Source organism: Lithobates pipiens, unplaced genomic scaffold (genome assembly GCF_037356315.1).
Source record: "Lithobates pipiens isolate NorthernLeopardFrog02 unplaced genomic scaffold, aLitPip1_a1.2 Scaffold_18, whole genome shotgun sequence".
Lineage (NCBI taxonomy): Eukaryota > Metazoa > Chordata > Amphibia > Anura > Ranidae > Lithobates > Lithobates pipiens.
In genome coordinates this window covers 377,543,000-377,615,088 of record NW_027507758.1, presented here as the reverse complement: position 1 = coordinate 377,615,088, position 72,089 = coordinate 377,543,000, and positions in this window count along the sequence as shown.

The window sequence follows — 72,089 nt, the reverse complement described above, 5'->3', positions numbered from 1 at the left end:
CCAAAACATGGCCTGTTGGGGATACTTGAGCACAGGGTTGAGATTGAGAACCACTGGGGGAGAGCATACTTACAAGGCAGAGATAGACATGGTTGCTCATCAGGAAGGATCTGTTAGCTTTGAAAGAGTAATAGTAGTAGTAGCAGAGTGTTGTGCCATGGTAGTCACTGATTAATGCAGAAAGTTTGGAGTTTAGTCATACTTTTTTGGCCAACTTAAAGAGGAGCTCCAGCCTCCAGCAGGAAGAAATTTAAAGTCAGTAGCTACAAATACTGTAGGTGCTGACTTTTAATATTAGGACACTTATCTGACCACAAATCCAGCGATGTCTTCACCCGAGCCAATTTTTCAATCGGCTATCAGGCACTGCTGCTGCCATCTCTGCTAAGGAAAGCCATCAGTTGAACCTTGCAGGTTCACAGCCAGTTCTGTACTGCATTTGCACGAATTGTACTGGGCTCTGGGAATGGGCTGGCTGTGGGGAAAGAAGGAGGTATGGGGGAAGGAGGAGGGCGGGCGAACTTCTGGCTGATTTTTCCGGGGATGAAGTCAGCCGGAAGTGGGAATGGGTACCTCTCAAAAACAGGTACCCGCTCCCCCCAAAAGATGCCAAATGTGGCAGCAGAGGGGGGGCAAACAAGCGGAGCTTTCCCTTTTGGGTGGAGCTCCACTTTAAAGTGGCAGTAAAGTGGATTTATGTTTTACCTACAGGCAAGCCTATAATATATTATAAGGCTTACATGTGGGTGCTGTAAATATCTCCTAAACATGCACCATTTAGGAGACATTTACTTGTGTAGCTGCCGGTGACGGCACTGGTGCATGCACTCTGAAGGAACAGCATACCCGTGCCACTTCTTCAGCGCCCTGTGCCATAAACAATGACTCCAGTGCAGTGGTGGCTGGTGGAATTTTTTTTTTGGGGGGGGAACAGTATGCCACGACACCCCCCTCCCACTGTCGGTAGGTCAGTTGGTCAGTCGGTGGGGCAATCCGTCTAACTTATCCCATCACGGCTTCCCATGCTTGGTAGTGGCCTTCCATTCCCCTGCTCTCCATGGGTCTTCACAGCCGCGGCCAATCGTTTCTCTTCTCTTCTCTTTTTGGACAATCAGAAAACGGATCTCACACCCGCTTCTGATTGGCGGGATTGAGGATCAGCGTTACAACAGCGGCCATTCAAGCGTCCACAGCTTGCAAACTGGAAGGAACACCAGGTGAAGATGGAAGCCCTGTCAGCTAGCTACAACCTAGCAACCAATGAAACTGTAAAGCTGACAGCTTACTAGCAACCACTAAAGGGGGTGTAATGGGGTGGCACAGCCCTACTTAATCCAGAATTATGTTGGTCTTATTTATAGCTTTTGCTGGCAGCATTTCTTGAAAGAGAAGTTCGGGAATACAAAAAAATAAACAACCATACTCACCTAGATGACTGAGCGATCAAAGAACATTGTGAAAATACAAAAGTATAGCGCTGACAAAACTGACTGTCGGGGGGGGGGGGGGGGGGGGTTAAGAGCAGCTGGCTCAGTCTTCCATAGGCCTGCTGAGAGGCTAAACAGCTGCCAGACAAGGTACCAGAGCCTGGACTAGCTGTGATGTCAGCCGGGTGGGCTTTAGCAGAATGAAGCGCACTCGTGTGATCCATAGGAGAATTAGGGCCAAAATAGCTTTGAACATACTTCTCCTTTAAAGAATTTGTCACAACCATTGCAACATTAAATTTGCACATGCTGGAATTTGCACATTTCATCACTGAAACTGTCAAGGCTTTCATTAATTAGGCACAGCCCTTTCTAATACGCCCATATTGCCAGAAAAGTGGCACAAATGCTTTATTGAATCACACTATGTCATTTTATAAGAGACTGTTCTTGTATTAGGGATCAGTGTATCTTACAAGTGAGTTTTGCTGCATTATAAGGTAATATTGCATGATACCAGAGAAAGCTACTTTGTTATTAGAGAATGTTGCTGTGTAGCCAGAAGAGCTTTGTGTCAGTAGATAAAACTGCTACTTTGTTACAAGAAGAAACAGTGTTGCCATTGACAGAGTGTTGCCATTTATCATTGGTGGCACAGTGGCACATTACTAATATTATTTGCAAATTCCATACAGAACACATAGTACAGTATATTTTTCCTGGGTTGACATCCTATGTCAGAAGACAAAGCCACAAAACCACCTACCCACATAATATAATGAAACCTGATAATGCCATTAAGGAATTAAGTGGTAGTGGTAAGTGGTAATGTTATGAGGACTGGTTTTCTATAAAACAAAAAGTAGAATTCAGGGCAGATATCAAGATGAGATACCAGACATTGAAATATTGTACAGCTATATTAAAAAAATTCTATACCATAGATCCAGAATCACTGTTACAATATTAGAATTATGTAAGGTACATAAAAGCCATGGACTTTCCACTTGAAAGTGCACTGAAAGTGCAGTTGCTCTAATTCTAAGGGGTAAATCTGAAATGAGTGGGAGCTCTGCTGATTTTATCATCCAATCATGTACAAGCTAAAATGCTGTTATTTTCCTTGCATGTTCCCCTCACATCTACAGCGACTTTACTTCCAAGTGCACTTGCAGTGCAAAGTGGATTTGCCTTTAGTAAATAACCCCCAATGTTACCATTTTACCAGAGACAGTGAAGCCACATTACAAGAAACAAGGACCATGTTCCCAGAGACGGATGAGCCATGTTACCAGAGACAGAGGGACCATGTTACCAGAGACAGAGGGACCATGCTACTAGAGACAGAGGGACCATGTTACCAGAGATTGCAGCATCAAGTTACCAAAGAGTGTCGATAGTAATACTGTTTCCATGTAGGAAATTAGTACTATACTATACACATCTCCTCTTTTTTTTTGCGGCTTGATAAAGAGCTATAATAGCTACAGATTGAACTCCAATCTGAATACATTAAGCCATCTCCCCATAACAGTAAAAACCACCATTCCTGCTACCACCCTCCACCCCTGTACTCCACCTGTGCCTGCTAGTATCTCCCACTCCTGTACCCTACTTTACCTGAACATGCTACAATTTCCATCCCTGTACTCCATTTTACCTGCAGCACTTTCATCTCTGTATCCCACTTCTGCTAAACTGCTACCATTCCCACCCCTGCACCCCATCTCACCTGTACATGCTGCCATCTCTACCCCTGCACCCTGCCATACCTGTACCTGTTACCACCCCCATCCTTGCATCCCACCTCACCTGGACCCAAAAAGGCTGCATACTGGGAACTGCTTGCATACTTTTTATACAGCATTGTTCATTTACCATGTATGCCGTATGCCATCTTATCTTTGGGTCAGGAAATGAGTCATTGCCTCATCAAAGACACAAACAGCAATATCATTTTGACAAATGTTCTAACCCATGCCAACCTTACATAAAGCAAAAATGTTTTGATGGACTTCCTCTTTCGGATAAAACAGAACTAAATTGTAAGGCACACATAGTATGTAGTATAGAAAAGATAATGGAATGAAGCAAAGTTCAGTGTGACAGTAAAGAGCATTTATTCAAGCTGCTGCTACCTTCTCACAAGTACCTTTGACTTTTTTCAGCCTTGTATCATACAACGTTCTCACTTAATGTAACAGTTTCTCACCAAAGAGTGAGATTTTTAGTAAACGTGTGCTGAAACAGTTATATGATGTGAGCAGATGTTGAAATGGTACAGAGAAACAGAGGTATAGAGTGTAAAGTTGTGATCATTGTGTCCATGTGTGAGGCAGGCTAGTCATCAGATTTCAGAGACTGTTCTACTGCTCCATTTTTCATCTGGCAGGCAGAATCACTGGCTTTTAAATGAGAAATAATATGATTTTTAATTTATTTGTTTAAAGGAAAGAAGGAAAAGTCCATCAAAAACTGAAAACTGTTGGCCAGACACTGGCATAGCAAACACATTTTGGCTTCCTATAAACCTTTCATGGACTAACGTTATTTCCTCTACCATCTTCCACAGCACACATTACTATCTTTTTCTTCTTCTTCAAGTTAAGAAAGCAGTTCCCAAAAGATGAATTATTGTATGACTTGTATGAACAAATCAGTGAGGGGCCTGTGTGGAATGTCACCCCCATCAAATCATTCTCTGCAGCTATTACCTTTTGTACCACCACCCCCTCCCTTTAGAATGTAAGCTCTATGATCAGGGCCCTCCTGTACCTTTTGTATTTACTGTAATTGTGTTGTCCCCCTTATACATTGTAAAGTGCTGCATAAACTGTTGGCGCTATATAAATCGTGTATAATAATAATAATAATAATAATAATGTTCAGTATAAAGTAAAGCAATCAAGAAATGATAACTACAGCCCAAACCTTTAGTCTACTGTTAATCACCCTAGGTATTGGTTGGCCATGGAGCAAGATGAGAGCATTTACTCTAACAGTACCTTCTAGGCTGGCAATGATTAGGCTCTTACAATGTCTCCTGGCAATGTAGCTTCTTCCTGCTACAGCAGATACTAAAGGTTGGTTCCAGGCCCAAACAGGGACAGAAACATAGGCCCGGGCATTTTAGGCTGAGTAGCCAATTTTTCCAAGGACCAGATGTGGTTGGCGATGAGATATTCACGGAGTCGGTACTCCGCACTTTAATGTAAAGGGGACACTGTGATATAAATGAGACTGAACTTTGAAGAGGCACAGCAAATGTCCAGTGTGCCCCATGGCCGGTCCAGGCCTGACAGAGCAGGAGCAGGATCTTCAGATCTGCATCATGTTAACAAGTGGATGATTACCCATTTGTTAATATGAAAAGACTCCTGCTCGCTGTGCAGGTCTCCAGCTCCTCCCGCCCCCATCTCCTGGGGGAGGTGGGTGAGCCAGGAGAGAAGCCGTTTACCTCCCGCTGTTCAGCCTGGTCATCAACAGACCATTCTTGTTAGGAAATGTGGCCCAACAGCCCCGGCCCACCAAGCAAATGCCCAGTGTGCCCTATGGCCAGTCCGGGCCTGGTTGGTTCACACTGAAATGCAATGTGGGAAAGGTGCAATGCATGAGAACAGGCTGCCCTTTGTGAGACATGCGCATGTGCCATTCATGGTTAATGGCAGTCCAAATGCATCTTGTAAAAGCAACATGTTTATGGTCACCAAACCACATTTGCAGTACCATGTGGCTTGGTGTGGCACGATCTGAAAAATTAAATGAACAAGCTGTGAAAACTGGAATGCGCGTGACCACACGCAAGGAAATATTGCTGCCAAGATTCCTTGCACCTTTAACCCTGGTTCACACCAGTACGAGTTTGAAATCGCACGCTTTCAATGCCACAGATCTGTGCAATTTGGATCTTCAATTTCATTGCGGCTTGCGATTTAATTTAACAGAAATCAAAGCAGTGCAGGAACCTTTTTCAAAGTCATTCCAACTTGAGTTGCAATGACTTGAGCAGTTGTGGAAAATAGGGTGTAATTTGTCATGCGATTTTTAACTATCAAATTGCATGACAAATCGCATAGGTGCGAACAAGGGCTTATCATCCACAGAGATGCCTTGCTTACAGATTTTAGAATTTATAGAGATTGTAACAAGCCTTGGGAGGGGAGCTTGGCTTTGGATGGACAGAGCTAACTACCAGAAGATAGGGTAGCACAAACGAGTGCAATAGATGATGTTGTACAATGACATAGTACTGTGTACATAGTACACTGTATGTGATCATTATGTCTCATCTTTTGCTGTCTCTAGTCCTTTAAAATGTATCATATGCTATCAGGCAGTGCAGATAACTGGGTGGCTGAATTTGCAAATGTTTGCTTCTCAAATAATCACTCTATCACTGAAAGTAGTTCACATGATTAATTTTCAAAGCAGTCATCTCCAAGATCTACAACATAAAACAAATGGACATAACCTTCTAAATATCTGCATGCATTAATTTACTAGTTAAGTTGCTATGTGGCAAAGACCATAAATTTACAAGAATAATGTCTCATTGCAAGCGGGTCATAGAATAATATATGTAGTAAGTGTTGCAATAAGCAGACTGTATCAGTCTTGGGAATGAAGTGGGAATGAAAGCACTGCAGATCATCAAATCTAATTCCTCTTAGCCATAAATATAGCATATAATACATAAAGGTATATTGAAGAGGTGACATAAAACAGACCAAGTAGACCGCCATCAGAAATATTTAAACAAAAGTGTTTTAGGCCTTTGACATGCAACAGAGTAGCTATAAAAATATAATATAAACGTTCCAATACCAGTCGACTGCCACTCAAATGATTCCAACTCCACAAGTTTTTCTGAGATAAATCAGAAAACTCACTAAACGGGAAGAACTAGGTTAAACATATCGTACAAGTAAATGATTATTTTACAGGAAAGAGGCCAAATGTGCACATACTTAGCACTTTCATATTTTTTTATGTGCATGTAATTGTGAAGATTAAATATGTACTAAACTAAATATTTCTTTCCATCTGCTCTTTTTTATTATATGTGTGAAGTGTCTGAAAAGAGTATTTTGACCTCCTTGCAACCAAGCAGTTTCTCCCTTTCTTACATAATACCTCATGAGAAAATCTTAAATTGGCATAGATTATAGGATCTTTGCCAAGGATGTGACAAATCTGAACATGCAAATATACAGGTGGTGAATAAATTAATAAATGAACTATAGCCAGTGCTCATATTATACATGACTAAAAGGTCTGTGAGAAGGTTATTGAGATTTTCAAGGATGATTGCTCTGCAAAATATGTACCTTTCCCCATGTTTTATCTCTTTAAAAACATTGCAAGGACAGAAACATGCCTAGTGATCCTGACAGAAATCCAGTGAGCTCTTAACTGCAAGTAGTGAGCTGATTGTGTCACCTCTGAAATCTCAGACAGCACCCCTGCTTGGGTTCTTCTCTGCGAAAACTACAGATCCCCATCCACCTATTGTTGCCCCTCTATGTATTTTTCCACATGCATTCTATTCTATACCTTCAAAACAATACTGCTGCGTTGACACTTGAGAGTGCCCTCACATACTGTGTGTGGGGAAGGGGTTCTTGGGAAGATGTAGTTCTGGGGGTAAATGCCTACATCTATAGAACTGGCATAGGGCACCCCACTGATACCTACTTTCAGCAGCTACCCCTGCAAGATGCTTACAAGCCTGGTGATGTCATAGTGGGTAATAAAAGTTGTTTTTCATTGCAGGAACCAGGCAAAAGTAAAATGAATGCTGGGATCTGCCCAAATCTACCAGATAGTATGGTTGGGTAAAGCCTGGAAATTATCTGTGAAGTTTGTAGTTTTTGAGAATCTGTAATGCACATGCCACCAAATCATCCTACATTGTTTAGTAACAAAATGATCACTTTCTTAATATGAATAGGAAACTGCTGTTCGCCTGTTCCTAGCCCTGGCTGATATCACACGGTCTCTATTCTGGATGAGCTGAATGTATGTAGGTTTGGTTCAATGCAGGTTTGGCAAACCATACTGGAGTTCAAGTGCAGAATCCAAACTCCTTAGGCTACTTTCACACTGAGTCGCTTTACAGGCGCTACAGCGCTAAAAATAGCGCCTGTAAAGAGCCTCTCCTGTGTCTCCAGTGTGGAGCGGTGCACTTGCAGAACGGTCAAAAAAGTCCTGCAAGCCGCATCTTTGCAAGCCCTGTGGGATCGGTGCCTTCACCGCTCCTAAAGCGTCCCTTTCCATTGAAAACAATGGGGCAGCGCCGCTTAACCGCCACTGCAGCGGCACTATGCTGGCGGTTTTAACCCTTTTTTGGGCCACTAGCGGGGGGGGGGGGTTAAAACTGATAGCGGCCAAATAGTGCCACTAAAACAACAGTAAAATTCCGCTAAAAATAGTTCCGCTTTACCACCGGCGCACCCTGCCCATCCCAGTGTGAAAGTAGTCTTAGAAGCCAATGGGAGCCTAATATTAAAAACTATTTTCTAGGCTAATAGGTAGGGTTTGTCAAACAAATTGTATGGGTGATGGGCAATGCCCTGGGGAGTATGTACCAAATTTTTTTTTAAACTCTGTATGGTGGGGAGCATCCTCAAACAGAAGGTGGAGCTGCGAGAAGTCTCCAACATCCACCAGCTCTGTGATGCTGTCATGGAGGAGTGGAAGAGAACTCCAGTGGCAACCTGTGAAGCTCTGGTGAACTCCATGCCCAAGAGGGTTAAAGCAGTGCTGGAAAATAATGGTGGCCATGCAGAATATTGAAACTTTGGGCCCAATTTGGACATTGTCACCTAGGGATGTACTCACCTTTGTTGCCAGTGGTTTAGACATTAATGGCTGTGTGTTGAGTTATTTTGAGGGGACAGCAAATTTACACTGTTATACAAGCTGTACACTCACTACATTACATTACAACAAAGTGTCATTTCTTCAGTGTTGTCACATTAAAAGATATAATAAAATATTTACAAAAATGTGAGGGGTGTACTCACTTTTGTGAGATACTGTAATCACAAACTAGACATAAAAACAAATGTTTAGACATTGCAAAGTTTATTAATGTAAAACTGATCTCTTTTACATATTGTAAGCTCATCTCAAACATTGAAAAGATTATGGCCCCTCTTAAAATCACTCCTACTATGTGAAATAAAATAATAAAATGACCTCATTCAATAAAAAAATGTACTATAGGGAATGTTTAAAATACCATTGCAGAGGTCAACATTGGGTGCCTCCTTGGGTAACCAGCATCCGTTGTCCTGAGTTGTTAATAGGAGCCGAGTGCCTCCCAGGGCCCCAGCGTACTTCTCACCTCTATAGCTCCAAGCTAGTGTTTTTTCTTGTTTTGTTTTTTAACAAAATGTGTACTTTAAATATGTAAAAGGATTACACGGGCCGCCAGAGGAAATTTTTTCCAAAGTGCGTTCTGCACTTGGACATGGTACCGCCTAAAACTGTCAGGAAATAAATTAGAAAAATGTTGGAATGTATTATTTTACCGAAAGACTAACTGTTTGAAACATTCCTGGGATGAGCACAAACCTTTACTCAGACAAAAGCGTTGATGCATAAAATAAATGGGCAGACTAGATGGACCGCTTGGCTTTATCTGCTGTCATTATTCAGTGATTATAATCGTCAGGCCACATGCTGCCCTATAATCACAATTCCTGGCTATTGTGAACCAGGGGTCTAATTTTCATTTATAGAGAAAATGGTCATGATAACTTGAAAACAGAAAACAATTACTGCCCATTTCCTAATGTGGCCCCTGTTCAGATCCTAAACCTCAAGCATGGCAGGGAACAAGCACCAGACAGTAAGTAACTATAAAAACAATTTATTTAATCATATTCCTGACTCACACAGACTGTCTAGAAAGTAATATCATCTGTAAACTTATATGTTTAAGTATTTCGTCAGTTACATACTTATTTAGCAAAGTACAGCTACAAATATACATTCATCTTTAACCAATCTGACTACAATGAATTAGAATCGAAGGGCCCATGCACACCAAATGCAGTTGGATGCGTTTTTTAACTGCATAGAGTCCATAGACAGTCCAAAATCAATGTTAGCTAATGGGCATAGTTCACACCATTGTAGCAGTCCAATACACACTGTTGCAGTCCAATACAGTGGAGTGAAAAAAAAGTACAGCAAGCGGCTTTTATTTCCCAATGCAAACACGCATAAATGCATGACCCTGGGAACAAAATACAAGCTTGGTTCCTTTGATGGTCCGTCTTTTCTCATGTCACAAATGCTTAGAAAGGCAGGCACATGTAAATGAATGTCAAATGCACATGTAGAAATGCAAGAAAAACATGGCTTCCGGTGTGAATAGGCTCGCTCAAACTATTTGCAGTGACCTGCGTTTTTCCACACTATACAAATACAGGTGACCACTATGACATATAGAAAACAATTGTTCTCTATGTGCCCTGTTCAGACCACAGTTCTGGTGTGATGTGCTGTGCAACCTGGAAGTATTCAGCAGGTCTGTGTTTTTATGCAGCGTACTGGATGGCACCGCAAATAACCATACTGCAGCACAGCACACCATGCTACTGTGTGGAGACATGAATGATATGTCACTATGGAGAGATTTCCAAAAACTGGAGCATTTAAAATCTGGTGCAGCTCTGCATAAATACCAATCATCTTCCAGGTTGGCTACCATGCACAGCTACACCAGATTTTAAACACTCCAGTTTTAGTAAATCTCTTTCATTATGACCAAATAAAGTTAACCTCCCTGACAGTATGATTATGTCTGATTTTTGATGCTCAAAGCGGTAAATTGTTTTGCATGGAAATTTGGTGTTTTATATTGTAGACCTGTACTTCTTAGTAATAACTCACTTAAACCTGTCCAAACAAGAGTCTAGTAGACATCCTGGGTATCATAAAGTTTAAAACACAAAATCATAAATTATAATATCATAAATAACTATAAATAATTATAACAAAAAATAATATAATTATAATAAAATGTATTCAGTCATGTAATCAAATTAAAAACACAAAATGCTTAGTTGCAGAATTGTCGCTCTCGTTACTTTCAGTGTTTGATGACGAGTTTCCCCACAAATCACTATCGCCTAATTCTGCAAGTGATTCTAATTTACTATCGCTGTTTTCTATCTTACAGATTACAGTGTATTGTATGTGTAATTTTTTTTTTTTACTATTTTGAATTTGCCGCCGGGCACCGACGCTCGCAGGGAATGGAGCCCGGCAAACACTATATCGAGCGGAGTACACAGAAGGATCCTGGGGACAAGGTAAGTAACTTTGTCTGGATCCTGCGATGCAATCCCGAGTGTGGTTCGGGGTTACCACTTTTGGTAATGAAAATTCACCCCGAGCCACACTCGGGATTACCACCAGGGAGGTTAAAGAATAAGTTCACATATTCAGGGTGTAACATGTTATGAACGAACCACTCCCCACACTTCCCCAATCCCTGCTGTGACAGCTAGCAGGGTTCTTCTCCCTCTCCGCTAGCTGTCGCAAATTTTTAAAAAACATGGCTCTACCCACCCAGCCATGTTGCCGATTGACAGGGCTTTGTGCATAGAAAACTACAGGGTCCAGTATCTTTGGCGGCTGTTGACTTGTAGTTTTCAATGAACTACCATGGAGCTGTAGAGGTTCATTCATGCTTTCTGTCAGATTGTATCTACTTATCTGTATGGGCAAGCAGATACACTGTCAGATCTGCTAGAGACCTGCATGGGACCAGCGATCTGCTGATCGTGGGTGCAATGCTTTACAGGCTCCAAAAATAAATAAATAAATCAATCGCAGGTAAAAAAAAAATGTGCATTTATTATTTTTTTACAAAAAGGGAACTTATCCTTTAAAAAAAAGAAAAAGTAAGCAGTGCAATCACAGGCGTGCCGGGGCACACCCTAATCATCCTATGTGATGCAGATTTTATTTTTTTCAGTTACTTATATAGCACCATCAATTTACACAGTGCTTTACATATACATTGTACATTCACATCAGTCCCTACCCTCAAGGAGCTTACAATCTAAGGTCCTTAACTCACATTCATGCATACTAGGGACAATTTAGACAGGATCCAATTAACCTACCAACATATCTTTGGAGTGTGGGAGGAAACCCACACAGACACAGGGAGAACATGCAAACTCCAGGCAGGTAGTGTTGTGGTTGGGATTCAAACCAGTGACCCTTCTTACTGCTAGGTGAGAGTGCTACCCACTACACCACTGTGCCACCCAAATCTTCCTGTTTAGACCCCTGATATTTCACCAAAGTTCCCTGACGGGGCTCCGGGCTCCTAAAAAAGCTGTAAAAAATTAAATTGTAAAAAAATTATATATATAATAATTAAAAAAAAAAATTATTGCTACCAATCTTTGCCCTACTGTCCCCATCAGTACATATACACATACATGCATATGGGTTTGAGCTTTGGGGTGCACACCCTAATGCAATAAGCTGTGCACACCTATAAGTGCGGTGCATAGCGCATCACACTTCTCCCTGCTGAAGTTCAGTCGTAGTTCAGATTGACAGCTGCCTGCTATGTACAACTCTGTATTAAACTGTGCAGGCAGTATGAACCTAGCCTAGCTGCTGAGGGATGTTGTACATTGCACACCCTCAATTTACATACTAAATAACCCAGTCCCCTTTAGGGCCTCATTTACATGGACATACCGATCAATACACCTTCTTCAGCCACCCGGGGATGCATGCAGGTGTTCCATGCAGAGACATGCAGGGGGGCCTGTTAACATCAATGATGAGCGCCCAGTTGTACAGACCTGCACACACCTCCACGCACTTCCTGGGGTGCACATCTGTGCGCGTTTGGTACACAGATCAGGACACAGATTTTTTTTAATCCCCCAATGATTAAAAGGTAGAATTTCCACTTTGATGGCAATAACTGGTAAATTCTCAGTGAAATCAATTTTGCTAAAATGACTCCACTCATCCCTACTTGTGACCACCTACTACCTGCTGAGAAGAGCGAGATTGGTGCTCGGGCACATGGTCACCATACATCAGAAAGCTGGGAGAGTTTCATCAGATGTATTTCACTGAAACAACTGATGGCGGACTCTTGCGGCTTTTACTACAGATGTAGGGATATTATCTTAACACAAAGGGTACACTGCTGGTCACTGCCCTCCTCAAATTCTTATATAAACCAGCATGGGGCACATTATCCTGTATTCATTGTGCCAGACACATATCTACATTTTGCAGTGTCCTGAAATGATAAAAAGAACAAATATTATGTTGCTATCACCTATTAGACAATAGTGTGGGATTGTGGGATGTAGAAACATGATATTGTAGTGAATAAGATGAAGGAATATTAGCACCATATGCAGCCATATGTTAGGAATAAAAAAGACATTCGTCTGTCAGTCCCAGAAGAAGAAAGCTCATTTTACATGAAATAGACTACACAGATCACTTTAAAACGACCATAGTAACCCAGTGATTTACCACATTTAAGAGCTAGTTAAAATAATGGGAAAGGTTCGTTAAAATACTATGGTACTGTGATAAGTTGTCCTGGGGTTGAAAGGTCAGTTAAAGTAATGCTAGCCATGCCACACACATTGAAGTCCCGTCTCCTTTCATTTTGTCATGTGTCATACATTGTCAGCACACACAATTTGCTGAATTTTTAGTACCATTGTAATTAAAGAAAAGATGTTGGTTACCCAATGTTTTGTATCTCTTGTGAATTCCAATAGTGGGATACCCACACCAATGATACCAGTTCAACCGCCCTATTGTACCATCTCACTCTTTCTGTAAAAAAGTGTATAAGCCTTCTCTGAAATTTGCAGTGAGTTATGGTATGGCACCGGTTCAGCACTTTGATGATCCAGAGATTGGAGAAGGACAAGAGAAAGGCCTTAAAAACACTTACTGGGTTACAGAGTTAACAGACTCATAAATCCTGAGATCCCTGTCACTGTGACGACCACCAGCAGCTCCAGACACCAAGGGATTTGAGGAGCAAGATGGCCGCCGCACGTCCCGAAACCACTGTGGCACACAGGGGGCGGAAGTGATGTCAGCAAGGGGACAGTGACTAGTTTTAGAGCATGCTCAGAGGCTCCTTCTTCAAAACCTCCTTGAGGTTTTGAAGAAGGAACCTCCTTGGTTTTCTTTACTCTGTAATCCTGTAAGTGTTTTTTAACTGTTGCCTTTTAATAAAAGTGCTGACATACTGCAATTCGAAGTGCCTTCTTCCATAGCTCCCAACTGTCCCTGATTTGGAGGGACTGTCCCTGATTTGGAGGGACTGTCCCTGATTTGGAGGGACTGTCCCTGATTTGGGGCAATATCCCTCTGTCCCTCATTCCACCTCATTTGTCTCTCATTTATGTTTGATCCATATAGTTGTATATAAAACACACTTTTTATCTTTCAAAAAGTTTTCCCCAGTGCTAAACCTTTCATCCAATTTCTAAATTGCTGCATTTGTACATTTTAAAAGCCAATATAAAGGAATAGGAATGTTAAAAAAAAAAAAGTCCTTGTGGATTTAATTAACCTTTTTATTTTTGGTTAATTCTCCTTTAAGGGGGTGTGGCAGGGGGCATGTCCTATACCTACATACGTTTTTTAGTAGGTGTCCCTCATTCCCATGTCAAAATGTTGGGAAGTATGCTTTTTCTGCATATCTTTGTCTATCCAGAGCCTGCTTCTCTCCTGTCTGTCTACTTGTGTGCCTGTCACCTTGCTATCCTGCAATCTTGGATGATCCTGAATGTATATAGCACCTGGAGGACCTGTCTAGCAGAAGCACTACTACTTACCATTCTCCAATGTTTCACTTGAAATGCCACATAATACACAGCTGTCACATATGGGGCTGACAGTGTTGTGCTTTGATAGTGGCCTGTGGGAGATTCAATTATTGTAATATGATCCTCTAAACAAACAGTGGTGACTTGACAAAATTCCAAGGCAGAAACAAGAATCAGTTACTACAGAAAGGAGGCGGAGGAGAAAGTACAGCCTGCACCTCCTCCAAGTCCTTTTCTCCTCTCCAGCACAGGATTGTCACTCTGGCTCCAACATATTGTATAGTGGTGGGACTGACTGAGCCCTTACTGATCTCTTTACCATGCAAGTACAGTGGAGTAATTCATCCTCAAATTTTTCACAGCAGTAATATTTTTACTATGGTTTATAGCAGCTTATCACTCTCAGGGAGAAAGAGGGGAGAGAGCAGAGTGCTGAGTTCTGACAACTTAAATGTCTCTCTTTGAGGTTTAAAATCTCCACAGTTCTTGCAGCTGCAGAGGTCAGTGATGGCATGTTTTAAAGATCATTTAAAAGGTATGTAAATCTTTAAATATCCCTAACCTAGCCTGCTTTCGTACATTGAAGGTCATTTTCTTTGTCTAGGAATTGTTTACTTATTGTACTTTTGCATTGAGATCTTGGTACGATTCAATCAAAGGGTTACTTTCAGGAATAAAAAATAGTCAATATGGTGCAAAGGATGCTGCCTGGGTTAAGGCAGGCCATACACAGCGCAAATTTCTTTCCTGCAAGCACAGGTTGCAGAAAAGAAATTTGAATGATTCTACCATCAACACTGACAATACTGACAGGGGGATCAGCAATTGTCTTTGCCCAGTGGGGGACAGGGGGGTGGGGGAAGACTGTGATTATTGCTAGAGGCTATAGCAGCCATTTGTGATAGTCACAAGACAATCCGGCAGGCTGGTTGTACCCAAGTTAATCGATCGTACTTGGTATATTCAGCCTGCCCATTAACGGTTTGAATCTCCGCCAGTTCCTGCTGAACTGGCCAAGATCCGAACTGTGTATGGCTAGCCTAATGGCATGTACACGAGGCCGGACTTTTCGACAGCAGTGTGCGGGCTTCATCGGACCTTTGCTGTTGAAAAACCAGACGGACTTTAGTTTTAGAACATGTTTCAAATCTTTCTGACGGACTCGAGTCCGGACGAAAAATCCATTTGTCTTTATGCTAGTCCGACGGACAAAAACCGTCACTAGGGCAGCTGTTGGCTACTAGCTATAAACTTCCTTATTCTAGTCCAGTCGTACGTCATCACGGTCTAATCCGTCAGACTTTGGTGTGATTGTGTTTGGCCAAGTCTGTTTGTTCGGAAAGTCCGTCGGAAGTCCGCCGGGAAGACCTTCGGACCTAGTCTGTCGAAAAGTCCAGCCGTGTGTACACGGAATTAGGCAAACTACATAGATGAAAAAGGGCAGTGTGGTATAGTTCCTCGGGTCAAATTCTATGGTCATAGGTGTACGCAGCCTATTGAATTGGGCTGTGCAACCCAAAGCTCAAACACACATGCCTTTCTCTGCAGCTTCAGTTGGGAAGAGCTCTGTGCTGAGTGGCTTGCTGTTTATTCACAAACTGAAGCATAGTAGACACAGTTTACTATTCTTCATTTCTGAATGTACACAGTGAGCGAGTGTGTTCACTGTGTTCATTTCGAAAAAGGAACCATTTACTAGCTCCTTCCCCCACTATCCATACTGAAACATCCCCCGCAGCAGCCGTGGGGGAGAGGAGAGGAGGGAAGCCAGCAGCATTGCAGAGTGGGGGGGGGGCAACAAGTGGGGGGGGGGCCTGGGACGTAGGGGGAATCGGCAAGGCACATAGTGATTAAGGTGTTCCCAGGCACACCTGGCATACCCTCTACACACACCTATGTCTATGGTTATAGGGACCGCTAAAGAATCCATCAAGCACACATAGGTGTACGTTTATAAAACAGAGATGAGCCTCAGGATCACAGATGATCTCTGGGGTGTACCATTTTATGTAGCTGAGAAAACATGTTCTGTGCTTCTCATCACAGTACATGACCGTTCTGTCACATACGGCCAGTTTATAAACGTGAGACCTGAAGATCTCACAGCTGTTACCCTGAAATATCTCCATTCCAGATTCACCAGCTCAGAGGTGGAGAATCTGGGAGAGAAGCTGGTGTAATAAGAGGAAGAAGGCTTCTTTCTTCCTAATATCAACACCAGAGGGTTAAAAATTAATATTGACCAGATATAAATATATATATATATATATATATATATATAAAGATGTAAATATATACAAGTGTATATATATATATATATATGTGTGTGTATATATATATATATATATATATATATATATATATATATATATATATATATATATATATATATATTGTGGCAGCAGGCAGGTAAAGTCACCTGGTTGTATCCAGGATGGTAAATATGTGTGTCCTAGATTCAGGCTTTATGCAGACTTTTACAATTAGAGGGGAAGAGTTAATGAGCCCAGCTGAAGTAAGTGGGCTCATTAAGACCTCTACAAAAAACCCCAGCATGCTTAGGGAGATGCTCCATCCTGGAACCAGTTTTGTGTGTATAGACTGGGGAGTCTGAGATCTGTTCTGTGCGGTGAGTTAACGCCTGTGTGGCAAACCCCTACAATAGAGACAGGGACAGGGACTGGGGCAGCACAAGGCTGCACCCAGTTGTTAGACAGGGAGTCTACGTGTGTAGTTAGAGGTCAAGCTGACCAGGATTTATTTTCTTGTTTTATTTTGTTTGGCTGTTATATGTATCACTGCATGTAGCCTAAATAAACCGGATCTTTTGTTTTTTGAACCTACACCGCTGTCTGCTGTGCCTGACTTTGTATTGTGAACCCATCCAGGGGGTCACACACACCCGCTGCCGAGCTAACTCCTCACAGTTGGTGGAGAATTTTGGCACTTTTTTTTTTGTTAAGGCCAGCATGGAGGAGATACTGAGACAGCTGGCTCTAGCAAATGCAAACCAGCAACAAGCAAATGCAAATCAGCAGCAAACAAATGCAGGTTTACAAAAGAGCCTTGCAGCCCAGCAGCAGATAAATGCAACTTTGCAGCAGAGTTTGGAAAATCAGCAGAAGGCTCACCAGCAGAGTTTGGAAGCTCAGCAACAAGCCCAGCAGCGATCTGAAGCTCGCTTCATAGACCTGTTGCAGAAGCAAGAGCAGAATTTTTAACAGAAAATAGAGACATTAATACAGCAACGTCCGCAGACCAATGAAGCAAGTGGTTACAATAATACCGCATCCTTTGGTGTGAGCCGTTTACTGACAAAAATGACTGGAGAGGATGATCCGGAGGTGTTTTTGACCACATTTGAAAGGACTGCTGAAAGGGAAAAGTGGCCTAAGGAGCAATGGGCTGGACTGGTGGCCCCTCTGTTAACTGGGGAATCGCAGAAAGCTTATTATGACCTAGAACCTGACCAAGCAAAAGACTATGTGGTGCTAAAAGCAGAAATATTGGCACGGCTGGGTGTCACCCTGGCCGTCCGGGCTCAGCGTGTGCATAACTGGACTTTTCAGGTTGGAAAACCTCCCAGGTCTCAAATGTATGATCTCATTCACCTGAGCAGGAAGTGGCTGCAGCCAGAGACTTTGACTGCACCAAACATTGTGGAACGTGTGATTATGGATCGTTTCCTGAGAGCTCTTCCTACTGCCATCCAAAAATGGGTAAGCCATGGAGACCCAGAAAATGCAGATAAACTTGTGGATCTGGTTGAGAGGTACTTGGCTACAGAGAACCTGACCACCTCTTCCAGGGACTCACGGACTTTCCCCCCTAAGACCAGATCATCCCCAGTGACGGGTAAGATGACTCCAAGGGGTGAGGGTGGAGAGAGTGAGAGGGTGGGAGTTCTACCTAAGGTCTGGCGGGAGCAGCCCAGGAAGCCCATGCTGCAAGAGGCAGCGAAAAAGATTATTTGCTACCGCTGCCGGCAAGAGGGACATATTGCAGCCAATTGCCCAGTTGTGGATGAGCCTATGCAATGTGACTTTATAAGGGAGAGACGTCAGTCGCTGTTTGCGACAGTTGCATGCACTGCCATTCGGGGACCTGAGAGACATTTATGTAAAATGTGTATTAATGGTAGGCATGTTGATGTGTTGCTAGATTCAGGTAGCCTGGTAACATTGATAAAAGCTGAATTAGTTACTACAGAGGTCTCTGGGAAGAACAGGGTGGCTGTTATTTGTGTGCATGGGGACACCCGAGAGTATCCTGTAACTTCAGTGTTTTTTGAGACCCCCAAAGGTAACCTCTCTCATCAGGTGGGGTTAGTGTCTCACTTACCACATGATGCTATTGTGGGAAGGGATTTTCCAAAATTCTGGGAACTCTGGGATTGTCCTGAGCCCCCCACTGGTGCCCCTATAGACCAGGAAGATGACCAGAATTCCTCTGGGAGTGGTGAGGACTCTCCTGAATTTCCCTTGTCGGTATTGGCGGGGGAAACTCGAGAAACTGGGGAGGAGCCAACATCCTCAGTTGAAAACATGCCGTCTGTGGAGTTTTTGGACCTTGAGGTTCACAGGGAAAATTTTGCCACAGAACAGTTAAAAGACCCCACCCTAATAAAGGCACGGGAAAATGTGGTGAAAATAGATGGCGAGTTAGTGAACCCAGATAAGACTTGCACTTACCCGTACTTCACTGTGGAAAGGGACCTGCTGTATCGAGGGGCTCAAAGGGCAGAAGAAACCATTGAGCAACTTGTGGTGCCCAAACCTTACAGGAAGTTGGTGTTAGAATTGGCCCATGGGCACATTCTGGGAGGTCATCTGGGGACCGAAAAAACCAGAGAGAGGGTACTGCAGAGATTCTATTGGCCTGGGGTCATGAAGGAAACAGAAAATTATTGTTCCTCCTGCCCTGTGTGTCAGAAGTCGGCACCTATGCCACATTTCCGTAACCCGCTGGTACCTCTTCCTATCATTGAGGTCCCCTTTGAAAGGATCGCAATGGATTTGGTAGGTCCGATAATGAAGTCCGCTAGGGGGCATCAGTACATTTTGGTTATATTGGACTATGCCACCCATTATCCGGAAGCAATTCCTCTTCGAAAATACCTCGGCCAAAACCATAGCCAAAGAGCTATCTCTTGTTTTTAGCCGCGTGGGTATTTGTAAGGAACTGCTTACGGACCAAGGTACACCCTTTATGTCCCGGGTTATGAAAGAATTATGCAAGTTGTACAAAGTGAAGCAATTGCGTACATCTGTGTATCACCCCCAAACAGATGGGTTGGTTGAAAGATTCAACAAAACCCTAAAACAAATGTTAAAGAAGGTGGTGGATAGAGATGGAAAGAATTGGGATTGTCTAATACCCTATCTGATGTTTGCCATTAGGGAGGTACCCCAATCCTCTTTGGGTTTCTCACTCTTCGAGTTGCTCTATGGGAGACACCCAAGAGGGCTGCTGGATATCGCCAAGGAAACTTGGGAAAATGAGAGTTCTCCTCACAGGAGTGTGATTGAGCATGTTGCCCTGATGCAAGATAGAATTGCACAAGTAATGCCAATTGTAAAGGAACATTTAACCCAAGCGCAGTTAGCACAGCAGAGAGTGTACAACCGTGGGGCCAAGACACGTACTTTTTCCCCGGGGGATAGGGTCTTGGTGCTAGTCCCTACGGTTGAAAGCAAATTTCTGGCCAAATGGCAAGGTCCATATGAAGTAATTGAAAAAATTAGTGAGGTGAACTACAGGGTTAGACAGCCAGGAAGGCGAAAGCCGGAGCAGATCTATCACGTCAATCTGCTGAAAGCCTGGAGGGATAGGGAATCCCTAGTCGCAGAGACTTTGTCACAAGTACAGCCTGATTGCTTAGTTCCTGAGGTTGGAATAGCAGACACCTTATCGAAAGCCCAACAACAGGAGGTTAAAGAGTTTGTACTTCGTAACAAAGAGATTTTCTCTGAGCTTCCGGGACAAACATCTGGCGTAGAGCATGACATTATCACCCCGCCAGGAGAAAGGGTAAAACTAAAACCTTATAGAATACCAGAGGCCCGACGGGAGGCAATACGTGGGGAGGTTCAAAGGATGTTGGATTTGGGTGTGACAGAGGAGTCCCAGAGTGACTGGTCCAGTCCTATCGTACTAGTGCCCAAACCTGATGGGAGCTGGCGGTTTTGTAACGATTTTCGACAATTAAATAAAGTTACAAAATTTGACACCTACCCCATGCCGCGTATAGATGAGTTGATTGACCGGCTGGGAACAGCCCAATATATGACAACTCTTGATCTCACCAAAGGGTATTGGCAAATTCCCCTGGCCGAGTCGGCCAAGGAGAAAACTGCGTTTGTAACCCCAGATGGGGCATTCCAATATAAGAGAATGCCGTTTGGGTTACAGAATGCACCGGCAACATTCCAGCGGAAAATGGATAAGATTCTGAGGCCCCATCAGAAATATGCTGCAGCTTACCTGGATGATGTGATTATCCATAGCACAGACTGGGTCTCACATTTGCCAAAAGTACAAGCAGTCCTAGACTCTATCCGGGAATCTGGGTTTACGGCCAATCCAAAGAAGTGTACCATTGGACAGGAGGAGGCCAAATATCTTGGGTACACTATTGGGAGGGGGGTGATAAAACCCCAAGTCAATAAAGTCGAGGCCATACAGAGTTGGCCACGTCCCAACAGCAAGAAACAGGTACGAGCCTTTCTGGGAATCGCTGGCTATTATCGACGATTCATTCCCCATTTTGCTTCTCAGGCTGTGCCCCTCACCAACCTGACAAAAGGGAAAGAGTCGGTTATGGTTAAATGGTCCCCAGAGGCTGAGGAAGCATTTCAGTCCTTAAAAACAGCCTTATGTAGCCAGCCAGTGTTGTACTCACCAGACTTCTCTAAGGACTTTGTTGTACAAACTGATGCATCAGACGTTGGGTTAGGAGCAGTGTTATCCCAGGTCTGGAACGGGGAAGAGCACCCAGTCATTTACCTCAGCAGGAAGTTAAAGTCCCATGAGGTAAATTACTCCACGATTGAGAAGGAATGTTTAGCAGTGAAGTGGGCTCTAGATTCCCTTCGGTACTATCTGCTAGGTAGGCACTTTGACCTGGTGACTGATCACGCTCCTTTAAAGTGGATGGCTCAGAACAAGGAGACCAATAGAAGGGTAAATAGGTGGTTCCTGGCCCTACAGGAATTTAACTTTACAGTTAAGCATCGCCCTGGTGTTAAAATGGGGAATGTGGATGCTTTGTCTCGGATACATGCGTGTCTGACTGCTGGTGTTACAACCCCAAGGTTGAAACAAGAGGGGGGGGTATGTGGCAGCAGGCAGGTAAAGTCACCTGGTTGTATCCAGGATGGTAAATATGTGTGTCCTAGATTCAGGCTTTATGCAGACTTTTACAATTAGAGGGGAAGAGTTAATGAGCCCAGCTGAAGTAAGTGGGCTCATTAAGACCTCTACAAAAAACCCCAGCATGCTTAGGGAGATGCTTCATCCTGGAACCAGTTTTGTGTGTATAGACTGGGGAGTCTGAGATCTGTTCTGTGCGGTGAGTTAACGCCTGTGTGGCAAACCCCTACAATAGAGACAGGGACAGGGACTGGGGCAGCACAAGGCTGCACCCAGTTGTTAGACAGGGAGTCTACGTGTGTAGTTAGAGGTCAAGCTGACCAGGATTTATTTTCTTGTTTTATTTTGTTTGGCTGTTATATGTATCACTGCATGTAGCCTAAATAAACCGGATCTTTTGTTTTTTGAACCTACACCGCTGTCTGCTGTGCCTGACTTTGTGTTGTGAACCCATCCAGGGGGTCACACACACCCGCTGCCGAGCTAACCCCTCACAATATATATATATATATATATATATATATATATATATATATATACACACTGTATATATAAGTAGCACTGACTCCTATGTTTTGTTCAAAGTTAACTTTCCTGAAACCACAGTTGGGTTTTGGGGCTCATTTTCTAAATTTCTGGTCTAAGTAGCAGTCCAGCTGGGTTGCACTGGGTTCTCCTTGACCGCAGGTGTCGATGTCACCGCCGGCAAGAAACGCAGTCTAGCTGGTTGCATTGAATGCCGCTATTCTTTCTGAACCAGCCCAGTGGGTGTGTTTTCCTGCTGTGCATTCTGGGAGGTGGTATTTAAGGTAATGACATCACGTGCGGGGGGGGGCTCTGTTCCAGAGAATATTTTCTGTCTGTTTGGTTCTGGTCCTCCTGACCAGCCCCCATGGCCCTCCTGGCCTGGGGTGCGGACCCATGCAATTTGAGTCTCGGGCCTGGCTAGCCAGAGGCAACACAACTGCAGGGACAGGCCTGAATGGATTTCGGGGGGATATTGATCCAAAGGTTGGCCAGTGTCGTCTCATCCAAGGGAGAGGCCCAGCAACTGGAGAAACCCCAGGGGAGGACTCTTCAGGAGAAGGCTGTGTGCAAGGCTGGCTTCTCTGAAGGAGCCTAGAGGCTTAGTTGAAGGACACTACATGGATCTACACTCATACGGTATCGCCGGATCGGCTGAGAGATACTGGTACCGTATGATAGCTCTTTAAATTTGTCTATGTCCCTCAGTTACACTCAAGTCTGCCGCAGAAACTTTTCTAAAATGTCCCTCAGTTACGCTCAAGTCTGTGGCAGAGACTTTGCTTAACACCCTACCGGCTCCTTGCATCAGGTACCCGTAGCAGAGTCTGTCCTTGCATCAGGTGTCCCCAGCAGAGTCTGTCCTTGCATCAGGTTCCCCCAGCAAAGTCCGTCCTTGCATCGGGTGTCCCCAGCAGAGTCTGTCCTTGCATCAGGTGCCCCCAGCAGAGTCCGTCCTTGCATCAGGTCTCTCCTTGCATCAGGTGCCCCCAGCAGAGTCCCTTCTTGCATCAGGTGCCCCCAGCAGAGTCAGTCCTTACACCTGTGTTCTCAGCCTCAGTCCTTACATCAGTGTCCCAGCCAGAGCCAATGTTACCCCCCTGTATATAGTTACCCCCCTGTACATAGTTACCCCTCTCCCCCTAGTTACTCCCTGTACATAATTACCCCCTGTGCATAGTTACCCCCTGTACATAGTAACTCCCGTGCATTTTTACCCCCCTGTACATAGTATTCCCCCTGTGCATCGTTACCCCCCTGTACATAGTAACCCCCCCTCCTGTACATAGTTAATCCCCACTCCTGTACATAGTTAGCCCCCTGTACATAGTTAATCCCCTCTCTTGTACATAGTTAACCCCTCTCCTGTACATAGTTAACCCCCCTCCTGTACATATTTAACCTCCTCTCCTGTACATAGTTAACCCCCCATGTACATTAGTTACATCACTGCCTGGGCTTTACACTGAGAGGGAGGGACAAGAGAGAGCAGAAGAAACTCCCGGAGTGGCCGGCACCATGTGTTCAGTGGAGAGGGGAGGGGGGGCCGATCCATGCAGCTAACTGCGGCTTCAGTATTGTGAAGAGAGAAGCCGATTCATTGGCTGCACGGATCGAGCCCTCTTCCTCTCTCCACTGAAAACAAGGGGAACGATCTAGCGGCGGCACTGGCAGCCTTTTTGTTGGAGCCAGCTGCTGCAAAAGTTCAAAAGCAAACAGTCCCGATTTCCCTGGACAAAAAAGGCAAAATCCCGAATTGGGACGGCCTCCGATCGGGACGAGGGTCCCAAAATCTGGATTGTCCCGGGAAAATCGGGACTGTTGGCAACTATGATATCTATTTACTTAGTTATCACATGTCTGAAAACATGTAATTACATGTTCTTTTAAACTTTAGTTTCACTTTTTGAACTCGGCTGCACCATAATCTCATAATATCTCATGAGATTGCAGGCAGCCCACCCACTGTTACCCACTGTTACACTGATCTCGGTTGTTTTCAGAGGAAACACTTCTCCTCTGTTCTCCCTTTGAGAACTGAAGTTCTTAGCTTCATAAACCAGCTGCAGAGGAGATAATTTTCCTCTGAGAACTGCGGAGAAATGAACTGAGAAAAAACTTCTCATTTTAATATACGTACACCTTAACGCAGCTCTTCTGAGAGACTGAAGAGATCTCTAGACTTTAAACAGACAAAAAGAGTGAAATGCGCAGACTAAGTGCAATGTGCGATTGTACATATATTAAAAAATACAATTAACTCACATTAAGTAAAAAAATTATGCATATCATGGTTCTCAAAAGGATTCCCAGCAAAGGAAGACAAAGGAACTGTCACAATGGATACACTTGATATGGTCTGTATGGCACCTGTAATAGCTAATATAGACAACAAGGGGGCACTAATCTAAGTGCAGAGGTAAACGCAGCACATACAAATTGGCAACTCAAAGTTAGTGGATATTTGCATGCATAACAGTCATTGGTGTAGCTGGGAGAAGGAGGCATCCAGGATTGCAAGATGGAGCCACTGTTGTAGGTGTGAAGTGTGGTAACTGGGTTAATCAGGTAGCCTGGGGACAGGAAGCAGGAGGCAGCATGTGTAGATCGATGGAATGCAGATGAGGACCAGACGTGACAGAACCCAAAGTGATGTAGTGGGATGTGGAGGGGCAATGTCACATTTTTCTAGGCTTAAGCCTCTTTTTAAGGCTTGAAAAAGAGTTATGGGCCATGAAATGCATAGCCATACCACTCCACTTGCCACAATGTAATTTCCAGTCCTTGCCTGCGTTCCATCGATCTACATGTGCAGCTTCTTGTTTCCTGTCCTCAGGCTGCCTGGTTACTCCTGCTACCACACTCCATCACCGCAACAGCAGCTCTATCCCGGGATTCTGGATGCGTCTTCCCACCAATATTTATGTGATGTGTTCACCTCTCCACCTTGCTGGACTTTGATTGGTCTTTAATGGTACAGATGGGACAGACAACTCCATAGTTATAAAAAGTTTATACAAGCAGTTAAGGCGAAACGCGTTGACATTTCTTCTCTTGGATGATCACTTTGGGGTCCAAACAATATTTGAGTAGTACATCGTATATGTTTCCCGGTCCTCCGATACACAGGAGACTAAAGAACGTTGTGGCTTTTTTTCTTTTAAATTTATGTGATTTTTTTCTTAAAGTGTAACTCCACTTTTGTTGAGAAAAAAACATTCCCCTCTGTGTGACCTGTGTACATTGCAAGAAGTATAACAACCTTTGTTGAAGATTCCTACCTTTTGTTATTCTGAATAAATCCCTGTGTGTTTCTCTGTGCCTCTGTTCTGAGTGAGTCTAAGCCCTTGTACACACGGTCGGAGATTCCGACAACCAAATCCGTCAGATTTTGTCCGTCGGATTTTGTTCGAAACTGTTGCATACACACGGTCGGACAAAGTTGTCGGAAAATCCAACGTGATGACGTTATTTCGTTACGACGGGACTACTTTCACGCTAGTAGCCAATAGCTTTGGTGTAGGAATTTGATCTGAGCATGCGTGGCACTTTGTCTGAAAATTTTACCAACAAGTTGGAAAACTTGGTCCGTCGGATACTCAGACGGAAACAGTCCGATGTAGACCACACACAGTCGGAATATCCAACGAAATGGTCCGATCGGACACATTCCGTCGGAATCTCTGACCGTGTGTACAAGGGCTAATGGGAGTGGTTTTATAATTAACTGTCAGGTGTGGCAGCTGCAGGTGTGAGCCCTGCTAGTGGCCGATGAAGGAATTAAATGCCCCGTGTAGCGCCGCTGCAGGCACTTCAGCAGCGGTGCCCATTCATTTCAATGGGCAGAAGCGGTGGAGGCGCGGTGTATACACCGCTCCTTCACCGCTCCAAAGATGCTGCTTGCAGGACTTTTTTTAACATCCTGCCAGTGCATCACCTCAGTGTAGAAGCACACGGGCTTTCACACTAAGACTGCAGGGAAGGTATTTTTCAGGCGCTTTACATGCTCTATTTTTAGTCCAAAAGCGCCTGAAAAATGCCTCAGTGTGAAAGGGGTCTAATGAGGAAATCTGCAGTGGCTGCATCCCTTTAGACATGTTCCTACTGAAAGTATCTTTCCAAAAAGGACATTTTTGTTGCAGGGGATGCCTGAAATCTGACTTGTATCTTGGGCAGAATTCTGGGAAAATTGGTGAGCCAATCACACAAGCAGGAAATGACGTTTCTGGGAAGTGGTCTGTACACATACTGTGTACAGAACAAATCCAGGTAGCCATAGTGCAATGCTTTCTCAGAAAATTACAGAGCTGCAGATTGAAAAAGAAAGGTCATTTTTAATAACATTAAATCACAATATGATTAGTGTCGCAATTATATGCGCTATATTATTTGTTCTTTATTTGCTATTTATTTTCCCCTCGAAAGTTGAGTTACCCTTTAATTAACTTTGGATAAACGTTTTATATCTATGGGGTTGTCTGTCCCATCTGTACCATTAAAGTTCAATGAAAATGTTGGGTTTAGTTATTAGGAAGTTTATGGATGTGGTACATTTTTAAGCAGCCAAACTTTTTATAGTTCTTAGTATCTCAGATGTCAGGGACCAATGTTATAAGAAAAAACATTGTTAGTACAACCAAAAGTTGGAAAAAGGAAATAACTGTGTCATGATGAGATGTTCAAACACTTTATCAAAATGTGTGTATGATGTCAAGTTAGTATAAAGATATCTCTTTGTCTAAAATGAGTCATTTCATGATTGATTCCAAAATCAATATAAAATGATCTCTCGTCTTGACAGAATGACGTGCCTGGGGAGGAATCTTTGAGCCTGTCAGAGCACAATGCTTAGAGGGAGTGGGAAAAGAGCACATTCCTACTTAATCCAAGTAGTCACAGGTAACCTAAAAGCGATTAAAGGTCAAGTAAAACTATATTGCACCTTAGTTCACAAAAACCTGCAATTAATCACATTTACAGATCAATATGAAAATATTCAAGGATGTTATTAAAACTTAAGATAATTGATCGTTATTATTGTGGTCAGAAACATTTGCCTACACACAACTCAGTTTTTAACCAGTAATACCCATGAGACATGCTAAAAGCAGACACTGGAAAGCAGAGATGGATTAACGCAGACTGGGGCCCTGGGCTAGGCAGCAGCTATAGCTTCACTGTTCTTTCATTTGTACCTTGAGAAGGATTGCCATAAGCTCATAGAAGCTACCCTATCTGCATTGTATGTACCATAATAGCCCACCCAAGTGAAGCCTCCACTGGGAAGTTCCAGACAGGTGCCCAGCTTTGCCCAGTTGTACTGTCCTTCTGGCTTACTACAGGAACATGTAGAATGTAGCTGGGCTCCCTGGACATTCACCAGGCCTTAGGCTCCTGCATAGAGCGTCTTATAGATGGTCTGGCTCTTCTGATAAGCCATATTGGACCACGTGACTAATAATACATAAGACTGTGCTAAGCCTTTTAGAAAGTTTAAATATACCGTAAAATATATTTTTATTCAACTATATACATATATACAGTACATACATATTTAGGGATGGTAGAAATTACAATATTATAAAAATATTATATAAATGTAAACTTTATCTGAGGTTCATACTAGGTAGCATACTAGCTCATTATGAATTACTTACCTGAGATTGAAGCCTCTGCAGCGGTCCTTGGCCACCTCCTCCGTCACCGCCATGATACCCAGAGTGACTTCCAGGTATCGTGGCTCTGGCGCTGTGACTGGCCGGAGTCGCAATTATGTCACTCCGGCACATGCGCATGGGAGCCGTCACTGACGGCAAGTTTGGCTTCCTTTGCGGTACGCTCAGTGTGCCTGCGCCGTTGTCTGCGGCACACATGCGCCATAGACATCGGTGCCCGGTTTTTGGAAAATATCTCCTTAAGCGTGTAGGTTAAGGAGATATTTCTTAGACCTACAGGTAAGCCTTGATCTAGGCTTACCTGTAGGTCAAAGTAGTCTGTAAGGTTTTACAACCGCTTTAACCCCCCTGGCGGTGTTCCGGAGTCTGGCTCGGGGTGGAATTTTTATACCAAAAGCAGTAACCCCGAGCCAGACTCGGGACCGCATCGCTGTATGCAGGAAGAGGTTTACTTACCTTCTCCCTTGGATCCAGCGATGTCCCCGCACTGTACGAGCGGCTCGTCCTCCGCTCAATTCATCACGGAGCCGATCTCCGTTCCCTGCGAGCGTTGCGATGCACGGGGACGGAGATCGGCACCAAATTCAAAAAGTGAAACGCACACTATACATACAGTATAATGTAATCTTACAGATTACATTGCTGTATGTAATAATTTCACATCCCCTTTGTCCCTAGTGGTCTGCCCAGTGTCCTGCATGCAGTTTTATAATATAAAAACTGTTCTTTATGCCTGGAAACTGGAGATTGTCCATAGCAACCAAAACTGTCCCTTTACATCAAAAATGATTTTAGACCAGCTAGAAAACAGCGATAATAAATTGGAATCACTTGCAGAATTGAGGGATAGTGATTTGTGGGGAGATCCGTCATCAAATATTGAAAAGTAATGACAGTGACAATTCTGCAACTGAGCAAATTTCAGTGTTTTTGATTTGATTACATTATTGAATCATTTTTATTATTGTTATATTATTATTTGGTATAATTATTTATAGTTATTTATTATATTATAATTTATGATTTCATTTTTCAAACTTTATCATACCCGGGATGTCTGCTAGGCTCTGGTCTGGACAGATTTAAGTGTGTTATTCCTAAGAATTACAGGACTACAATATAAAACGCCAAATTTTCATGCAAAATAATTGTACCACTTTCACACCTAAAATCCAAAATAATCATACCGCCAGGGAGGTTAAAGTATATCTAAACTTAAGAACAAAAATGCAGCTTACCAGTCCTTAAGCGTGATTGCTGAATTCATTTTCATTTTTCAGGTTAAGAATATTTTCAGCAAGTACAGAAATATCTGTTGATCTTGCCAGAAATGGCATTTCATTTTTACTTCTTGTGAGCCCCTCTCTAACCTGCTTAACAGTGGCGGCGCGTTCATTAGGGGTGCCTGGGCGCTGCCCTCTCTATCACGCCACCCCTTGTATACTTAATGGATAGATTCATGCATAGCATGAATCTATCCATGGCCGCCATGGCCACCCCCTATTCAGGCATCCGGCCCCTTTTAGGATGCCGGGCGCCTGAATTGCAATGGCAGGGGTGGTTTTTGGAGCACCTGATTAGAGCCATAGGCTCTAATAGGCTTCAAAATAGGGTGGACTCATAGCGCAAAGCATTGCGGCATGAGCCCACCCAGGTGTGTTAGCAAAGCAAATGAATATTCACTTTTCTAACACTGAACCGCCTCTCTGCCGGTCAGGAAGCAGGGGTCTGATAACCATCACCTGATTGGCTGAAAGGACAGGTGCTCCTATTGGATGCCTAGCAGGAGGAAAAGCATGAAGGAAGTATGAAGGACACAGGAGATGCCACCTGACCCACTGCGTGTCCCACAGCTCACCACCGTCATCAGCTGCCTAACCCACCACCAAGATGGGATAAGTGCCAATCAGACAGCGAGTGGGCGGGGGAAGATGGGTGCTGGGGTCACAAAGGCTGTATTTGAGGGGCACAGTGGCTGCATTTGACGGGCACAGTGGCTGTAATTGATGGCAAAGTGGCTGCTGCTTGTCCGAAAGAAGCCGGCTGGCTTCTGTCGAAGGGTCATGACCGAAAAAGGTCTGCAGACCGACTCCCTGACCTGAGTGTTCTGGTGGGGGAGGGGGGTGTCCCCTGTCAGAACACAAAAGCACAGCAGGGGAGATTGCTGTACTAACATTGAATTGGGCTCTGCCCTGAGCTGTCAGGTTTATTTCATTCAGCCCACTGGGTTAAACGAAAAAATAACTAGAAGCAACATCCCATTCAAGTCTATGCAATAGACAATAGTGTGAAGATGTGGACAACCCAGCACTAGACTTTTACTAGTCCAGCCGTAGACAGTGCAGGAGGCTGTAGCCATCAAAGCAGGTAAATAAAAACCTGCTGGGGAGGGGGTTAAAATGAGGTTTATTAAATAAACCTTTCCTTCAATTGCATATGAAATGGTGCATACTATATAATGCACAATGAATTCTGCAAATGGCAGTACCATTATAGTCACTGGTACTGGAGCCACACGAATACGTACAGAAATGTGACCATAATACCAGAAAGAGGGACATTGAGGTGAAAAGAGGAACAGAAGGTTTTCGTTCCAAACTTGGGGCACTTGGTAACTATAATTCTAAAGCTCAGCATTTAGAGGCAGAAAAAAACCCTTCTGTTTTGCATTTTTTCTGACAGGAAAAAAAAATGGTTAGCGCTAGTACAAAAGTGGGAAAGAAATAGTTATTTATTCATTTCCATTTTAAATTTTATATAAAGGTTAACTGGATTTCAGTCCACTGATTAATCTTGGTAATTATAGCTAAGCTTTATCACTCCACTGGGGAATTCTGATAATTGTAGCTGGCGTGTATTACTCCAAAGGTACGATAAAATAATTATACCTGAGATCTATCATTCCAGTGATGATTTCTAATAGCTGGAATCTGTCGCGTTACAGATATTTTTTAAGAATCATCCAACAAATATTCTCCCTTCTGAAATTATCTTCGATAGATTTAAAAAGCAGCAAGTTGCTTGTGCAAAGGAGTATATTATATAAAGCCAAGGATGTTACCATGTTTAACATATCTTGTATGAATGCAAGAGTTTTATAAAATATATTCTCAGTGCCAGCTTAAAGTATAACTAAAGGCAAAACGTTTTATTCTAAGATTTGGATAGAGTGATGAGGGGTTAGACCCACTGTCAAGTTTGCATTGTGGTTTGTGTAACCATTGAAAGAGAGAGAGAGGGAAATGCACTGTCTCTAATTGCCCTGACCTTGAATGTCTCTGGCAGTAAAAATAAAAAATGCAATAAAAAAAAAAGTAAAAGTTGGGGTAAATCCAAAATTTTTAGTTGCCACCAGAATAGTAATTAGGCAAGAAATCTTCCCATGGGGACACTTGTTTCTGAGACAACTGTCTAAGAGGGAATTTCCCTCACGAAAGATGTCCTCTCACTTCCTGTTGAATCTACGTAGTTGGAAGTAAAGGGAAATCTCCTAAATGACATACAATGACAAAAAATACGACATTGGGTTTGGTTCAACTATAAGATATACTTCAACCCTGCTGATACAATTCTACTTAGAGCTGGGTTCTACTATTCTTATAATAAATTCTAATAATTATAGCTGAGATTCACCGTTTCACTAATGCATTTTAATAGCTATAGCTAGGATCTACAGCTCTACTCATTAATTCCAATAGTTATAGCCAAGAGCAGATCTACAACTCCAAAATAAATTCCAATCGTTATAGCTAAGATCTCTTTCAAATAATGAAGTCTATTAATTATAGCTGATGTCTACCATTGTACTGTTTAAAAATAATATACAGTGCCTTGCGAAAGTATTCGGCCCCCTTGAACTTTTCAACCTTTTGCCACATTTCAGGCTTCAAACATAAAGATATAAAATTTTTATTTTTTGTGAAGAATCACCAACAAGTGGGACACAATTGTGAAGTGGAACGAAATCTATTGGATTTTTTAAACTTTTTTAACTAATAAAAAAATGAAAAGTGGGGCGTGCAAAATTATTCGGCCCCCTTGCGTTAATACTTTGTAGAGCCACCTTTTGCTGCGATTACAGCTGCAAGTCGCTTGGGGTATGTCTCTATCAGTTTTGCACATCGAGAGACTGAAATTCTTGCCCATTCTTCCTTGCAAAACAGCTCGAGCTCAGTGAGGTTGGATGGAGAGCGCTTGTGAACAGCAGTTTTTAGCTCTTTCCACAGATTCTCGATTGGATTCAGGTCTGGACTTTGACTTGGCCATTCTAACATCTGGATACGTTTATTTGTGAACCATTCCTTTGTAGATTTTGCTGTATGTTTGGGATCATTGTCTTGTTGGAAGATAAATCTCCATCCCAGTTTCAGGTCTTTTGCAGACTCCAACAGGTTTTCATCCAGAATGGTCCTGTATTTGGCTGCATCCATCTTCCCCTCAATTTTAACCATCTTCCCTGTCCCTGCTGAAAAAAAGCAGGCCCACACCATGATGCTGCCACCACCATGTTTGACAGTGGGGATGGTGTGTTGAGGGTGATGAGCTGTGTTGCTTTTACGCCAAACATATCGTTTTGCATTGTGGGTAAAAAGTTCGATTTTGGTTTCACCTGACCAGAGCACCTTCTTCCACATGTTTGGTGTGTCTCCCAGGTGGCTTGTGGCAAACTTTATACAAGACTTTTTATGGATATCTTTGAGAAATGGCTTTCTTCTTGCCACTCTTCCATAAAGGCCAGATTTGTGCAGTGTACGACTGATTTTTGTCCTATGGACAGACTCTCCCACCTCAGCTGTAGTTCTCTGCAGTTCATCCAGAGTGATCATGGGCCTCTTGGCTGCATCTCTGATCAGTCTTCTCCTTGTCTGAGCTGAAAGTTTAGAGGGACGGCCAGGTCTTGGTAGATTTGCAGTGGTCTGATACTCCTTCCATTTCAAAATGATCGCTTCCACAGTGCTCCTTGGGATGTTTAAAGCTTGGGAAATCTTTGTATCCAAATCCGGCTTTAAACTTCTCCACAACAGTATTACGGACTTGCCTGGTGTGTTCCTTGGTCTTCATGATGCTCTCTGCCCTTTCAACAGAACCCTGAGACTATCACAGAGCAGGTGCATTTATACAGAGACTTGATTACACACAGGTGGATTCTATTTATCACCATCAGTCATTTAGGACAACATTGGATCATTCAGAGATCCTCGCTGAACTTCTGGAGTGAGTTTGCTGCACTGAAAGTAAAGGGGCCAAATAATTTTGCACGCACCACTTTTCAGTTTTTTATTTGCTAAAAAAGTTTAAATTATCCAATAGATTTCGTTCCACTTCACAATTGTGTCCCACTTGTTGGTGATTCTTCACAAAAAATTAAAATTTTATATCTTTATGTTTGAAGCCTGAAATGTGGCAAAAGGTTGAAAAGTTCAAGGGGGCCGAATACTTTCGCAAGGCACTGCACATAGCAAAACAATTATTGCAAAGTTCTACCACACTGTTCAATTCTAATAATTATAGCTACAATCTATCAGTCCTCTAATGAATTATAATTTTTGAAGCTAGGACCAAACACACAGCTGATGAACTCCAACCATACCAACACCCAAATATATTCCAGGCGTTATATCTGGGATCCATCACTTAACTTGCTAATTCTAATAAATATATCTAGGTCAAGCATTTCACTGATTACATTTGATAATTATAGCAGTGATCCATTACATGCTGAATAATCCTAACATTTACAGCTAGGATCTACTGCTTCACAGTTATAGCTGGGTTTAGACCTCGTATGACGTCATATGATGTCTAATAATAAAATTATAGGTGAAATTTGCCACACAAATGATGAAATATAATAATTATATCTGGGGTCTACCATTGCACTGTTTATTAATCATTATATCAAGGAAATGCCACAATGCTAATCAATTCTAATTCTTGTAGCTGCAATCTGTTATTCCAACCATACAACTCCACTGATGAATTTCAGTAATTATAGATGAGATCTACCACACCACTAATGAATTCTAATATTTATAGTCAGAATCTATCCCTCCACTGCTTAATTCCAATCATAGCTGGGATTTGCCACTCCACGTATGGATTCCAATAATTATAGCTGGTATCTAAAACGGATTATTTCTAATTATAGCCAGAATCTATTTTCCTCTACTGCCTAATTCCAATAATAGCTGGGATCTGTCACTTCACATATAGATTCCAAAAATTATAGCTGGTATCCAATACTAAACTTATTAATTTTAATAATTGTAGCCAGAATCTATTCTGATGCCAATCATAGCTGGGATCTGCTACTCCACGTATGGATTCCAATAATTATAGCTGGCATCTACCACTAAACTGATGAACTCCAATAATTTTTACCGGGATCTACCAATTCACTGATGAATTCCAATCATTTTATTTGAGATCTACCACTCCACTAATCAGTTCCAGCCAGTATAGCTGGGACCTCCCACTTTACTAATGAATTGTAATAATTATATCTGGGATCTATCACTTCACTGACGATTGCCAATCATTATATCTGGGTTCTATCATGCCACTAATGAATTCCAACATTTAAATCTTACCAATCCACTGACCATTTCAATTCATTGTAGCTGGGATCTACAACTTTAATGATTACTCCTGGTGATCACAGCTAATATCTGCTACATATGCATACTACCCATTATGACTGGCATCTGCCTTCCTATTGCATAATCCTAAAAATTATTGCCAGTATCTGTTGTTTGCTCTATGCATTAGTCCAATACTCCCAGCTACACATAGTAGATGAATTCATAAGGTAATAATTTATCATTGTAGCTGGGCTCTGTCACTCCTGTACTCAGTTTCCCCATTGATGATCTTCAATAAGGATCGGTGAGTATAATATGTCGTAAAGGGGGCGTGGCTTGGCGCGCAGCGTGAATGGACGCTGACTAGGAGAGCTCCGGTGTGCAGGGAGACCGTTCGCCGAAAATAGCCTGCAAACAGACCGAACATGCCCAACCACAACAAGAAAGGACCCCACAACCACTCCCTGCGTTCATCTGGAACCCCAAAAGACAAACAGCTAGCGCACGGCCTCAGCAAATACCGCTACAGCGGCGAACACTGCAGCCCCAAGATGGCGCCGACATACAGAGCAGGCGGGAGAGAAGAAAGGGAGGATGATGAGATATCCTTACCAGCGTCGGAAGACTCCAGCAGAGGTAACACTGCATCTGACCCTCCACTTACATATGCTACCATGACTGAAATAGCAGCTGATATTAAAAGCTCATTCTCTGCAGCTATAACAGACATTAAAACTGAATTGCTTAGACTCACAGAGCAAATAGCGGTGACAGAGAGAGCAGGCAGGAGGAGAGACAGAGCCTTAATGAGACTTGATGATATTTCAGAAACCCATTCCACACAGATGCTAGAAATGAACAGACAGATCGAGGACCTCGACAACAGAGGAAGGAGACACAACATTAGAGTGAGAGGTGTCCCTGAGAACATCGCCCCAGAGCAGATTAAGCCTGCTCTGTCCTCCATCTTTAATGGCTTACTGGGCAGGCCTGCTGACTCACCCATAGAATATGACAGGGCTCACAGAGCTCTGCGGCCTAGAGCACAAGACAACAATCCTCCCAGGGACATCATTTGTTGTCTGCCAAATTACCCATTGAAAGAGGAGATTCTACAGAAGGCCAGGACAAATGACCAAATTCTTTTTAATGATGACACAGTTCAGATCTTCCAGGATCTCTCACCAATTACTCTGAGAAACAGAAGAGCCTTGAGACCGTTACTGGCTGTCCTTCAGGAGAAGAGAATTGCTTATAGGTGGAAATTCCCCTTTGCTCTCCAAGCCACATTCAACGGCAAACAGCACCTACTCAGAGTGCCGGAAGAATTACCTAAATTCTTTGAAAACTTACATATTGCACCTATAGACCTGCCCGATTGGTATTCTGAGTACAGGCTGCCGCCTCTTATCAACAATGTGATTCCTGCATCAGACCCTTCCCCAGCGAAATCTCCCTATCACCTTGGGAGAATCAGAGGTAGTTCATCCAGGCGCAACTACCCTTCCCCCGCCGCCAAGGGCCCTCAAATGTGACCATGATGCTGAAATTGCAGCAACTATTCCTCAATTATGGATGGACGCTATGCTGTATAAGAAGACAACTTAGCTCAACTCGAGTCACTCTGATGTCAGTTTAGCTATGCACTGAACTGCTTATGTTAAATGATCCCTCAGTCAGAGATGTACGGATAAGACGGATTAATATATCATTTCGCACCACTAAAGGGAGATGTGGCAGACAAAAGTTGGTTACGTTAACCTGGTTGCTTCAGTTTGGTCTGATCACTTATCTCCCCTGACATGCTCACCCATTTGCAGTTCTATTTCTTGGCGGCATAGCCACACTATTAATACCAGCAGAACGCTTTATGTGATCATACCTGCTCCTGGAGTGGGATGAGCTTATAGACCCGCTGAACACAGCGCGTTACTCAGAGATGGTTACTGTAACATTAAAACAGAGCCCTCTGATTTCTGTTCTACCACCACCTTGCAGCACCATAGTCATGAGGGTTTGCAGTCTCTAAGTCACCTTTGAAACACAACCGCAATGCTGCCATGATGCAGACCAGACGGACCAAAACCTGTGACACATGTCCAAATAACTTGGATCCACTGCAAACTGTACATGCAGAATTTATACTTTTTTTTTTTTGACTTTGGACCAGTTGTATTGGTTTACTTATTTTATGCCTTCTTACACATATTGCTTAACCATTCTTCTCTTTTTAGCTCATCGTCTTAAATTAGCGAATGATGGCATTCAGGTCTCACATTACACATCAAAATCTAAAGGTGGATACCCCACTAGCGAAATTGTAAATGTGAGTCTTGTTAACAAAGAGTTCAGTTCAGTTTATTTTTTTTTTTATTTTTTTTTTTTCAAACAAATTTGAAATGTTTAGGTTTTTTTGAATATAACAGCATAGAGCATCCCTTTCAAAAGGTCTTTCACTATATATGTTCGGGATTATAACTCGTTGGATGCACTCAGCATTCCCGAGTGCTCCAACTGATAATTCCAGACATACTGATGTATTAATATACACAACAAGGCTACAGAATTGTGTAGATTTTTGTACAAGCTTTTGAATAGGTCTCTCTTGTACACCATCCTCCGGAGACACGTTTGTAAACCTACTTTATCTACGTACACTTACGGGCGTACCTCCCACCAACCCCCCAGAGTCGCTCTCGGTGTGCAATTGCCCACACCAGATACCCAGCTCAGAATCACTCGTCAGTGCTTCTGAGCAAAGACTCGTGTAGGGTTACCTTACACCCTATAACCTAATCCTTCTCCATCATCCCCCGGGTAAACCTGATCACCACCCTCCCTACCACCGTTTATACCCCTACCCCCATCCCCACACCTCCCCCCTTCCCCCCCTTTTTTTTTTTCTTCTCTTTTTTCACCCCCTTCCCCCACTCTCCCTTAGCCTATACTTACAATGGCATACTCCTCTTTGGGGAAATCCCCGGTAGTAATTTCGCACAACATAAATGGACTCAATACCCCAGAAAAACGATCCAAAGTACTTAGAGAGCTTAAAAAATCGAATCCTGCTATAATTTTTCTTCAGGAAACTCATTTTAAAGGCCAAAACATACCCAGACTCACTGACAATACCTTCTCAAAGGCATATCACGCCACGAATCCATTAGCCAAGACCAAGGGTGTGTCCATTTTAGTGAACAAAAATTCCCCCTTTCAGATATCTGATCAACTAACGGACCCGGGTGGTCGTTATCTCTTTCTCAAGGGCACTTGGGAAGGCAACCCAATAACCCTGGCGAATGTCTACTTCCCGAACAAGGCACATATTACCTTTTGCACCAAGATAATAGCTGAACTTAAATGGTTTGCCACTGGTTGCATTGTGCTAGGTGGCGATTTCAATATCCCATTATCACCATTACAAGATACATCGTCAGGGTACTCTCATGTATCATATAAAATTCTGAAGAGAATTAAAACTCTCCTACATTCCCTGACATTAGTCGACTCATGGAGGTTCCTTCATCCCACCGGGAAAGACTTCACATACTTCTCCACACCACACCAAAGGTACTCAAGGATAGACCTGATTTTTATCTCCCAAAGGGACCTGATCAATCTAACCTCAGCTGATATAGGAATCATCACCATTTCAGACCATGCCCCTACAGCAATCACCTTAAAACTTGACCGACCTCAAAAAACGCCCTTTAACTGGAGACTTAATGCGGCACTTCTCACAGACAAGACAATAGAGGAAGACATACATAAATCCATTGACGATTATTTCACAAACAACAGCGACTCTGACACCAACCCTCTCACCAATTGGGAAGCCCATAAGAGTGTGATCAGGGGAGTTCTTATAAAATGGGGAGCACGCAAGAAAAAGGAAAGAAATAAAGAAATAGCTGACTTGTCCCTTAAAATTGCCAAATTAGAATCACTACATAAGAAATCCCTTACGGCTCAAGCTGCAGAAGAACTAACCAAACATAGACAATCCCTGTTACAAATACTAAATTTTCAATCCCAGAAATCACTTTTCTTTCGTAAGAGTGTGTTTTACGAGTTTGGTGATAAAAGTGGGAAACAATTAGCTAGAGCCCTAAGGGATGCGAAGACAATGAACCACATACATGCAATAAGAAACAAAGAGGGCAATTTGGAACACAATCCGGAAAAAATAGCGACACTCTTCCACGATTACTACACTAAACTTTATAACTTACCCTTCCAACACAAACCAAGACACATTTCACAATCTAGAGCAGATGTTGTAAGACACTTCCTTTCAGAAAGCAAACTACCTTCACTACAGACATCGGACAAAGAGATCCTGAATGAACCCATCACCCCTACAGAAATAGTGGAAGCGATCAAACAACTTAAAACAGGCAAGAGTCCCGGCCCAGATGGTTTCACGTCACAATATTACAAAACCTTCACACAACTCCTCACCAAACCCTTACTTAAAGCCTTTAATCACCTAGCTAACAACGAACACGATTCCAACACGCTTTTGTCGGCACACATAACGATTATACCCAAACCAGATAAAGACCATACTGACTGTTCGAATTTTAGGCCGATTTCCCTTCTAAACATCGATATCAAGTTACTAGCGAAAATTCTAGCCAATAGATTGAAACCCCTACTCGCGAAAATCGTAGGTCCAGAGCAAGTAGGTTTTATGCCTGGCAGAGAGGCCAGGGATAACATCATTAAGACACTGAATATGATTCACTATACACGCAGGTCCAAACTGGAGGGCCTTCTGGTATCTACGGATGCCGAGAAGGCCTTCGATAGGGTCTCCTGGGACTATATGTTTGCCACTTGCACCCATATTGGACTTGAAGGTAACATGCTAAATTGGATAAAAGCCCTCTACAGAAATCCACAGGCCAAAATAAAAGTAAATAATACATTGTCAAATCCGATTCACATTCATAACGGTACCAGACAAGGGTGTCCCTTGTCACCGCTCCTTTTCATTCTAACACTAGAGCCACTCATAAGAACTATAAATCTCTCCCCCGACATCAAAGGTTTCCCCCTAAATAACAGAAACTACAAAATTGCCGCCTATGCGGATGATTTATTATTTTTTATCACCCAACCACACCTTTCACTGCCTAATCTTTTGAAAACCTTCTCCACCTTTGGATACATATCCAATTTTAAGGTAAATCAAACCAAGTCCGAAGCACTTAACTTGAACCTCCCAACTGAAAAACTCAACACAATTAAAGGAAACTACAAATTCAAATGGGAACAGGACACGCTTAAGTATTTAGGAATAAAATTAACGCCCAATATAGATTCCCTTTTTTCTGCCAACTTCACCCCTCTGTTGAGATCCATACAAAAAGATCTCCAGAACTGGACTTCAAAAAGATTTACCTGGTTTGGTAGAGCAGCTATATTAAAAATGACAATACTCCCGAGACTGTTGTATCTCTTTAGTGCATTGCCCATCCCAGTACCTAACTCCTTCTTCTCCAAACTGTTAGCAATACAAAGAAAATTCCTTTGGGCCGATGGGAAGCCTAGAATAAACTTCCATCTTCTAACGTGGCCCAAACATAAAGGGGGACTTGGTCTCCCAGACTTCAAAAAATATTACTACGCCACGAACATGTCTAGACTGATTGATTGGCATTGCCATTCCACAACAAAAGACTGGGTTCACTTAGAATTCCAACACGGCGAAACAAAGCTACCATATTATCCTTGGTCCACACACTCTAAAAACACCAAAAGAATAAAGCATCCACTTGTAGCCAATACCTTACATATTTGGCATAAAATAGCTTCACACCACAAGCTTGCTACCATACCAGGCCCACTGACTCCGCTGGCCGACAATCCTGACTTCCTGCCAGGTCTTAACCAGAGACTACTCCCAACTCCTGGCCCGAATTCAAGCTTTTTGGCTATGCACTGCATGCTTGGAAATAGGGTCAAATCACTGAACACCCTACAATTAGAACTGGGCAGCGCTGCCCCGAACCCTTGGTTTTACTTACAGATACAAAGCTTCTTACTCCATAATAAACACAGACAGTCATTTTATCAAAGGTTGACCCCGCTCGAAGATATATGCTACAGAGGCTCTCAAACCTTTGGAACCACATCCATGGTGTACAAATGGCTAGCCTCCCCACCACCAAATAGCAGTAACAAACACAAAGAAACTTGGGAAACGGATCTTGGCATCGGGTTAGATGATGCTCAATGGGAAAAAGCTTGCATTCTTTCGCACAAGTGTTCCCTTAGCTCAAAGTACCAAGAAATATCTTACAAAATACTCACACAGTGGTACACAACGCCGGTCAAAACTAAAAAATGGTTTCACACATCCTCAGACGTGTGCTGGCGTTGTGAAAGAGAGGTAGGCACATTTTTGCACGTGTGGTGGGGATGCCCCCTGATACAAGAGTACTGGAACAAAATTATTTACTGGATTAAACTCATCACAGATTCTAAGATCAACTTCGATGCCGCTGCTTGCTTGTTACACATCAACTCACTTTCCATAGGTAAATATAAGAAGTCATTATCAAGACACTTATTGACAGCAGCTAAGAGTCTAATTCCACTATACTGGAAATCCAGGCTTGTTCCAGGGATCAGAGACTGGCTAACCAGGGTTCACTATATGTATAAAATGGAAGAGGTGGTGGCCATGAAAAAGGAAAATTGCACCCGTTTTCATAGAACCTGGCAGCCCTGGCTATTATTTACACTCTCAAGGGAATACCAGTCTTTTCAGTTATAAGATTGAAGCAATGTATCTGTAAACACTTTCTAATAATCTTCACCTGATATAGTTTTAGCAATGATATGAGGTAAACAATGCTCACAGGGACTCGTTTGAGTCCAACATTGTTCATTATTTCACTGTTTGGTGTGTCATTGATATTATTAATACTGCCAAGTGCTTTTATGACATAGTCTTTTCCCCTCTCCCTTCCCCTCTTCCCCTTCTCTTTTCTTCTGCACCCCCTATCCCACAATCCCATTACCCTCACCTGTCCCCCACTTCCTCAAAATATGCCACAAATTTTCTGTTATACTTGATGTAAAATTACATGAATATGCCTTGTTTTATGCCATGTTTTTGCAAAACCCTGGTTTATCTTATGTTTTCATTGTTTGCTACATCTTCATTAATAAAACCTTTGATTGAGAAAAAAAAAAATATGTCGTAAAGTGTTAAGTATAGGAATAAATGTATTTTTTCCAATTCAGATGTTTACTCTATTTTTTAGAGAGATTGTGTTCTACAAGACCTCCTAAGAATGTGAACGAATAATTTCAAGCACAACCAGCAGAACCTGGAGGCCCTCTAGGCTATAAGAATATTAGCTGTCTTTTAGCGCATGATGATAATGTACACACAGCAACACAAAAAAGATAGACATGTACTCTTTCATGTAACTGAAACTTGTTTTTCAACATTGGCTTTTCTTTGAGAAGTGTTTGAACAAGAGGACATGACCTAGGGTTGGATGGGAGGTGGAGGTGACATATCAGAATATAACATTATACAAAGGCTTATGGATAAATGGAAGAGCCTCCCAGCCAAGATAGACTCTTGGATGTTTTAACAGCAGCAAGCTCTATGCTTGCTATTGCTTTATAATACTTTGCGTTGAGGTGTGCTGTCAGAACCATCAGAGCAAGGAAAACAGCACTCCGGGAGTAAGAGAAGATTATCCTGCTTCCTTCATAATGTGGGTGGAACTGCTTAGCTGCCATGACTGAAGAAGGAAAATGAGAAGGCATTGAGAAGGTGGAGGAAAGTTGTTATAACTTGAAAGTCATGTTTATCTCTTTGATATTCTCACCCTGGAGCGAAATTATTAAGAACTGGGTTAGAAATGGTACTTAACGACAAATATGTCAGGCTGACAGAAAGCTGACATTGTGAAATGCATGAAGATCTTTGTAGTTGCTCTGAAGCGGCAAGTGCAACGCAGTAATCACAAACAGCTCTAGAAACAACGTGAGGCACACAATTCCCAGCTGCTTACTGCAACTTTTTGAAATATGACATCTATTCTTTGGATTATGTGCAATTAAGCTGGAGATTTAAAACATGATGTGTTTCTGCAAAATCCCATAAAATGTGAATGAAATATAAAACTTTCTTTTAGTAAAATGGACTGCTTTCAGCTTTTTATTGTCATTTCCCATTTGATGAATCAGATAACTCAATCAACCTATTTTTTTTTCTTTTTGAGGGCACCTATACATTGTCTCCCATTGCTCTGCTTCTTCTAACAATGCTAGCTACCTGGCTTTTGTGCTGATATAATTTCTTGTTGAGTTACTGGGGTTGATTTACTAAAACCAAATAGACTGTTCACTTTGCAAAGAAAGTTAGAGCTTAGTGAATGAAGTGGAACTCTGGTGACAGCCATCATCCAGTCATGTACAAACAAAAATACCCTATTTTGCTTTCCTTACATGTGATTATGTATTCTTTGCTAAGTGAAAAAGAAAGGGGCTAGACTTGGGCCTCATCCAACAAAAAAAACCATACAAAACTAATAGAAAATAGCTGGAGAAAAACACAAATATCCTACAATGATGGACTATATCGGCCTGTAGGTTCCTACTTTGCAAAGTGAAATTGCACCACATTCGTTAGCCTTTGAGGAAGATTCCCTTGCAAGGTGCAATGTCGCTTGCAAGGTGAACAGCCTTTCTGTCTTTACTAAAATAACCCATCTGACTTAATACAAGAATAAAGATTAGTAGGTCCACCTTTACCTGCTGAATGATTCTTCTGGGTTCGTAATTTCGAATTTAAATAAAATTATGATTACCTCAACATACACATACACCTGTTTTGTTTGCTGTAACCTGCCCTCTGAGCCTGTGGCGCTGGATTCCAGTTGTGATGCTGGGAGGAGTCTTGCAGAGCAGCCCGTCATTGCCTTCTACTCTGCGTCTCCCATAGGGATCTACAGTTCCCATGATTCAGTTGGCAATGAACAATGGCATAAGCTAGACATGGGCAGGGTATAGGACTGAATATGAGAAAAGTTGGCAGATCCTTGGCGTGTCTTCTAAGATGTTTGACACTGGGGCTTTCTAAGAAAAGGAAGCAACACCCCCTAATGACGCCAGACCACCATGCCACAGCGCTATAGTCTATGGAACAATAGCATAAAGCAAAAGGGGACAACGGAAACATTTGGAAAAAATGAGGAAGCCATGTTGAGGAAGCTGGCAAGCTGGGGGGGGGGGGTAAATTCCTCTAATTACTTGCATTTAGATGACAAACAAAGGCTCACGTATTTTACAACCTACTTCATTTTATCACAAATAGATTTTTCGTTTTTGACTTTCGTTTTTCTTTAAGACACAGGATAAGCATGATACCCAAACAGCTAGCATGTTCAGAGGGGATGAATAATGTCAGCCTACATCCTGCTCTCATTACAGGCTTCTTTCAAAAAAGTTAATACATTAACTGTACATTCTTGTTCATCCTGCATATATCATGAGGATCCAGTGTCTCAAAGGTTAAAAGAAATGGCAGCACATGACTGCTGGCCTACTTTTATTTTGCTAATTGAAGGTGTGGATGAATGCAGAACCATTAGGACTGCCACTGCATTATTTCCCAAAATGTCCTGTTACCGTTAATATCCTCCACTGATCTAAATTGCTTCAATTGGACTGCCCAAAGACTAAAGCACAAGATAACCTTGACTGCTACTAGTACTCAAAATACTTACAAACATACTGTAATAAATTCAGAATCCCCATACCAATGAAAATAAGCTCTATATACATATATATATTTCATAAGAGCACTTAGCTTTTTTTGCAGAAAACAACAGACTTGCTAGCTGGATTACCAAATGAAAATAGAATAACAAAAGCCTAAAAAAGGATACTAATGTAGCCATCACATCTAAGAATTGGTATGCTGCAATATAATTAATGTTTGCTTTTGGGCTTAATACTGCTTTAACTAAACTGAGAGCCTGAGCGAGGAAATAAAGATAACCTTCACCTAATTATTTCTATGCCAAACTTGGTCAATTTAACCTGAGCTTGTGATGAAATAATTAAAAAATATGTAAAAAGGATATGCAAGTGGTTTACTGAAAAAAATCCCTGCCTCTCCTTGCTCCTAAGTCTCTCTACTGGTCACTGAAGCCCCCCTTCAAATTGAAGGACCAATATGAAGTCATTCGGAGGGCATGGGGGGGGGGGGGCAACTTTCAGATTTAAATGAAAAGACATTATTTGTATTTTTATTTAATCTGCCCATTTCTCTTGGTCTAGTCATCTTGACTTGCTGTTTTCACACATGGTAAATTTATATTTAGACTTTTTTTTAACATATCTTACATTTTGGAAATGATCAACTTATTCCCAATGGTTCTCTTTTGGGTGTGCAGCTATATGTCAGTCAAATTCACTGAACTGAGATGCTGGAGAGTGGTGGATATTATGTCAAGTGGAAGAACAAAGGATTTTCCAAGGGTCTGAGCATTCTCTAATGATGGAACAGAAGCCTTTGTGGATGTCCAGCATAAATCTCCAGCTTTCTGTAAAAGCCAGTCCTGTAAAGCTGGCTAGTATAATTCTGGCTGAGTAGATACATTTTGTAATGCGCCAAAAGCCAAATCAAACTGTCAAAACAATGCAAGCTAAAAGAGTAATTAAGTATTCCAAAGCCTTTGACTGATCCTTTGCATTTAATGGCTTATTCACATGAGAGCATTACACCTGTGTGACCTTTCTTCCATTGTACTTCATTGAAGTATGCTTTATAGTATACTCAGAGAGGAGACACAGGAAACCTTGATCCTTGAGCAGTTACAGACACCATTTAACTAAATATAATGCTTTTTAATAGGTTTCCATGCAATAAATATTTAAGTAAATATTTGCTACCCTTACACCCTTGCAACCAATGATAGCCTTGCATGGTGATCACTTACATTCCACACTCTAGCATTGCTTGCAGTGGCAAAATATCAGCATACCTTTTAGACTGGCCAAATACCACCCACTTTACGTTACTGTGCACCTTCTTAAGTAGGGATGAGCTTCGTGTTCGAGTCGAACGTACGTTCGACTCGAACATTGGCTGTTCGTCCGTTCGGCGAAATCCGAACATTTTGGTCCGTTCGTGTCAAATTCGCATGGCGCTCACGGCCCACAATGCACTGCGATAGCGCAGTGCATTGCTGGCTCATGATTGGCCAAGCATGCACTGTGACCCCGCATGCTTGGCCAATCGCAGCGCCAGCAGCGAGGAGAGCCATGATTGGCCACAGGCAGGATGCCTGTGTCCAATCATAGCTCAGACTGTGTAGTGCACGCCCCACACTATATAAGGCCACCATCGCGGCGGCCTCGTGTAGTGTGTTGGCGTCTGAAGCAGTGGGTGTTCTGTGTACCTTCAACACAGTACACACCGATCGTTTTCGGACGATTTTCTATCTTGCTGTTGTGTAGTGGTTATTGTCTGCGTGCCCTGACCGCAGTATACACCGCTATATTCACCTCACCTATATAGCTAGTGATCTATCTTTTATAATAGAGCTTGCAGTCAGTAGTGTTAGGAGATAGTGCGTGCTGTCTGCGTGCTCTGTACCCAGTACATACCGCTATAATCCACCTACATAGCTCTTCTCTATTTGAGCCCACTTGCCATCTGCAGGAGTTATTGGAAGTTGTGTGTGCCTCCAGCACAGCACAGTATACATCTGTATATACCCCTTTATCTCTGGTGTTCTCTGGTTATTGTCTGCGTGCCCTGACCGCAGTATACACCGCTATATTCACCTCACCTATATAGCTAGTGATCTATCTTTTATAATAGAGCTTGCAGTCAGTAGTGTTAGGAGATAGTGTGTGCTGTCTGCGTCCTCTGTACCCAGTACATACCGCTATATCCACCTACATAGCTCTTCTCTATTTGAGCCCACTTGCCATCTGCAGGAGTTATTGGAAGTTGTGTGTGCCTCAAGCACAGCACAGTATACATCTGTATATACCCCTTTATCTCTGGTGTTCTCTGGTTATTGTCTGCGTGCCCTGACCGCAGTATACACCGCTATATTCACCTCACCTATATAGCTAGTAGTAGTGATCTATCTTTTATAATAGAGCTTGCAGTCAGTAGTGTTAGGAGATAGTGCGTGCTGTCTGCGTGCTCTGTACCCAGTACATACCGCTATATCCACCTACATAGCTCTTCTCTATTTGAGCCCACTTGCCATCTGCAGGAGTTATTGGAAGTTGTGTGTGCCTCAAGCACAGCACAGTATACATCTGTATATACCCCTTTATTTCTGGTGTTCTCTGGTTATTGTCTGCGTGCCCTGACAGCAGTATACACCGCTATATTCACCTCACCTATATAGCTAGTTGTAGTGATCTATCTTTTATAATAGAGCTTGCAGTCAGTAGTGTTAGGAGATAGTGCGTGCTGTCTGCGTGCTCTGTACCCAGTAGTGTTAGGAGATAGTGCGTGCTGTCTGCGTGCTTTGTACCCAGTACATACCGCTATATCCACCTACACAGCTGTTCTCTATTTGAGCCCACTTGCCATCTGCAGGAGTTTTTGGAAGTTGTGTGTGCCTCCAGCACAGCACAGTATACATCTGTATATACCCCTTTATCTCTGGTGTTCTATAATAAAGGCATCTGCAGGAGTTAGTGGGTGTTGTGTGCCTCCAGCACAATATACACTACCCAACTGCTGTTTTACCCAACTCCCTTCAGGCCATTACCATGTCTGGAAGGCCAGCAAGGAGAGGCAGACAGGCGCGAGCCGATAAAAGAGGGCAAGCAGGCTCTGTGTCTAGAGACAACAGTGCTGGTCGTGGACGCGGTGCATTGTCATCAGCACGTGGCCATGGGACATGCTTGTCCTTCTTTTCGGCAGCTGGACATGTTGAACCGCAACATGCCAACGACTTGGTAGAGTGGATGACCAAGCCCTCTTCATCCTCCTCATCCTCTCTCACCCAGTCTCAGGGTAGTAGCAAAGCAGCTGCCAACGCATCGTCTTCCCTCCTCTCAATGTCATCATCAGTGACTCCTTCCCTAGACCCACCACGTCCTCCTGAGGAGTCTCCTGAACTCTTTGAGCACAGTGTTGGGTACATGCTCCAGGAGGATGCCCAGTGTTTTGTGGGCTCTGATGATGACACTCAGCTAGAGGAAGGCAGTAGCGTGAGCGCAAACAGAGGGGATGCTCAAGAAGGACAGCAATCTGGCAGTCATGTTCCACAAGCTGCAGCATACTGCCAGGTTTGCTACAGCGATGAAGAGGGAGGGGATGATGAGGGCACTGACTCCACGTGGGTGCCTGGAAGGAGGAAGGAGGAGGAGGAGGAGGAGGAGGAGGCACATGTCCAACGAGGCAGGATGCCCTCCGGGGGCCAGCTTAGGGGCAGCACACCGACTGAATCACACCGCAGAGCTCCGCCTGTGCAGAGCGCTGCCTCTGCGCGTTATTCTAAAAGTTCTTTGTGTGGGCCTTTTTTGAGACGAGTGCATCAGATCGCACCGCTGCTATTTGCAACATATGTCTCAAGCGTATCTCACGTGGCCAAAACATCAGCCGCTTGGGCACCACATGCTTGACCAGACATATGTTGACCTGCCATGCAGCTCGTTGGCAAGCGTACCTCAAAGACCCACACCAAAGAACAAAGCGGACCTCTCCTTGCTCCTCATCAGCTGGCATCTCCAACCCCACTAGACCTTCAGTCCTCTCTGAAACCTGCTCTGAGAGGAATGAAGGTGTAGAATTAGGTGTGTCACAGCCAAGTGCTTCCGGGAACTCTGCTAGCGGTACACCCACGTCCGATTATAGCAGGCAAATGTCCCTGCCCCAGCTGCTGGACCGGCGGAAGAAGTTCACTCCCAGCCATCCACATGCCCAGCGGTTGAATGCTAGCTTGGCTAAATTGCTAGCACTTCAACTGCTGCCTTTTCAGTTGGTAGACTCGGCCCCCTTCCGTGAGTTTGTACAATGTGCGGTTCCTCAGTGGCAGGTCCCCAAACGCCACTTTTTCTCACGGAAGGCGATTCCGGCTCTCTACCGGCATGTGGAAGGCAATGTCCTTGCCTCGCTGGACAGGGCGGTCAGCGGTAAGGTGCATATTACCGCTGACTCATGGTCCAGCAGGCATGGACAGGGACGTTACCTGTCTTTCACGGCCCATTGGGTCACTCTTCTGGCAGCTGGGAAGGATGCAGGACAAGGTGCAGTAGTGTTGGAGGTTGTTCCGCCACCACGCCTCCAAAATGCTACTATTGGTTGTGACACACCTCTCTCCTCCACCCCCTCCTCTTCTTCTTCCTCCATGGCCTCTTCCAGTGCTCTGTCCTCAGAACCAGCGGTGCTCCGTAGGCGTTCCAGGGGCTACGCAAGTACGCAGGCAAAACGATGCCATGCCGTGCTTGCGCGGGTTTGTTTGGGGGACAGGAGCCACACTGGGGCGGATGTTTTGTCAGCTCTGCAGGGGCAGGCCGAGAGGTGGTTGACGCCACGCCAGCTTAAGCCAGGAATGGTGGTTTGCGACAATGGCACCAACCTCCTCTCCGCCCTCCGACAGGGACAACTGACCCATGTGCCCTGTGTAGCTCACGTCCTTAACCTGGTGGTGCAGCGGTTCTTGGGCAGGTACCCCGGCTTACAGGATGTCCTGAAGCAGGCCAGGAAAGTCTGTGTGCATTTCCGCCGATCATTTAATGCCTGTGCTCGGCTGGCTGAGCTCCAAAAGGAGTTGAACCTGCCCAAGAACCGCCTTATATGTGACATGCCCACCAGATGGAACTCAACATTGGCCATGCTGCAGCGGCTGCACACGCAGCAGAGGGCCATCAATGAGTACCTGTGCGACTACGGCACCAGGACAGGGTCAGGGGAGCTTGGTTTTTTCTCACCACGCCAGTGGGGCATGATCAGGGATGCATGCACTGTCCTGTCACCGTTTGAGGAGGCCACAAGGATGGTGAGCAGTGACAGTGCATGCATCAGTGACACTGTACCTCCTGTCCACCTCTTGGAGCATACGCTGCGTGGAATAATGGACAGGGCACTTGAGGCAGAACAGAGGCAGGAAGAGGAGGACTTCCTTGCCTCTCAAGGCCCCCTTTATCCAAACAGTGTTCCTGCTGTGCCACCCATCACACAGGAAGAGGATGAGGAGGAGGAAGAGGAGGAGGAGGATGATTGTGTCAGCATGGAGGTGGAGGCTGGCACTCAGCATCAGCATCAGCAGCAGCAGTCCTGTAGGGATGATTTACAGTCCCAAGAAACACGTGGACTTGTACGTGGCTGGGAGGAGGTAGCTGCGGATCATGTTGTCCTTAGTGACCCAGCGGACTCCGGACCGAATGCCTCAGCTAACCTACGCTGCATGGCCTCCCTGATCCTGCAAAGCCTGCGGAAGGATCCTCGTATTCTTCGGATCAAGGAGAGGGACCATTACTGGCTGGCCACTCTCCTTGATCCACGGTACAAGGGTAAGGTTGCCGACCTTATCTTGCCATCGCAGAGGGAGCAGAGGATGAGAAATCTCCGGGAGGCCTTGCAGAAAGGTCTGTGCAACGCGTTCCCAGAGACTGGGAGGTTACAAACTCCTGGTCCTGGACAACGTGTTGCTGAGGCATCGGTCAGAAGGAGCGGTGGAGAAGGTGGCCGTCTGACTGATGCTTTCAGACAATTTTTTAGTCCGCAGCCCCAAGGTTTGATCGGTTCCAGCACCCATCGCCAGCGTCTGATTTACATGGTGCAGGAATACCTAGGGGCAAGGTCAGACTTGGACACCTTTCCCACCGAAAATCCTCTGGCTTACTGGGTCTTGAGGATGGATCACTGGCCAGAGCTTGCACAGTATGCAATTGAGCTACTGGCCTGTCCTGCATCCAGCGTTCTTTCGGAACGCACCTTCAGTGCTGCTGGTGGCTTTGTTACCGATCACAGGGTGCGCCTGTCCACCGAATCAGTTGATCGACTGACCTTCATCAAGATGAATCAGTCTTGGATCACCCACAGCTACAAAGCACCTGAAGCTGATGTAACCGAATAATTTTTTTTGAAATACCACATCCCTTCAAGACTGCCTATGCTGATGCTGAGTGACTGTCCTGTTATGTTGATTGTCTATCCTCTTCCTCCTCCGCTGATATGTTGGAAGAACATTTCTGGTTCTGGTTGATGCCATCAGCCCAATTTTTCTGCCCCTGTTTAACAGGGGCGTTTAAGTACAATTTTTGATGCAATGCTTTGCAGCAGGGCTAATTCCTGCAATCAAACAAGAGTATATGGCAGAGGTTGCAGTGTGGTGGCACCAGCACCAGTGCCTAAGGCCCAATTTTTCTGCCCCTGTTTAACAGGGGCGTTTAATTACAATTTTTGATGCAATGCTTTGCAGCAGGGCTAATTCCTGCAATCAAACAAGAGTATATGGCAGAGGTTGCAGTGTGGTGGCACCAGCACCAGTGCCTAAGGCCTAATTTTTCTGCCCCTGTTTAACAGGGGCGTTTAATTACAATTTTTGATGCAATGCTTTGCAGCAGGGCTAATTCCTGCAATAAAACTAGAGTATATGGCAGAGGTTGCAGTGTGGTGGCACCAGCAGCAGTGCCTAAGGCCCAATTTTTCTGCCCCTGTTTAACAGGGACATGTAATTACAATTCTTGATATAATATTTCACAGGAGGGCCCCTTCCTGTGCCCACCCAGAGTAACGGTGAGGACTTATAGTGTTGTGGCACCAGCACCACAACCACCAAAGGTCAATTTTTCTACCACTGTTCAACAATGGCATGTAATTACAATTCTTGATATAATCGTTCACAGCAGGGCGCTCCAGCGCCCACCAAGAGTCACTTTGAGGGCTTACAATGTTGTGGCAAAACCAACACCTTGTTCCGCCATTTCTGCAGAGCATATAGGGCAGGCCCCTACTTTTAAACATCCAATTTACAAACATCTCCTACTTGCAAACGGAAGGAGACAACAGCAAGTGAGATGAAAAAAGATGGACGACAAAACAAATTATACAGGGGTGATAACCCTTCCCTATGTTTTCCAAAAAGCTTAAAAATAGTTTTTTTGACTGGAGCTACACTTTAAAAATGTACCAGTTGAAAATTACAAACAGATTCAACTTAACACAACAAACCTACACAGTCCCTGTCTTGTTTGCACCGCCTGTATACTGCTGTTCTGAGTATATAGGGCCTGGGGGCCACACGCATTTCCTTTTTTTAATATGGGTACGGGGTTCCCCTTAATATGCGTACAAGACCCAAATAGGCTGGTAATGGGCAGGGAGGGCTACCCATGCCATTTTTCTCAATGATTTTCAACCATATTGCAGGAACCAGATATAACATTAAAACCGCAAGCAGTTTTAAATGGTGTTATTTCCGTTAAATGTCATTTTGTGCAGGGACTGTTCTAAACACGGGAAACACGTGACACTTCACAGGCATACTACAGACACCCCCCAGGCACCATATTTAAAGGAATATTTCACTTTTTTTCCCACTTTAATCGTCATTAAAATCAGTGCTCCCGCCAAAACGGCCGTTTTTAAAACTTTTTTTTGCATTGACTCATGTCCCCTGGGGCAGGAGCCAGGTCCCCAAACCCTTTTTAGGACAGTATCTTGCATATTAGCCGTTAAAATTAGCACTTTTCATTTCGAACGTTCGAGTCCCATAGACTTCAATGGGGTTCTAACGTTCGTTCGAATTTGGGGTCCGTTCGAAAGTTCTGGTGCGAACCGAACCGGGGGGTGTTCGGCTCATCCCTATTCTTGAGCATTTATTTTTATGACCAGGTATTTCATGGGGCAATAAGTGACAAAATCATTGCCGTACACTTAGACAGACAGATTTAATTGTTCAGCAGTGGCGTTGCTATGGGGGTGCAGGGGATGTGGACCACACCCAGGTTACATCCTCGAGAGGGGGGAACATCCACTGACGTAGCTACAGGGGTCACAAGTGAAAGCTCGTCCCTGCTCCAGGCCAGCCAGTAGTCTTTTCCTGCAGAAAAGACAGGGTGCTATGGCGAAAGATGGACTGCAATTCCCAAAATGCTTTGTGTATGTGTACAGTCATGGGATGCAGCGAAGGGCTCCTGTGAGTTTAAATTTTTCTCAGTCACACAGTGTGACATGGCAGGTTGAGTGGAGAGCAATGTCCGGAGTTCAGGAAGTGGGCAGAGGTGTGGGCAGCAGGGTGGGTCTGTACATAGTGGAGAGGGGGATCTGTACTGAGTGGGGTCTATGATTAGTGGAGAGGGGGGTCTATACTTAGTGGAGAGGGGAGTTTGTACTGAAGGGAGGGGTATCTATACTTAGTGAAAAGGGGGGTTTCTGTACTGAGGGAGGTGGGACTATACTAAGGAAAGGAGGGGTCTGTACTGAGCAAGGGAGGTCTATATTTAGTGGAGGGGGGTCTGTACTGAGGGAGGGGGTTTTGTACTGAGGAAGGGGGGATGACACAATGTTTTACTGCACCAGGTGACCCCCAACCCTAGTGATGTCACTGTTGTTCAGAACCTAATGTGCAGATAAGAAATCAAAATTGTGGTTGTATCTGGCTCTCAAGAATCACTTCAAAGGCAAATGCCTATGAGCTCCATTTGTTCTACATTCCTATAGTCAGCAATAAAGCAAACCTGGGTTTTACTTATTCAGGAAAAAGCAACAAGTTGGCTTTAAAACAGATTTCCGGCTACCCAGGCAATCAATCTTCCCGTCCATCCTTCTGATACTGGTAAACATGCATTTTTTTGCCCCATAAATACCTTCATTGTCCTTTTGAAGTAGTGCTCATGAGACTATCACATTTTTAGTGTTAAGCCCCATACACACTATCAGTTTTTCTGCTGAGTTTTTCCTTCAGGTTTACCAAAACCATATAATATGAGGTCAAACCTTAGGAGTTTCCATTTGTATGCAATCAGGCAGGCCCTTGCACTACATGGTTTTGGTAAACCCGAAGGAAAAACTCAGCAGAAAAACTGATAGTGTATGGGGCTTCAGAGTTGTAGCAATGGATGGGGATCTGTCAACTTTAGAGATCTGTGCACTTCTCAGGGACTATATGCCCCAGTAGATATTGCATCTACACGTTGGTACCTTGGTCTGCCACATGACCAGTGGGTGCTACAGGTCAGGTTGAAGATAATACAACCCCACAACTTGTACCATTCACTGGTAAGTGTCATTACATCGCCCCTATAGAGCTGCAAATTATAGGAGGCTTATATATGACAGCTAGGTCCCCCAGTGAGAGTCTGCATGATGCCAAAATGTGTGCTGCACCCATTCAGGCTGTGAAGACGTTGGAAAGGTGCAATGAGGAGAAGAAGAGGGACTGAAGAAAAGAGGATGCTAAAGCGGAGACAAGATGTCCACTTATAGTAAAAGGTAAGATTTTCAAAAATGGTGCTCCACTGTAATGCTGCCTCCCCAGCAGAAGACACACTCACTTATTCTCTGCTACTTTCAGCCAATGGGAGTACAGAAAAACCTAGTACCCCTGGGTGCATGTGATTCACTCGTCACACACATACAGTGTCAATACAGTACTTGGAGATGGGACCTGCATTACTAAATTAGAACAGGGGTAGAGTTCGCAACCGCATGTAAGGTTCTGACTACAGCTGCTTGGAGCTTACACAGGGCCTTTCTCATTTTCCTTATTCTCAATACAGGTGCAATGGGTCAGCAAAAAGGTAGGAATATGATGATAGCAAAGCATTCAAGCAGAGATGCTGCTTTGTTTTGAATTTTCATTTGTTTCTTATGTTAATAGGTACCTGCAAATGCTATTGTAAGGATTTTTCACTTAATAATTGGGAAGAGACCATTCTGTTTCTAAAAACACAAATTAATGTAGTATGTATTCAATAAAAAGAATGACATACCTTTAAATATAGCTCAGGTATGTATCTGAATTAGACTGGTATTAGCTAATGCTCTGTATGGCAGAACTCAGACTGGGAGATGGAGACCAAGTTTTATTTCCTAACTGCAGCAAAGTAAAGTTAGGTCACTAGCTTGTCTGTATAGTCTGTGTAAATCCCTGGACCGAAAACACAGAATTAAAAATTCTTTATTATAGACATTGTATATACAATATTCAATCAGTTACGCTCACGCACTGACCTTTTGAGAAATACGATTCAGTGGATTGTGGAGCCTGAACATCTAACCACCATCCCACACATATGACTAGCTTTGACATATGAACCATACATTATCTCTATGAGATACAATAGACTTCAGCTGCACCTAGTTGATATTACAATTAATAAAATGTATGCACAAAGAGCATACAAATCTGATTTAATATATCACTTAGACTAATATTGAATGATTGTTTTTGCATATTACATTGTGCTTTCAATAGGGCATCTCACATGTATCAGGAATTACAGGATGAAAAGTACAAAACATCTCAGTACCAAATCATACAACGTTAGAATCATAAAAATAAAAAAACTGTATATCTATTATAAGCACATTAGTCTATTTTAAATCCATACTTTCAACACATTTCAGTAAGGGAACAGGAGGCTGGTCAGCTGTATATACATCCAAATGCCCTTTGTGCAGTTGTGAAATAAGATAGTCCTGTTCTATTTAGTATTTGAATAAGAGAACTTCATCCCATTCCTTGACTGCACAAGGGGGGCCTGAATGTGTATTCAGCTGAATGGCCTCCTCTTCCGCTACTCTTCATAAAAAAAGTTTTCAAGACTTCCACGGGGACTTGCCATGTGCTGGGAACTTTTGAAATTTTAAGGCAGAAAGAAAAAGTACTTTTTGACTCAAGAAAACAGCTATACTGTCAGTGGCCATAACTATAGGTATAACCAGGGCCTTTTTTCTTGGAGAATAGGTGCAGGAACTCCCCCGGTCTGAGTCACCCCTTTTCTCTGCCCCCTACCTACCTCTGACCACCGTCACTTAATTTCACCCCCCACCCACCTACCAGTACTGCCCCTTTAGAGAATACAGAACCAAGATCCCCACACAACAGTAGACTCCCCCAGCAACCATGGACTCCATCACCACAACAATAGATTCCCTGCAGTAACAGTGAATCACCCACAACAAAATATCACACCCAATAACAAAATATCCACCCAAGCAACATTAGTCCCACCCCCCCAGCAGCAACAAGTGATCTCACAGCAGCCAGCCTCAATAGATCCTCCAGCAGCCAGTAAAAATAGACCTCTCCCTCAACAGTAGATGCCTTCCAGCAACATAAGACCCCCACCCCCCCAGCAACAATAGATTCCCCATCAGCAACAATAGACTCTCACACAAAATCAGATCCCCACCAGTGACAATCGATCCCCCAGCAGCCAACATCAATAGACCCTCCAGCATACCCCACACCCCATGCTATTACATACATTCAGTGCTGGAGGTGCCGGAACTGCATTCCCTCGCCTTCCCGCTGAGAAAAAGCCCTGGGTATAACCATTTTTACATGTTTTATTACTAAGATAGGTGGAAATTCTAGGTTTCAGTTCAAACTTTCAATATTATATATTATATAATATAACAAGGACAAATTAGGCAAACACTGTTGTCACTGTATTTCTCTCAAATGTCAATCAGCAAGGATGAAGGGGTAAGAGATACTGAGGTTACCATCAGGCCTCTACTCCTGGAAGCCCACAAGAGCTATCTAGCCATATCCAAAAGCTCTTTCCATAACCATGAACTTTAGCAAATGTGAAGCTAAATCATTTTGGCTCTCTTTCTGGAGGATAGGGGACATCCATTACAAAATAGAGAGAACTAAAGGCATTAAAAGGGAGGAGCAAGTGCAGCAGAGTAGGGGGGCCGTGTTCTTCCACCTCCACCACTTCTCCACCATCCAAACTGCTTACCAGAAAGGATTGACCCACTTAACAGTAAGGTCAAAACTCGCCTTGCCAGATAAATCTTTTCAACTCCTTATTTTGCAACATCAAATATTGCACTCTTCTCCACACCACATACCACTACTGGCTCCTCCAATAATATCAGCTCAGAGATATAAAAATAGCACTCTCATTGTGCAGTATATAATAAAATCAGCACGAATTATTAAAATAAAGTAGAATATCATTCACAAGTGAATATAAATTGCAAAAGTAGGTTGTGGAAAGTGGTCACGCTGCATTTTATTTATGGTTTAGATACTTGAAATGGGAACTCATGACAGTGCAAGAGCTGCAACACTTGTGATTTTTTTTAGTTTATATCTTTTTTCATTTTTTATTTTTGTTCTTATTTTTTATTTATCATCACTGAGTTTGGCAAGCACAGGGGATATTTTATTTTTGCTTATTTACACTTCTGGAGAAGTAGGTATTTGAAGCACAGGACTCTTAGCTCCAATTTTTCATGGAAACACAGTTGTTTTAATATACTGTATGTCACTGGTGAAAACTACTAAATGAAGAATCTATAATTTCGTTTATGACATACAAGCATAAACTTACAGCTAGTGATGGACGAACTTCCGACGGGACGTTTCGCGAACGCGAAACGCGAACGGACACAAACGTTCGCGAAAACGACCGTTCGCCGCGGGCTCCATTGACTTCAATGGGAGGCGAATTTCGCAAACCTTTAGGTCGAATTTGCGGCCACGGGGTAATTATTAGGGGGTAGCACGTAGTCCCACCACCTGGACAATAGCATAATACATGTATGAGGTGAATTTGGGATCGATAACTACAAGCATTTTTTTTTTATTTGGGAAATTGTTCTGACAATTCAGGACTATGGAGCTAATGAAGGCAATGGAGGAGAGGGAAGGTCAGGGACCAGGGTAGGCAAACAAGAGGGTGCAGGAGATACAGAGCACTGACAGCAGCACCGTAATACAGAGCACTGACATCAGCACCGTGACATACAGCGCTGACAGCAGCTCCGTGACATACAGCGCTGACAGCAGCTCCGTGACATACAGCGCTGACAGCAGCTCCGTGACATACAGCGCTGACAGCAGCTCCGTGACATACAGCGCTGACAGCAGCTCCGTGACATACAGCGCTGACAGCAGCACCGTGACATACAGCGCTGACAGCAGCTCCGTGACATACAGCGCTGACAGCAGCTCCGTGACATACAGCGCTGACAGCAGCTCCGTGACATACAGCACTGACAGCAGCTCCGTGACATACAGCGCTGACAGCAGCTCCGTGACATACAGCGCTGACAGCAGCACCGTGACATACAGCGCTGACAGCAGCTCCGTGACATACAGCGCTGACAGCAGCTCCGTGACATACAGCGCTGACAGCAGCTCCGTGACATACAGCGCTGACAGCAGCTCCGTGACATACAGCGCTGACAGCAGCTCCGTGACATACAGCGCTGACAGCAGCTCCGTGACATACAGCGCTGACAGCAGCTCCGTGACATACAGCGCTGACAGCAGCTCCGTGACATACAGCGCTGACAGCAGCTCCGTGACATACAGCGCTGACAGCAGCTCCGTGACATACAGCGCTGACAGCAGCTCCGTGACATACAGCGCTGACAGCAGCTCCGTGACATACAGCACTGACAGCAGCTCCGTGACATACAGCGCTGACAGCAGCTCCGTGACATACAGCGCTGACAGCAGCACCGTGACATACAGCGCTGACAGCAGCTCCGTGACATACAGCGCTGACAGCAGCTCCGTGACATACAGCGCTGACAGCAGCTCCGTGACATACAGCGCTGACAGCAGCTCCGTGACATACAGCGCTGACAGCAGCTCCGTGACATACAGCGCTGACAGCAGCTCCGTGACATACAGCGCTGACAGCAGCTCCGTGACATACAGCGCTGACAGCAGCTCCGTGACATACAGCGCTGACAGCAGCTCCGTGACATACAGCGCTGACAGCAGCTCCGTGACATACAGCGCTGACAGCAGCTCCGTGACATACAGCGCTGACAGCAGCTCCGTGACATACAGCGCTGACAGCAGCACCGTGACATACAGCGCTGACAGCAGCTCCGTGACATACAGCGCTGACAGCAGCTCCGTGACATACAGCGCTGACAGCAGCTCCGTGACATACAGCACTGACAGCAGCTCCGTGACATACAGCGCTGACAGCAGCTCCGTGACATACAGCGCTGACAGCAGCACCGTGACATACAGCGCTGACAGCAGCTCCGTGACATACAGCGCTGACAGCAGCTCCGTGACATACAGCGCTGACAGCAGCTCCGTGACATACAGCGCTGACAGCAGCTCCGTGACATACAGCGCTGACAGCAGCTCCGTGACATACAGCGCTGACAGCAGCTCCGTGACATACAGCGCTGACAGCAGCTCCGTGACATACAGCGCTGACAGCAGCTCCGTGACATACAGCGCTGACAGCAGCTCCGTGACATACAGCGCTGACAGCAGCACCGTGACATACAGCGCTGACAGCAGCTCCGTGACATACAGCGCTGACAGCAGCTCCGTGACATACAGCGCTGACAGCAGCTCCGTGACATACAGCACTGACAGCAGCTCCGTGACATACAGCGCTGACAGCAGCTCCGTGACATACAGCGCTGACAGCAGCTCCGTGACATACAGCACTGACAGCAGCTCCGTGACATACAGCGCTGACAGCAGCTCCGTGACATACAGCGCTGACAGCAGCTCCGTGACATACAGCGCTGACAGCAGCTCCGTGACATACAGCGCTGACAGCAGCTCCGTGACATACAGCGCTGACAGCAGCTCCGTGACATACAGCGCTGACAGCAGCTCCGTGACATACAGCGCTGACAGCAGCTCCGTGACATACAGCGCTGACAGCAGCTCCGTGACATACAGCGCTGACAGCAGCTCCGTGACATACAGCGCTGACAGCAGCACCGTGACATACAGCGCTGACAGCAGCTCCGTGACATACAGCGCTGACAGCAGCTCCGTGACATACAGCGCTGACAGCAGCTCCGTGACATACAGCACTGACAGCAGCTCCGTGACATACAGCGCTGACAGCAGCTCCGTGACATACAGCGCTGACAGCAGCACCGTGACATACAGCGCTGACAGCAGCTCCGTGACATACAGCGCTGACAGCAGCTCCGTGACATACAGCGCTGACAGCAGCTCCGTGACATACAGCGCTGACAGCAGCTCCGTGACATACAGCGCTGACAGCAGCTCCGTGACATACAGCGCTGACAGCAGCTCCGTGACATACAGCGCTGACAGCAGCTCCGTGACATACAGCGCTGACAGCAGCTCCGTGACATACAGCGCTGACAGCAGCTCCGTGACATACAGCGCTGACAGCAGCTCCGTGACATACAGCGCTGACAGCAGCACCGTAAGCAGCCCCAGGAGGAAGTCAGCACAGCACAGGGATGGTGTGATCCCCTCATAATAAGAACCCCCAGGAGGAAGTCAGCACAGCACAGGGATGGTGGGAGCCCCTCATAATAAGAACACCCAGGAGGAAGTCAGCACAGCACAGGGATGGTGGGAACCCCTCATAATAAGCAGCCCCAGTAGAAATATGACACCGCTCAACCTCTTCAAAGAGGAGGGTAGGGGCATATAGTACGGTGTGCTTTTTTGGGTCAGGGAAGTGAGCCAAATGAATTAAGAAGGTCTGTGTGCTTGATTCCAAAAATTGTTTATAGACATATACATGGTCTACTGATCACATGTGTTGAATTCCTCCGAGATCCATGCCTCATTCATTTTTAGAAATGTGAGGTAGTTAACACTGTGGTGAGCTAGGCGAGTACGCTTATCGGTCACAATCCCCCCTGCTGCGCTGAACGTCCTTTCGGACAGGACACTGGATGAGGGGCAAGCCAACAGTTCGATTGCAAATTGGGCAAGCTCTGGCCAGAGGTCAAGCCTGCCCACCCAGTAGTCTAGGGGTTCATCACTCCTCAGAGCGTCCACATCGGCCGTTAACCCAATGTAGTCGGACACCTGACGGTCTAGGCGTTCCCTGATGCTGGATCCGGATGACACCTGTCGATGGGTCGGCTGAAAGAATGACCTCATATCCGAAGTCACCAACACATCTTCAAACCGGCCTCTTCTTGCAGGCGCTGTTGGATTGGTACCCGCAAATCCTTCTCTGGGAGTGGGAATTGCTCCTCTGCCAGCGCACGCAAAAGCAGAATGCAGCATTTCTCGAAGCAAGGCCTGGAAGTGCTGCATTCTGACAGCCCTCTGCGACGGCGGTAACATTTCCGCCATTTTGTGTTTGTACCGGGGGTCTAAGTACGTTGCCACCCAGTACTGGTCCTTGACCCTCATGCTTTTTATACGGGGGTCCCTATTAAAACACTGGAGCATGAAGGCCCCCATTTGCACTAAAGTGGAAGCGGTGTGGTGGCCTGGCTCCTGCTCATCATCCAGGATAATGTCGTCCTCTTCATTCTCCTCTCCCCATCCTCGCACAACAGGGATCCCAGAAAGGTTTAAAGCATGCTCTTCTTGCTCCTGCTCATCCGCCCCGGCACCATCCTCCTCTGACTCCTCATCAGACTCCTGTTGTTGACTTGTCTCAGATAGAGTAGCCCCCCCTGGGAATTCATCCAGCATTGCGACTTCCTCATCTTCCCGCTCCTGCTCCTCCACAGCCTGATCAATGACACGACGCAATGCACGCTCCAGAAAGAAGGCATAAGGTACCATGTCACTGATGGCGCCATGGCTGCGACTGACCAGTTTGGTGATCTCCTCAAATGGCCGCAGAAGTCTGCATGTGTCGCGCATGAGCAGCCACTGGCGCGGTGAAAAAAAACCCAGCTCCCCAGAACCGTTTCTTTCGCAGAGTTCATACAGGTAGACGTTAACTGCACGTTTCTGCTGGAGCAGCCTATCAAGCATATAGAAGGTTGAGTTCCATCGCGTCGGGCAATCGCAAATAAGACGTCTGACCGGCAGATGGTGTCGCCGCTGAATGTCAGCAAGGCGAGCCATGGCCGTGTAAGATCTTCTGAAATGGGCCGAGATTTTCCTTGCCTGCCGCAAGATGTCCTGGACCCCAGGGTATTTGACAAGGAATCGCTGCACGACCAAGTTTAAGACGTGTGCCATGCACGGCACGTGCGTGATTTTGCCCTGTTTCAATGCGCTAAGCAGATTGGCACCGTTGTCACACACCACTTTACCAACTGTCAAATTGAGCGGTGTTAGCCACTCATCTGCCTGTGAACGCAAAGCTGAAAGGAGTGCCGGGCCAGTGTGGCTCTTTGCTTCCAGGCACAACAGACGCAGCACGGCATGGCAACGTCTCACCTGGCATGTGGAATAGGTTCTGGGGAGCTTGGGCGGTGCAGTGGAAGAGACGCTAGCAGCGGAAAAGGAGGAGGCAGCTGAGGAGGAGAGGGAGGAGGATGGAGTAGGAGGAGGAGAAGAAGAGTCAGGCCTGCATGCAATCCGTGGCGGTAAAACCAAATCTACACGGGTGCCACGGGTTACATGCTTGACGGCCGTCAGAAGGTTCACCCAGTGGGCAGTAAAACTGATATACCTTCCCTGCCCGTGTTTGCTAGACCACGTGTCTGTGGTCAGATGTATCTTGGCACCGACACTGTGTGCCAGAGATACATTCACTTGCCGCTGAACATGGCCATATAGCTCTGGGATGCCCTTCTCTGAGAAATACTTCCTTCCTGGGACCTTCCATTGTGGTGTTCCAATGGCCACAAATTTGCGAAAGGCCTCCGAGTCCACCAGTTTATATGGCAGTAGTTGGCGGGCTATGAGTTCTGACAAGCCAGCCGCCAACCGTTGGGCAAGAGGGTTATCCGGCGTCATCATTTTTTTACGCTCAAACATTAGGCCCACGGAAGCCTGCCTTTTTGCAGAAAAATGTGAGCTTGGCGTGATGGAAGGTGGAGTGGAGGACAATTGTGAGGAGAGAGGAGAAGGAGAAGTAGAAGACGAGGCTGGACGGTGAGAGCCTGCAGTGTGGCTTTGTGTGTTCCGTTGCTCCCACTGGGCTCGGTGATGGCTGCTCATGTGCCTTCTTAAGGCGGTCGTCCCTAGGTGAGTATTGGGCTTACCGCGACTAACGCGTTGACTGCAAAGATTGCAGATGGCAACGCTATTGTCAGCAGCGGACACGTTAAAAAAAGCCCACACTGCGGAGCCATGTGCCGGTGTCCTGGGAGCGCCAGATGTGACCGTACATGGTCGATGACTCGCTCCTGATACATTTGCAGTCTGCTTTGTCCCTGCTGTGCAATGTAAGTCATTGCTGCTTCTCCTCCCTATCTGCTGGTCCATATCTCCCTCTGAACTCCCCTCCTCTTCCTCTCTTGTGGGCACCCACGTGACATCACTAGACACGTCATCATCAACGTCACCTTCCCCACCGCTATAAGTAGAGTAGGCAGCAACACCGGGGACCAACCTCCTCCTTGGGCTGATCTGGGTACTGGCGTCAGACTGCTGAGTAGCGCTTGTTGCTACCTCCTCTTCCTGATCCAATACCAAGAGTGGCTGCGCATCAGAAATGTCCTCTTGATATGGATCGGAAAATAATTCCAGTGACTCAAGCGGAAGGTATGTGGTGGTGGTGGTGGTGGTCGTGTTGTTGGTGGTAGTGTCTTTGGGGGTGCACATAGCAGAGAGTGAAGAAGAGGGTGCAGATCGAGAGGATGAGGAGGGTGCAGAAGAGTAAGGCTGAGCGAGCCACTCAACCAAGTCTGGTGCATCCTTTAAAGTAATTGAACGCACCTTCTGCAACTTCCCACTTTGGCTCAAGCCTGTTGCTCCTGCCCTACCCCTACCACCCCTGCGGAAGGGCCTGCCTCTTCCTCTGCATGTCATTTTTTAAATGACCCTGTGACAAAACTCTTAGTCCCTATACCGCTGAAGGACTGCTGCAGTATAGGTGAGCGGTCAGCAGTGGTGCACGTCAACCCTATCTATTGTGGACCTATAGCGGTCCTTACAGAACAGCAGACTGTACCGCACTCAAGCCTATGTACCGTAGCACCCTATACCAAGTTACCAGTCCTTATAAGAACTTTTGTGGACCAAGCAGGTTGTGTATTAGTGTTTAGCAGACTGTACGTCAGTCCCTATACCGCTGAAGGACTGCTGCAGTATAGGGCAGCGGTCAGCAGTGGTGCACGTCAACCCTATCTATTGTGGACCGATAGCGGTCCTTACAGAACAGCAGACTGTACCGCACTCAAGCCTATGTACCGTAGCACCCTATACCAAGTTACCAGTCCTTATAAGAACTTTTGTGGACCAAGCAGGTTGTGTATTAGTGTTTAGCAGACTGTACGTCAGTCCCTATACCGCTGAAGGACTGCTGCAGTATAGGGCAGCGGTCAGCAGTGGTGCACGTCAACCCTATCTATTGTGGACCGATAGCGGTCCTTACAGAACAGCAGACTGTACCGCACTCAAGCCTATGTACCGTAGCACCCTATACCAAGTTACCAGTCCTTATAAGAACTTTTGTGGAACAAGCAGGTTGTGTGTTAGTGATTAGCAGACTGTACGTCAGTCCCTATACCAATGAAGGACTGCTGCAGTATAGGGCAGCGGTCAGCAGTAGTGCACGGCAACCCTATGTATTGTGGACCGATAGCGGTCCTTACAGAACAGCAGACTGTACTGCACTCAGGCCTATGTACCGTAGCACCCTATACCAAGTTACCAGTCCTTATAAGAACTTTTGTGGACCAAGCAGGTTGTGTGTTAGTGTTTAGCAGACTGTGCGTCAGTCCCTATACCGCTGAAGGACTGCTGCAGTATAGGGCAGCGGTCAGCAGTAGTGCACGGCAACCCTATGTATTGTGGACCGATAGCGGTCCTTACAGAACAGCAGACTGTAACGCACTCAGGCCTATGTACCGTAGCACCCTATACCAAGTTACCAGTCCTTATAAGAACTTTTGTGGACCAAGCAGGTTGTGTGTTAGTGATTAGCAGACTGTACGTCAGTCCCTATACCAATGAAGGACTGCTGCAGTATAGGGCAGCGGTCAGCAGTAGTGCACGGCAACCCTATGTATTGTGGACCGATAGCGGTCCTTACAGAACAGCAGACTGTAACGCACTCAGGCCTATGTACCGTAGCACCCTATACCAAGTTACCAGTCCTTATAAAAACTTTTGTGGACCAAGCAGGTTGTGTGTTAGTGTTTAGCAGACTGTGCGTCAGTCCCTATACCGCTGAAGGACTGCTGCAGTATAGGGCAGCGGTCAGCAGTGGTGCACGTCAACCCTATCTATTGTGGACCGATAGCGGTCCTTACAGAACAGCAGACTGTACCGCACTCAAGCCTATGTACCGTAGCACCCTATACCAAGTTACCAGTCCTTATAAGAACTTTTGTGGACCAAGCAGGTTGTGTATTAGTGTTTAGCAGACTGTACGTCAGTCCCTATACCGCTGAAGGACTGCTGCAGTATAGGGCAGCGGTCAGCAGTGGTGCACGTCAACCCTATCTATTGTGGACCGATAGCGGTCCTTACAGAACAGCAGACTGTACCGCACTCAAGCCTATGTACCGTAGCACCCTATACCAAGTTACCAGTCCTTATAAGAACTTTTGTGGAACAAGCAGGTTGTGTGTTAGTGATTAGCAGACTGTACGTCAGTCCCTATACCAATGAAGGACTGCTGCAGTATAGGGCAGCGGTCAGCAGTAGTGCACGGCAACCCTATGTATTGTGGACCGATAGCGGTCCTTACAGAACAGCAGACTGTAACGCACTCAGGCCTATGTACCGTAGCACCCTATACCAAGTTACCAGTCCTTATAAGAACTTTTGTGGACCAAGCAGGTTGTGTGTTAGTGATTAGCAGACTGTACGTCAGTCCCTATACCAATGAAGGACTGCTGCAGTATAGGGCAGCGGTCAGCAGTAGTGCACGGCAACCCTATGTATTGTGGACCGATAGCGGTCCTTACAGAACAGCAGACTGTACTGCACTCAGGCCTATGTACCGTAGCACCCTATACCAAGTTACCAGTCCTTATAAAAACTTTTGTGGACCAAGCAGGTTGTGTGTTAGTGTTTAGCAGACTGTGCGTCAGTCCCTATACCGCTGAAGGACTGCTGCAGTATAGGGCAGCGGTCAGCAGTAGTGCACGGCAACCCTATGTATTGTGGACCGATAGCGGTCCTTACAGAACAGCAGACTGTAACGCACTCAGGCCTATGTACCGTAGCACCCTATACCAAGTTACCAGTCCTTATAAGAACTTTTGTGGACCAAGCAGGTTGTGTGTTAGTGATTAGCAGACTGTACGTCAGTCCCTATACCAATGAAGGACTGCTGCAGTATAGGGCAGCGGTCAGCAGTAGTGCACGGCAACCCTATGTATTGTGGACCGATAGCGGTCCTTACAGAACAGCAGACTGTACCGCACCCAAGCCTATGTACCGTAGCACCCTAGACAGACCAAGTTACCAGTCCTGATAAAGAGCTTTGTGGAACAAGTGAGTTGTGAATGATTAGCAGACTGCAGCAGAAGGGCAGCAGTCAAGTATAATATTCTTTCTATATTTGGAAGAAAGAATATTATACGTGTACAAGCCTATTACCGTACCACTGATACCAGTCCTGAAAAGAACCTTTGTGGAACTAATAGTAACAGCAAGTCTTTAAAATTATCCTCACTGCCTGACACACTGCTTCCTGCCTGTCCCTATACAAATTGGCAAAAAAGAGTAGGCTGGAACGATTAGCTGGAACAGCTCTTTTGTGGACCTGATAGTAACAGCTAATGATGATGATGATGATGATGATGAAGAAAGACTAATCTGGCTGAGCTGTCCCTAAAATAGCAGCATACAGCGCTCTGTCCCTTTATCTAAACTGACAAAAGAAACTCAGGCTGCTGACCTAACACCTATACCAGTCCTGAAAAGAACTTTTGTGTACCAAATAGCTAGCGTTTTCTCTGTCCCTACTCCACACAGGATCCTTTCCCTACAGTGACAGAAGAAAGAATGTAAAATGGCCACCGGATCGGGTGTATTTATAGGTTAGGGGGAATGTCCAAGTGTCCATGAGCTGTCATGTCTCAATTGGTTGTCCTGTAACACATGATAAACGTGTCACGAAAGGTTAAAGTTCTTGTATACATTAAACACGTAAGTCCGCCGGGGCGAACGACGGAAAAAGGCGTTCGAACCCGCGGACGGCGAAAGTCGGAAATTCGCCGCGAAACGACCGCCGGGCGAACCGTTCGGCCATCACTACTTACAGCTGAACAAGCATTTCAAATTTGAAAGTCATATAAAAAAATTACAATTTCATACCTAAAAGAACTCAAATGTGTACTTACTAAAAAAATACACTTTAGTTTCCATTAAATACATTTATTTGTCTTTTTATAATGATGTGCAAAAATCTCCCAATTCTCTGTTTAGGTAAAGATACAACATTACAGAAGAAGCTTCTACATGAAAAAAATAACGATTAAAAGTTTTATCTATAACCCATCACCAGATGATATTTTTAGATAAAAATATAGAATGCGAGGGAATTTGTTTTTCTTGCATTCTATGTTTCTTCACATTTTTGGATTGATTAGGGAAGAGATAGAACCCTTTGTCAGGCTGTTATTTAAGTCACAATTATGTAACAAAAAAAAATGGTTGGCATTTTACTGCAAATCCCAACTACAGCATTTTTGTGACCTTAAAGGAAATTAATTAGATGGCTCTGGGTGTCATTCATACTAGAGGAGGATCAGCGCATGCTTGCGGAGTGGTGAGTCTGTAGGGACAGTGCAGAACAGGCGGTAAGCATTGCTTTTAATATTTCACAATACCGGGCTATTTGTCTTAATTTTTTTGGATTTGAGCGGTAAGAAAATTCTGCTTTGGTACCTCACACAATTCATTTTGGATTTTTTTTTTTATCAGTATATATACACTATCTCACAAAAGTGAGTACACCCCTCACATTTTTGTAAATATTTTATTATATCTTTTCATGTGACAACACTGAAGAAATTACACTTTGCTACAATGTAAAGTAGTGAGTGTACAGCTTAGTCTGGGGCTGCATGAGTGCTGCCAGCACTGGGGAGCTACCGTTTATTGAGGGAACCATGAATGCCAACATGTACTGTGACATACTGAAGCAGAGCATGATCCCCTCCCTTCGGAGGCTTGACTACAGGGTAGTATTTCAACATGATAATGACCCCAAACACACCTCCAAGACAACCGCTACCTTGCTAAAGAAGCTGAGGGAAAAGGTGATGGACTGGCCAAGCATGTCTCCAGACCTAAACCTTATTGAGCATCTTTGGGGCATCCTCAAATGGAAGGTGGAGGTAAAGGTCTCTAACATCCACCAGCTCTGTGATGTCATCATGGAGGAGTGGAAGAGGACTCCAGTTGCAACCTGGGAAACTCTGATGAACTCCATGCCCAAGAGGGTTAAGGCAGTGCTGGAAAATAATGGTGGCCACACAAAATATTGACACTTTGGGCCCAATTTGAACATCTCCACTTAGGGATGTACTCACTTTTGTCGCCAGCGGTTTAGATATTAATGGCTGTGTTGAGTTATTTTGAGGGGACTGCAAATTTACACTGTTATACAATCTGTACACTCACTACTACATTGTAGCAAAGTGTAATTTCTTCCGTGCTGTCACATGAAAAGATATAATAAAATATTTACAAAAATGTGAGGGGTGTACTCACTTTTGTGAGATACTGTATATACATACACTGTATATTGTAGATAGATGTGACACATACAGTATAACATTGCTACATTTATTGGCTTTAAGTACCAGCTTTATCATCAGCTTTCTTTTAATACCATTTCAAACAAGTCTTATTTTACTGTTCACAGAGTGATTAAATTTTTTAGCAACTGGATGCTTTAGTGAGTATCAGTGACAGGCAAGAAAAGAGGTTGGTGTATGCAGTAAATTGGTGTTATAAGTAAATTTGTGCCAACAAACTTCTGAAATATCATGTGGATAGTAGCATGCAGTGAACAGAAAAGAGCTAGTTACTCTCGATGGTTAATGAGTAAAAGTATCTGCAGGTCAAGTGTGGAATCCTAATTTCAGATATTTAAGTTATTAATGAGAATTCTGCTTAATGTTAAATTCATGACTCTGATAAATAAATGAAGCCCTTTGTTCAACTTGATAAATTCTACTTACAGGAAAAAGTATATACAGGAAAACCTTGGATTGAGAGTAACTTGGTCTGGAAGTGTTTTGAAGACAAACAAAAGATTTTTTTTATCAAGTGATGTCTTGATAAAAAAGTAGCATTGTGTCACAACTGAGTATAAAAGAGAAGAGAGGTGCCTCTAAGTGTAGCAAAGTGGTTACATTTAATGAAGGTGCAACATTTAGCAACTCACATGGTTGATGATTAAAAACAGGCACATCTAAGTATGCAGACATTCGGGATAAAGCTGTCCACATAGACCAGGGGTGTCCAAACTTTTTTCAAAGAGGGCCAGATTTGATGAAATGAACATGTATGAGGGCCGACCATTTTGCCTGACATTCTTTGAACCATTAAAATTTGGACTAAGTGTGTTCATTCAAGCACCAATATACTGCCCAGCAAGAATTCTCTTGCCTTTCTGGCTATGTGTGAGTAAAGAGATGATCTCGGGTGTGTTATTTGGATATACCGTATTTATTGGCATATAACACGCACCTTCACTTTAAGAGGGAAAAAAAAAGTAAATTTCAAATAATGAACTGTGCAGCAAAATAAGGGTCAGTGCCCATCTGCAGCCTCACAAGTGCCATGAATGCAGCCCTACCATTGCCAGGAATGCAGCTCCACCATTGCCATGAAAGCAGCACCCATCATTGCCAGGAATGCAGCCCCACCATTGCCATGAATGCAGCATCCACCATTGCCAGGAATGCAGCACTCACCATTGCCATAAATGCAGCACCCACCATTGCAGGAATGCAGCCTCACCATTGCCATGAATTCAGCACCCACCATTGCCATGAATGCAGCACCCACCATTGCCAGGAATGCAGCAGCCACCATTGCCAGAATGCAGACGCTCCATTGCCATCAGTGCAGCCTGATTGATGCCCATCCATCTGCAGCCTTGGAGGGGACAGGGAGGGGGGCAGGATGAGCGGCAAAAGATTACATACAGGAGAAACTCCTGTTTTCTTTAATACAAAGTCCTGCCTCTTATGATGGACAGAAAAGTCATCCAACGGCAGCACAGAAGAAGGGACTTCCTATTACAGGCTGCTGTGTAATCAGGAAATTCTCCTGTGTGTATGGCACTCGTTCCACCCTCCTCCTGTCCCCTTCAAGGCAGCCAGCATATATATCTTTTGTGGTCCCGGTGCTGGGAGATCGTTGGAGCCACAAAAGATATATATGTCCAAATAACCAGGTGGGCCGCTCAAAACCGAAACGCGTCTGGACTTTGGACATGCCTGACATAGACCATCCTCCGCACCATCATCAACGTCATGCTTTCTACGCTGCACTTCACAAGCACTTCAAGCTTTGCTTTCAGATTGCTCTACTGCATGGTAGTCTTCCTGGTCACGATTGCAGACTGACATTGGTGAGAGTCAGTGGTGTAGAGGATGATCTATGTGCCCAGCTTTACTGCAGAAGCCTGCATACTTAGATGGACCTGTTTAAAGCTGTTTAAAGTTACCATATGCTGGCTGCCTTGGAGGGGACAGGAGGGGACGGAATGATGTCTTATGGTGAAATTTGCTTTGATATACGAGTGCTTTGGAATACAATCATCTTTCTGGGATGAATTATTCTCGCAATCCAAGGTTTTACTGTATATATTAATATATATAAATATAAAGGTAAATTGAGGTAAGTTCTAAAAGCAGAAAATATATAGCATTAAAAAGATACTAGTCTCAACTTTTTATGTTGCACAATATGTGTACCTGTGTTGATAAAATCAATATTTTCAGTTAAACCATACAAACAAATATCAAATATAATCAAATATAGCTGGTACCTAAATTGCATACGCTTAAATAAATTATGATACCTAAACATATAAATAGGTGACACATTAAGACTTTCATAGCCCTGCTGTTAGAGCTTGCAATCTAAGCCCTTGTACACATGGTCGGACAAAGTTGTCGGAAAATCCAATCGTTCAGAACGTGATGACGTTCGTTCGTTACGACGGGACTACGTTGCGGCTAGTAGCCAATAGCTTTGGTCTCGTAATTTGATCTGAGCATGCGTGGCACTTTGTCCAATCGGAATTCTCTACAAATGATCGGACAAAGTCCGATCGGATCATGTTGTCGGAAAATTTTATATCCAGCTCTCAAACTTTGTTGGTCGGACATTCCGACGGAAAAAGTCAGATGGAGCCCACACACGTTCGGATTATCCGACAACACGGTCCGACCGGATATTTTCCATCGGAATTTCCCACCGTGTGTACAAGGGCTAAGAGGAAGGGTCAAGTGATACAAAAATGTATAATTGTGGGGCATGAGCTGATGGAGAAAGTAAGTACAGTTTATTAGTTAGAAGCAGGATAGGCTTCTCTAAAGAGATGGTTTTTCACAGATCACAAAGGGGGACAGAGTAGGAAATATTTGGACAGATTGGGGTAAGGGGTTCACGAGGATGGGTGATGCTGCAGAGAAATCCTGAAGTCCAACACGAGAGGAGGTGAGCAGAGAGAGAACCGAAGAAAAAGGTTTGGTTGTTATTCGGAGACAAGGTTAGTGATGTAGCTGGGGGCAAAGTTGTGGATGGCTTTGTAAGTTGTTAGTATTTTGAATTGTATTCATTGGGTAACTGGAAGCCAGTGAAGGGATCAGCAGAGAAGGGTAGCAGACACTGAATGGTTGTTAAGGTGGATGTGTCTAGCAATGAACACCCAATATCTGGCATGTAATAGTTATTTGGATACATTAATGTATCCTAATAATACATTTATTAGCATATGCTATATCCATGTATGTATGCACGTATGTTGGAGATTGTTTACATTTTTATTTATTGATTTCTTTATTCTTTAAATGAATCTAAAGTTTATTACAGTTTAAGTATATGTTGTTTAAAATAAGATGTATTACTATCATGCCCCTGAAATATGGGGCTTCAATAGTTTCCAGTATACTGTATGTACAAATGTATGTAATTTAGATAATGTAAGGAAAGGGAAAAGATTTCAAGTACCGTATATACTCGAGTATAGGTCGATCCGAATATAAGCCGAAGCCCCTAATTTACCACAAAAAAAATGGGAAAACTTATTGACTCGTGTATAAGCCGAGGGTGAGACATGCCTGTCCATCCCTGTGTGTCCATCCCTGTGTGTCCATCACTGTGTGTCCATCACTGTGTGTCCATCACTGTGTGTCCATCACTGTGTGTCCAGCCTACCTGTGTCCTGTGCCTCTTTGTCCTTCTGCAGCCTGTGTCCTTCTGCAGCGATCTGCATGTAAAAACATACGGCGGCCATGCCAGGATCGCCGCACCTCTTCTCCTCGTCCGTGACAGACGGCGGCCATTCCACTGTTCAAAAGCCGCGCCTCCGTCTGTGATAGGCGGAACACTCAATTTCCCAGCAGTCAGTGTTCCGCCTATCACGGACATCCTCTCATCCTCGTCCATAGTATGAGGACGAGCGGATGTCCGTGAT